The sequence below is a fragment of the Ovis canadensis genome, chromosome 1 (assembly GCF_042477335.2).
Source record: "Ovis canadensis isolate MfBH-ARS-UI-01 breed Bighorn chromosome 1, ARS-UI_OviCan_v2, whole genome shotgun sequence".
In the NCBI taxonomy this organism is placed as follows: Eukaryota; Metazoa; Chordata; class Mammalia; order Artiodactyla; family Bovidae; genus Ovis; species Ovis canadensis.
The window spans coordinates 87,802,766-87,874,413 of record NC_091245.1 but is presented as its reverse complement, the minus strand read 5'-3'; the positions used below and the strand labels follow the sequence as shown (position 1 = coordinate 87,874,413).

At 47.9% G+C, this 71,648-nt stretch overlaps 1 long non-coding RNA gene across 2 annotated transcripts; it reads right to left on the bottom strand.

Annotated features, from left to right (window-relative positions):
• Window positions 1-26,438: 26,438 nt before the first annotated feature.
• LOC138429442 (uncharacterized) lies at window positions 26,439-63,795 on the bottom strand. 2 transcript variants are annotated; one of them, XR_011252799.1, is made up of 4 exons: window positions 63,669-63,783; window positions 63,205-63,390; window positions 54,416-54,600; window positions 26,439-26,781 (listed from the first exon to the last, which is right to left on the bottom strand). It is a non-coding gene; the product is annotated as an uncharacterized lncRNA (long non-coding RNA). The 2 variants fall into 2 exon arrangements; XR_011252803.1 differs by lacking the exon at window positions 26,439-26,781 and adding an exon at window positions 47,732-48,186 and having other exon boundaries at window positions 63,669-63,795.
• Window positions 63,796-71,648: the final 7,853 nt, after the last annotated feature.

Here is a 71,648-nt window from a genome sequence, read left to right as displayed (position 1 = left end):
GTGGAGTCATGTCCGGAGCGGGGTCTCGGGGGAGGCATGGAGGAATTTGGAACGATCCAAGATTTGGGGTTTTAATGGTTTCCTAATGTAGCATCATCAAGAAGGCAGCGCTCAGCTGACCCTGGAGGAGGGCACAGGGAGTACCAGAGGGATTCTGCTTGCCAGAGGAATGAAGCAAGGGTGGGAGGAGAGAGATCGAAAAGAGAGACATGGAGACGGATGGCAGGAAGTGGGAGGAAAGCCTCATTTGCTCATTGTCGAAATGTCATTTCCTTGAAATTATTTGACAAGCAATTTCCCCTTGAGATCTCTTCTACGGAGTTGACTTCTATTACAAAAGACTCCTTTCTTTCTCTTTCATTTTCTTTCTTTCTTCCTCTCTGTGTCTTTTCCTCTCCTCCTCTTTCTTTCTTTCCTCCTTCATTCCTTTCTTTTCCCCTCCCTTTCTCTTCCACTCCTTCCTCTTCCTTCTCTCTCCTCTCTCTCTCTTGTTCTTCCACTGAAATGGCCCAGGGCTCTTTGGGAAATGGACTGGGGGTGGATAGAGTAGCCTTGGAAGCTTGGGGCTGCAGAGGAAATGCCACTTTCCTGTCCTCATGCTCCTGGCAAAGAGCGGCAGAGATGGCCAGCGTGCGCTAAGACCCCCAGCTAACCCATCTCCTGTGCTACCCACCAAGGTCTTTTACTCTGCAGACTGCCCTCCTAGTCATGCCTTCTCCCTTTATATAGAGCAGCGGTGGTGAGGCAGGGGACAGCAGGGAAAATGGTAGTGCAGCTACAACCGCAATGGAGGGACCCTTGAACTGGGTTTCTCATCAATTAAACAGGAATGGTAACTCCCAGCCAGGGCTACTGTGAAGACCTGGTATTTGGTAAACTTCCAGGTGGCAACATTTGCTACTTTGGAAAATGACTGATAGAGTTGTTGAGACCAGCTGTCCCCCTTGTCCTGCAGGTACAAAAACACTTGTGCTGGCTTCAGGGCCATGCCACCAGGAGTCTTGCCCCTGGAGGGCTGGCTTTCTGGGAAGCTGTCTGTACCAGGGGCCCAGCTCTTTCGTCTGCCCTGAGCTTCCTGCCAAAATGAGACTGTGCTCAATCTTCTAGAGTTGGACAGGTTCTCTCAGCTGCTCATGAACTCCTCAGAGCTGATCAGTCTATCCTAGAATTGAAGAAGCAATTTATTTGCAGTGAATTTTGGCTTCCCAAGTACACTGCCTTCCCCTAGAGTTATAACCCCTTAGCTGAGGGTCCTTCTAGAATGAAAGCTTATCTGAACTTTCATCGGAAAAAAAGAATCACGAAGAGGATCATGTGTCTACTGGTTTCCAAGCAACAGACAAGCTTACTTCCTATCTTTGGCCCTGTGTGACTTCAGAGCAAATAAGTCAGACAATTACCTGGAAACAGGAAGTGAAAGTCTATGCCATCTGTAATCATTTGTTAATACTGTAGGCATTTTTGAAATGTCTGCTGTGTGCTGGGCTCTGTGCTCATCCTGATCAGGTGAATCACATGTCCTCCCTGCTCACAGACTGCCAGGGTCCCGACAGACACCGTAGGGACAAGCCCGCTTGAGGCAGTGAGTGTGATGATGGGGAAGTGTATGAAGTGCCCCCGAACCACAGTGACTGGGCTTCTGGATGTCACTGAAGGGAGCCAGAAACCTGGAGCAGAGAAGAGTCTGAGGGTTGGAAGAGTTCTAGTCCCAGAGGACCTGGGGGGCAGACCCCTTTCTCCCATCTCTTGTGGCTTAAGATTACTCCTCGCCTTTATTCTCTGGTTTGCCCAGTGTTAACTGGGAAGTCCAAAAGGAGGCTTCCTTATGCGAGAGTCCAGCTAGGTAGGATGGGAAGGCCCAGAGCAGGGACGTGAGTGGGAAGGCTTCCACTCAGATTGCCCTGTGTGAGGAGAGGAGAGGCGAGACTGACTCGCACTTCAGTCTGCAGCTGTCTCGTCTCTGTGGCTGCCCTCAGCCCTGGGCCAGGGTTCTAGCCCAGCCCCAGGTCCTTCTGCCGGATGGCAAATCTCCTTTCCACTGTCTGATGCTGTGGACTTTTCCCCCAAGGAGTAGGAAGAGTCTGAGCAGCCCTCAGGAGTGGAGTGGTGAAGTGTGATGAGTAAGAGCATCAGCTCTGTAGCCATACTGCTTGTGTTGAAATCCTGGCTCTGCCTCCTGCTAGCTCTGAGTCCCTGGGTAGTTTGCTTAACCTTTCTGTGCCTCAATTCCCTCATCAGTAAAATGGGGATAATAATGGCATCTTCCTCATAGGGCTTCTGTAAAGTTGCTGCTGCTGCTGCCAAGTCTCTTCAGTCGTGTCCGACTCTGTAAAGTTGAGTAATTATGTATAAAATGCTTAGGACATTGGCTGGAACGTAGTGGGTCCCATATAAGGGGGAGAGCTCTATCATTGTTAAGAAATAGTGAGGCCAAGAGGGCACTGTGCCTGTGTCCAGTCTGGGCTACTCCAGGTTCCATTAAAAGAGGACTCCAGCCAGGCGACAATGGGGGCGGGAAGGGGGCAGCACATGGCCAAGGCTGCTTCCACCCCAGGAAAGCCCCTCTTCTACTGTGGACATTCCTCTGGATCCTGTTGTGAAGAGAGCCCTGTTCTGGGGGCCAGGAGGGTGCTGGGTTGGTGGGGCTAGGCCTCATCCTGGAGCCAAGCGGGTGGACAGGGCCTATGCTCCCAGCTCCCACTTGGAGTTCCTGACGGGAAGAGGAATGCAGTTTCTTGGGAGCCTCTTTCCTTCCCCTAACCACAATTGGCCCACAGAACCGCAAGTACCAATCGGTCCATTCATTAGAAAGCCTCCTGATTATCCAGCTGAGCCCAGCTCCCGCCCTCTCGCCCACATTCCATCTCCCAGGCGTGGGGCTGCCACAGCCTGCTCATCAGGTCTGGAGTGCCCTTCCACTCTCCCCTCCCAAGAACAGGAGTCTGGGATAGAATCCAGGCAGGGCCATGATGGTGCCTGGGGGCTCCTTGGGGCTGTTAGATAAGAGTTGTGTTCCTGGGAATTCCCTGGCAGTCAAGTGAATTATGACTCTGCGCTTCCATTGCAGGGGGCCATGGGTTTGATCCCTGGTTGGGGAACTAAGATAACAGCTACAGGCACAGCCAAAGAGAAAAAAGAAAAGAATTCTGTTCCCAGAATTAATTCCTTCTAAGAAACTGCAGTGCCCAGCTCTGCTAGAAGGCAAGAGGGACCGAAACTAGACGATCCAGTCCTCAACGTGAGGTTGCAGATTTGGCTTCGCCTCAGACAGTAACCTTGGCCAACTTGCTGGAAACTTCCGCACGTCAGTTTGTTCATCTGTAAAATGAGGATTATAACAATTGTTAACTCCTGTGAATAGTGATAATATCAAATTAGAAATTTCCTAGAAAATACTCTGAACTCTTGGAAGACTCCTGCAGATGTTGGCCATCACTAGTAGAGAACTCTGGGTTTAAAATCAGATTTCAAATCCAGAGCTGCTTCCTAGCTGCAAAACCTAGGGCAATGTAGGAATCTCTTTTGGAACCTCAGGTTCCTCATCTGTTAAGTGGAAATTAAATGGATATAATGCTACCTGTTTTAGTTTGTAAAAAGTCAATACCAGAAATAACCAGACTCTTGCTGCAGAGCAAACGTTCAATGAATGTTAATTACAATCATTCAGAGAAGTAGCAGTGGTAATATGGCCAGAAGGAACCGGCCACGGGAAGTGAAGCAGATTCACACACCTCTTCTCTTTCACCCAACCGTAGCTCCCCATCCTATAGTCACTCAATAAATATTTGCTGATTTATCAAGGATGATTGATCCTAGACTCTGGTGTCAATATTCCTGCACCAGGCCTGGGGCCTCTTTCAAGGGACATGGAACCATCTTGCCTGGAGCCCCTCTCCCCTCCTTTTGTCCCCCTCCTTAGGCCAGATATGTGCTTCCCTTAAAGCTCATAAAACACTATTTCACTTACGCAAGAAGGCTGTCATGCCAAAGCTATTTTATTATGAAGAAAGCAGAAAACCATAAAAAAATATTTTTAGAACACAACAGTAGAACTCATGTTCTGTTCCTTCCTTGAATTTGAAAAATAAGATCATGGACTATATGCCTAATTTTTAAGCCAACTTCAATGGGGTCTTCCTAAAGCTGAATTTTGAGGGGTGGTGGTCCTAGACTAGGGACCCATGTCATCTTGGACACTCTGGGCCACTAGGGAGTTTCACCCCTTTTGGCAGGTAGGAAACAGTCCTCTAGAGGAAAACTAGACACATACCTCTGAAACCACTGACTCTTTTTCAGACATTAATTAACTTATTCACTTAATGAATACTGGCACCCACTGATCACCAAGCCCTAGTCACTAAGACTAAAATCACTGAAGAAGATCCATCCTTACCCACAAGGTGCTCTCAGGCTGTGAACACACTGCTCCCGCACAGAGCAGCAGTGTTAGATGGCGCTCGGAGCAGATAAGTGGGCAGGGAGTCTGGAGGGCTTCTAGGAGGAGGAGACCTTGGAGCTGCATTGAGAGTGATACAGAATACCTGTACCTATATGGCCATATAGCAATACAGGTACAGAAATGGAAAAGGGAGAAAACTGAAAGGTAACACCTGCCAGGAAAAAGAAAAAGAAAGAAAGAAAAGGGGAAGGAATTCCAGAGAGAGGAAATAGCATGCACCAAGGCTAGGAGAGGTAAGTGGCAGTGTGACAGTGCGGTGGCTCTGGGCAGTACAAGTATTTTGGAATGAGTTGGGGAGAAAAGGTAGAAGTGGGAGAGAGCCCCGGAGGTCATACACACAACATTTGACTTCTTCAAGAGGAGCTGCTGAGGAAGCTGGTCAGCGGGGAGGCCGGGTGACAAGATCAGATCTTCCATCCATTCATGTTGGTGCATGTTTTCTGAGCCTAGGGTCCTGTCCTTAGGTTCGGAGGGGCCCATAAAGAGATGCATATGGTACTGAATGGACTCTTGTCCTCAGGAAATGCAGCGTCTAATCAGGAAGTGTGGAGGTTTGGGGCTGACAGAGACTTAACTACATTTATCAGCTGAAGGGATGTTGCCTAGAGAGAAAGAGGCTAAATAGATGGAGAGATGGAGGCCACTGGAGGAGCAGGGGTCCTAGGGCCAGGCAAGGGCAAGATCAAGGATGCAAGGAAAGATTTGTGGAGTCAAGAGAAGAGATGTTTTGCCTTTGATGTCAGTGGCGTGGGTTTGGCAGAAGAAAAAGGGTTCAGGAGACTGAATGCTGTAGAGAGAGAAGTTTAGGTGATCAGTGATGGGTCTAGATGGGGAGGGAAGGTGGAGGGGCCAGGAGAAGTTCATTGCCTCACTCAGGAAACAGGACACCTGATTACTGAGCCCTGCAGGGATCAGGGACAGAACAAAACTGCTAAAGTTCCTACCCCCAGAAGCTCACGGCCTTCTGCCTGGCCTGCTGTTCCTTCCTACTCCTCCTGGGCCCTTCTGTTGAAATGATGTCTTTCAAGGTGCTGCTGCAATGGGCCTGCTCAGGAAGCCTTCCCGTTGCTCTCAGCAGGAATGCTTTTTCCCTCTTTGGATTCCACAGTGCTCTTCTCTCTGCCTCTCCTGTGTTTGTGTCTCCCTTTGCGTGTCTAGTTCTTACACTTCTGCCAACTAAATTGAACTTCTACAGATAGCTTTCAGTCTCCCACAGGACCCAAATATACTAGGTGCTCAATGAAAGTTTTGTTGAATGGATGAATTCATCAATGAATGAGTGAATGAATGGATTTCAAGAGCCCAGGTCATCCCCCCTGCTGGAAACGACCTCCCCTCCCCACACCTAAGCTGAGCTCCTCTTTCCCCATCCCACTGTGGCCTGTCCCCGGGCTGGCTGCTGAGTCACATGCTAGTCACAGGCCCTCTGCACTTGGTTGAGATCATGGGCTCAGGCGGGATGCCGGAGCTGCAGGGTTGGAGCTCACTATGTCGGTGAGATGAGGTGTGGGCAGAGCCTGGGGACCCTTGCAGACTGCAGAGAGCTGCATGCTTACCAGGATGCTAGAGCAAGCCTCGGGCCTTTCTCCCTCCTGGCTGCTCATTTCTCTGCTCTGGCCTCGTGTCTCTGCAGGGCAATTCTGTCAGTGGTCCACTTAGTGCCCCAGCGGCTCCACACATGCCTCTTCCTGGTGGCAGGGCCTTCCTCTGGTTGGTCCAAGCCTGTGCTTCAGCCTCATCTCCTATCATCCACCTGTAGGCCCCACAAAGACTGGATACACATATGCTCAATAAATCTTTACTGAGTGCTTACTACAGCCTGGCTCAAGGTTAGTTGCTGGAATTTTCACAGTAAAAGACAGTCTGCTCTCCAGGAGCTCACGGGAGTAGGGCTAGAGGACGTTTGACAAGTAAGTAGCCGACTCTAATGCCCCAGCCTGCAGTTAGTGCCATAGACAGGAAGCCTGGGTTGGGACCCACAAGAGAGGGTGGGGGAGTCTGGAATAGTTTGCAGGGGAGGGAAGGGGAGAGCCAAGGGAAGAAGAGAAGGGAGGGGCATTTCAAGGAGAGAGAGCAGCAAAGGCCGAGGGCAGAGAGGGGTGTGGTTTGGGGTGGCCGTGTGTGAGTGACAGGGGTTTGATGGAGTGAGGACTGGTGAGGCCAGAGGCCTGTCACTAAGCCCCCATCCCCACCCATGGAAGTAAACCTCCCAGCTTCCACCTTCTCTAGGAATTCTTGTTTCTCCAACTTCTGTGGTTTCGTCCTTGTCAGAAGCCCACGGCATTTTGCCTCCATCTGGGGATCCCTTTCCACGTTCCAGCTTATTTTAGGCCTATATGTGTAGCTGTTCTGCTCTCTCCACCAGACTGGGGACTCCCCCAGAGTTGGGACCTGTCGTTTCTATACTCTCCACAAATACTGACCCAGGTTTTGGGTACTGAGAATGCAGCAGAGACTTAAATGGACACATTGAATTCAAACACCAAAGTGTCCACCAGACTGCCTCTGTCCCTTCATCAGGCCTTCCGATGAATCATCAGGAGGTCATTTCATGAGTAAAGAATTCATCCAAATGCATGAGAGTCGTCTGGTGCCACTTGCTCTGTGACATTTGGCAAATCTCATAACCTCTCTGTCAGGGATGAAAGAAACACCTCTCTCAGGATGTGGTCATGAGAAAATGCAGGTAGAAACGTGGAGGTGCCAGGTAAACTCTGCAGCAGGCTCCAGAGGCCAGAGGTTTGGGGGTGGGTGCTTTCCCACTGCTCCCAGCAGAGTGCACCTTACAAGAGTTGCTCACTCTGGATCTGGATTCCCTGCCCAGCAAGGCCCACAGGGTCAGCTCGGCTCACCTCAAGTAGGTTTCCTCTCCACCTTGCCTTGATTCTTTTTTTTTTTTTTCCACTCAATAAGGAAAAGCTCCTCGCCCTACTAGGAGACCTCACATGTGAGGGTATAATTTCCAAATGTAATTTCCAAGACTGCAGTTTATCCTCTGATTCTGTTTCTTGGTGCCTTTAACTTCTGTGTTGTATTTCATCCAAATTTCAACATCAGAAGAATGGCAGGTTCTCAAGCATGTTCATATGCCAGAGCCCCTAGAAGCTGGCAAATTTGTGGAACTGAAAAAAATATTAGTATGTACAACTTCCAGTCACCCTTGAAAGTGAAAAAGTGAAAGTGTCAGATGTTCAGTTGTGTCCAACTCTTTGTTGGACTGTAGCACACCAGGCTTCTCTGTCCATGGAATTCTCCAGGCAAGAATACCGGAGTGGATAGCCATTCCCTTCTCCAGGGGATCTTCCTGACCCAGAGGATCAAACCCAGGTCTCCTTCATTACAGGCAGATTCTTTACTGTCTGAGCCACCAGGGAAGCTGAGCTAAATCAGAGATCCCTGAGTCCTTGATTCTCGTGGAGATAAGCAGTAGCTGAGGCCAAGGTTTAAGATTTAAGAAGAATGTTGGGATCTCATGTCCTAAATGGTGATTGAAGGAAGGGGGTCATCATTTATGTTTAGGGATGGGACTCTTGCTCTAGGGAACAGAATCTGAGAGCTCTGGATCTCAGAACTAAGCCTCAAGAGCAAGGGCCCAGTGTCATAACGTCTGCTGGCCTCCCAGCTGCCCTAACATTCCCTATTTTCCCATTTTCCTTTCCTTTTTAGGAGGCTGCACCCAAATGCTTGTGACTTCTTGACTTTCCCTTTCTCTTCCTGTCCCTTTCTAGAAAGGTCATGGAACATGGCAGCTAGCTAGGAACATGGGCTTCAGAGCAATACTGTTTGGATTGAGTACATTTGTACTTACTTTTCTGTGACCTGGGACAAGCCTTCTGTGCCTCAGCTGCCTTACTTGTAAAATGATAAGGATGATAATAAACTGGCCTCACAGGCATTGGTGAGGGGTCAATGCGTTAACACAGGGGTCAGCAAACTGTTCTGTGAGGAGGTAAACATTTTTGGTTTACTGTCCATACTGTCTCTGTCATCACTGTTCAACTCTGCCAGCGTGTTTATCTCAAAGGCAGCCATAGACAGTACTTACATCAGTGGTGTGCACGACGAGAAAGCTTTGTTTAGAAAAGTCGGCAGGGAGCTGGATTTACCCCGCTGCTCACAGTTTACCAAGTTAATACACGAAGAAAGTGCTTGGCTTGTCGCAAGCGCTCAAAAAATGTTAGCAATTATTATTCACTTATGAATAAACTAAATTTGAGCAGTTATTCTGTGCAGGCGCTGTCCTCACAGTTGAGAGCAACACAGACAAGGTCCCTGAGCTGGCGGAACCTGTGTTCTGGTTGGGGGGTGGGAGTAGATGAGGAGGCAAATGACTGGAGATAGCAGACGGTGTAAGAGCAGTTGTGAGAAGAGCCAGGGGCTGAGATGGTGACAGTCAGGGAAGGCCTCTTAGAAGCCCTGATGTTTCAGTCAAAACTGGGACAAGGGCCCAGCACGGTGCCACTCTGAGAAAAGAGGTCCAGGCCGAGGGCCCCACTAGCTCTGGCTCCCGCTTACGAACCAGCTGCAGGGTCTGCAGGGTTGGGAGGACTGGGAGAAAGGAAAAGAAAGGACAGAAAGGAAAACAGGGCTCCCTTCTGACTTGCCACTCAGGGTGCTGCAGTGGCGTGGGGAAGGACCTACAACTCCTCTCCTGGGATAGGTCCCTTTCCTCAATACTCGATTCCTCAACCCAGCTCCCCTCTCACCTTTTCTCCTCTCACTGCCTGCCTCAAAGCCCTCAGCCCAGGCCTGGCACCCACATCTGCTCTTCACACCTACCTCTGGCTCCCAGGCTTGCTAACTCCAGCTGCTCACGACTGCAGCTGGAGGGGATCCCTTCGCGTGGTCCAGCAGGTGAGCAGCAGGGTCTGGCTTCTGCTTCCCCCTGCGCAGGGGAGATGGGAACTCCAGACAGGAGATGAAGTGGGTTTCACTGGAGCTGCTCCTCGACACAGAGCCTGGAACCCAAGGGGAACTCAGAATTCCTGCCTTCTGGTTCACGGTTCCCACAACATTTGGTTGAGAAGACACCTGTGTGTGTATGGATTCGAGACTCCAAGTTCCCTCTTTTCCCCATCTCCACACCCAAACTTGTGTCTTGCTCTCTCTCTCTTTCTTTATATTTTTTAATTAATAATTCTAATGGGAGGATAATTACTTTACAATATTGAGTTTTTTTCCCATACGTCTACATGAATCACCCATGGGTATACATGTGTTCCCCGATCCTGAACCCCCTCTCCCCACTCCCTCCCCACCCCATCCCTCTAGGTTGTCCCTGGGTGTCCTGATTCATGTATCAACTTGCACCGGTCATCTATTTTACATATGGTAATATACATGTTCGGGCTATTCTCTCAAATCATCCCACCCTCGCCTTCTCCAACAGAGTCCAAAAGTCTGTACCTTACATCTGTATCTCTTTTGCTGCCCTGCTCTCTCTCTCTTTCAACATCTATATTGAAGTGTAACTGATATACACAAAAGTGTACAAATTTAATGTACACAATCTGATGAGCATGGAAAGATGCACATACCCGTGAAACCATCACCACAACCAACATATCCATCACCTCCAACAGTTCCTTGTGTCCCTTTGTGTTTTGTTTTGCTTTGCTTTGCTTCTGTGGTCAGAACGTTTACCAGGAGGTCTACCCTCTTAACCAAATTGTAAGTGTATGAAATGGCATCGTTAGCTATAGGCACCTCAGCCTTCTCTTGCTAAACATACTGGCTCCCACTAGAATCTTGTGGGATGACCTAGCCGAGGAACTAGGCCACCACATGTGATGTCCGTCTCCTATAGAGAACAAATTCTAAACTCCAGCAACTTCGGGGGTTGGAGCCAGTCTGCCTAGCGGACCGTCACAGTGAGTTCACTCTTGCCAGCTTCTATGTCAGAGGGATGGGTTACTTGACCTGGTCCCAGTTCCAGGATACACCCTTCTGGGAGCCAGTGGCCCTCTGCCTTCCCCCTTCAGCTCTCGCTTCCTTAAAAAGGCTTGCCAGATTTTGTCCCCACGCTGATGCCCTCACTGGCTCCAGAGTCCACCCCGCCTTCACCCCAACCAGTCTGCCAGGGTTGGAATGGCGTCTCTTTGCTCCTTCATGGATCTTGCACCTCTCATCTGGCGGTGACAGGGTCTCCAGGGCCGCGTGACTCACCAGCAACTGGTGTTGTCAGCCTGGCCGTCATGTGGCACTGTGGGTCCCCAGTGGGTGGGCGGGCAGCGTGGGTCAGGCGGGCTTGCTCCCAGCCCGCTCAAGGGCCTCCCTCCCCACTCTTTGCTGTCCTGTGTTGTTGTCTTGGTGCCCAGGAAGCCTGTGGGGGAAAGAAAGTCTGGCACCTTTTCCTGTCAGTGATGACTTTCTGCTTGGAGCTGACCCTCTGGGGTGAGTCACCGGGAAGGGGAGGCAAGCCCTGCGGTGGAGGAGGAAGCCCCAGAGTGCAAGATTTCCTTCCATGGCCCAAGGCTGCTGGAGGTCTGAGGCTGGATGGGGGTCTCCCAGTTGAAAAAGGGGCTTGGAACAGGCTCCCCAGGACCCTCTACTGGGAGTGGTCTCCAGACTCCTCTCTCCCCAAAACCCCTGCAAGCCACACCAGATTAAATGACTTTGACCATCTCACAGCTTTTGCTGTAGTCTGTGGAGGCTCCTTATTGCCTCTGGGATAAAGTCTGAGTGCCTTAACTTGGCCCCACCTGCCTTTTGAGCTCATCTTCCTTTACCCCACTCCTGCCCTCCATCCCTGTCAGCCAGCCTCCTCCGCTCCTAGTTGCAGCGGGCCCACAGCCATCCCACACCTTTGTCTTTCCCATGCCCCTTCGGCACCACGCCCTGGGGTGCCTTTTCTTTTCTAGATGCACCCATACTCTAAACCCTATTTCCATTCTCACACCATCCATCCATCTATTCAAAAAATATCTGTGGAGCACCTTCTACTAGAGTGCCAAGCCCTATGCCAAGAGCTGAGGTTTCAACCACCTGCAGGCTAAACAGGTAAGTGCTGAAAGACCTTCCAGGCTTGTAGATGAGACAGACGTAAAAAGGCAATGGCAACGTAGCCAGGTGAGCTCAGGGTGCTAGGGGAACACCCGGGAGGGGCACCTCATCCAGCCTTGAGGAGACGATGGTGGTCTTTCTTTGTATGCGTGGACCTTTTTGAAGTCTTGATTGAATTTGTTACAATATTGCTTCTGTTTTATGTTTTAGGCTTTTTGCCTCATGGGATCTTAGCTCCCTGACCAGGAATTCAACCCACACCCCCTGCGCTGAAAGGCAAAATCTCCACCACTGGCCCACCAGGGAAGTCCCAAGCATAGCGGTCTGGCTGGAAGAGGAGATGCTGCTGATTTCTCGAGTGTGAGTAGGAGTTAGGTAGACAAGAGAATCAGGGAGGGAATGGGGCATCAAGGATGTTGGGGCCAGAGAAAGCAAAAAGTAGGAAGGCCCGAGGCAAGAGAGTGCATTCTAGGAACTGAAAGTTGACCATAATGTTTGGAGTAGAGAGTGTGAGAGGGAGTGTGGCAAGAGGAGAGGCTGAAAGTTACCCAGGGGCCCTGGAGAGTTTAAAATTTATTCTAAGGAGCCACAAGAAGCCAGTAAGAAGTTTACAGTGGAGGCTCACAATGAGCAGATTTACACCTTAGCTGGTCCAGAGTGACCAAAGTGTAGATTATGGATTGGAGGAGGGCAAGGGACAAGCTCTGTGACCTCTTAGGAGATCAGAGTCCTAGCTCTCCCTCCACACAGGACACGCTGATTTGTGTTACTGAGCTTTTCCCTAAGTGTGGATCACTTTTCTGTTCAGAGAATTATCAGAGGTTAGCGTTTAAAATATCCTCATGATAGGGGTGAGACCCCGACCCAGAAAAAGAGGAAATGGATGCAAGAAATGTTTTAAAACGGGGTTTAAAGGACTGGTAATTGCCCGGGTGTGTGGAGTGAGGGGACAGGAGGAGTCCCAGCTGTGTGTATGTGTCAGTTGCTCAGTCACGTCTGACTCTTTGAGACCCCATGGACTGCAGCACACCAGGCTCCTCTGTCCATGAAATTCTTCAGGCAAGAATACTGGAGTGTGGGTTGCCATTCCTTTCTCCAGGGGATCTTCCTGACCCAGGGATCAAACTGGGATCTCCTGCATTACAGGCAGATTCTTTACCATCTGAGCCACCAGAGAAGCCCAGAGTCACAGCTACTCCAGCTTACCAACACAGGGGACTATTTAAACCAGAGAGCAGGAAGAGGAACAGGTGTCTGGAGGAAGAAAATGGATTAAGTTTTGGATCCACTGAGTTTGTGGTGATGCCTATAGAACCTCTAGCTGGAAAAGCCAGAAAGACACAGGAACTGGAGTGTGAGGTGTGGGTCTGGAGTTACATGTGAGGTGGCCTCATCCACCACTTCTCTCCATTCTCCAGCTACATTAACTTTCTTTACAAGCTCATTTCTCACCTCAGGGCCTTTGCACATGCTCTTTCCTTTTTCTGAAACACTCTCTTCTCAGACATGTGGTTTATGCACTTAATTCAGGTTGCAATCTGGAGTAGCCCTTTACCCCATCACTCTCCATCTGCTTACCCAGCACTAATTTTCATCATAGCATTCATCACCCATGAATATTCCATTGTGAAGTTGTTTAGGTGTTCTGTCTCTACCACTGGAACATAACTTCCCTCTGGACAGGGGTTCAGAAGCCAGAGGGACCTCAGGACAACCTCCTGACACCTTGGCCTGGGGAAAGGGTCCCAGGTAGCACATGCAGGGCCAAAATGACCAGAGAATGGAAAGTCCTGGCAGGAGGAGGGGCTGAGATTATGGAATGCCTCAGAGAGGTCTCCTCTGAGAAAGCCCCTGGGAGGCTGTCTGATGGTAGCTTCTGGGTTATGAGGGACAGACTCCAGATACAGTGAAGAGTAAATCAGGAGAGGGGCAGAGGCGAGGAGCTGGGCACAGTGTGCCAGGCTCTGGAATGATAACTGAGGAGGGACATAGAGGCAGGGGAGGGGAGTCACTTGTGATGAATGATGATCACAGCCTCCTAACTGCCCTTCTGGCCCCACTTGGGCAGTGAACACCCCGTTCAGAGTCATCTTGAAAGCATACATCAGATCAGTTCACTCCCCTGCTTATTGCTTAGAATAAAACCAAACTCCCTAACATGATAAACAAGGCCCTCCGGTCCTGCCCTGCCTTCTCCTCTGACCTCATCCCTCTGCACGGGCCCCGTTCACTCCACTCCAGCCACTCGGGCTCCAGGCTGGTCCTTGAGCCAAGCATCTTCCGGCCGCAGAGCATCGGCACTGCTGTTTCCTCTCCCTGGAACAGTTTCCCAGAGTGTGGCTCAGCCCTCTTATCATACTCAGGTTTCTGGCCAAATGTTCCAGGAGACATTTCTGGAGCATCCTGAAGTGGAAATTTCCCACCTTCCGTCACGTTTTCCTTGCACAAGAGAAAATTATATCTACTGTATAGTAAGTGTTTATTTATTTGCTGGTTAGCTTCTTGTTCATCTTCCTCACTGAAGTGTAAGCTCCAGGAGGACGTGGATTTTGTCTGTTTTGTTCCTTGGTGCATCCTTAGCAACGGAAGGCTGCCTGGCACGTAGCGTCGATAAGTACTGTGTCGAATAGAGGTCTGAATCAATGAACAGCTGAATGTCTAAAGCAAATTTACAAATAGTGCTTATCCACAATGGCTCTTCAAGCAGCTTTGCAAAGTGACATCCTCATTGTAGACAGGAGCAAGCTTAGGCTCAGAGCAGCTGAGTGACTTGCCCAGACAGAGCCCCAGTGCATGCCTGCTGCAGGCAGGAAAGCACAGACCAGACCCCAAGCTCTTCTTACAGTTCCTATGGATCCTCCACAGAGCTAGGCCTGTCTTGGCTTTTTCCTGGTCTAGGGGTGGGGGGAGATGAGAGGAAGACTGAGGGGAAGGAAGAAATACCAGGAAGAGCATTAGGAGGGGAGGGAAAGGAACCCTGAGGAGCTAGGAGGGGTGGGGAGGGAGAGGAAGGCTTGGGCAGCTGCCTTCCATGAGATCTGAGCACCTTGCATCCCGGCCCTGAAGGGGCACCTTGGATCTCCCAACAGCCCACTTCTACCTCCCAGGGATAAGCAGGCAGTTCCCTCAGGAGGGGATGCCCTTGCTAATGCGGCCCTGAACCCCCAGTTTGGTACCCCTCTTCCCCCTCCCCACATGCTGTGGGGAATTCCCCACTTCCTGGTAGGAACTGGGGAGATTTTCTTCAGCCCAGGAATTCAGGACATTGTCCAACTTTTATCATAACTTCTTCACCCTCTGCATACCACGCCACCCCCCACAGACACAAAGTGGAGGGGAGGGTTACAGGAGGAGTGGAGAGTCTCCCAGAAATCTCTGCACTTGCCCCCAAGCAGGCACTTCCACCTCACGTCTCCCCAGAGCCCTGTATCGGGTCATTCTGAAGTCACACTGAGAAAATGGACCCCCTCTGCCCTCTTCATAAGGTGGATGACTCGATGGCTGGGCCATAGCTGCTGAACACAGAGCTCTCCCCACCACTTTAAGATGGGGCCCATCCACAGTGGTAGGGGAGGGGGGAGGTTCTGCTTGGTGCCGCTCAGGCTGCCTCTCTGCTATCTCAGTATGTCACTCCAGCCGATCCCTGTAGCTCCTGATCCTGCCCTGCTGGCTAGATTGGCCTGCCCTGCTCCTGGCCACGTGCGTGCGTGTGGAGAGAGTGGCTAGGGGATGGGCGGGTGCTGGGAAGTCTGATCAGTCAGCCAGACGCGGGGAGCCCCACCGGGATGAGCAGTGATCCCCTGGTGCCTGGGTCTAGGCAGCAGTCCCATGGATGGTGAGCACTTGTCTGGCCTGAGACGAGACAGGCCAATAGTTTACTCACAGCTCCCCAGAGCACCTGCTGCTTCTGAGCATCTTGTCCTCTTCACTCATTTCAGCAGACACTGGCTCTGCAATGCCTAGTACAAGGCACTGGAAGAGTGGAGAATAAAAGCATGAAGGAGACAGCTCCTGTCTTCCAGGAGCCTGAAGTTCATCCTAACAAAACATACACGGATCTCTGATGATCTGCCAGCCTCTGGGCAGAGGCATGGGAACTTACAAGAACGAAGTATTTTCCTGAGCTCAAGGAACTTATGTTCCAGCTAGAGAGACCGACGTAAGCCAGTAATTCCTCTCCATGGTGAAAGTATCAGTCCATCAGCTATCTCAGCACACACCACGAACCTCTGCCATGGCCCGTCCACTCACCCAGCACCCCAGCACCCCTGCCAGCACATGAGCACCTTGAAGGCAGGACCAGTCTTCTCTCTCTGAATTCTCAGTGTCTCATACAGCTAAGCATACTTGCAGTGTAAGTGCTACATGAACGGCTTCTAAACTGCTTACAAAACTGAAAATACGTGCTAAATAGAGATGCAGGCACAGACTCCTGGCTTTGCTGCAGAGGAAGAGCTGGTTATTTCTGAACGATGAGGCTCAGATAAGGCACCAGGAAGAAGGTGTGATTTCAGCTAAGCCCTACAGGATGCAGATGGAGAATGGCAAGAGGGACTTCTCAGTCTGAAGGGATAGCAGAGCCAAATCTCTACAGTCAAGAAAGAATATTGTTTATTTCGACCAGCATAAAACACCCCGGATGGGCTGGCACACAGTGCGTGGAGGGAGGATCTGGGCAGCAAGGAACATGGGGCCAGGTCAAGAGGAGTCTTGAATACTACGCTAAGGAGTTTGATCTTTGTTCTGCAGGCGCAGAGATCCCTGAGAAATTTTGAGGATGGGAATCATGTAAACTAAGCAGCATTTTAGGAAGATTATATGATGGCTGAGTAAAAGGAGAATGCCTTGCTAGGAGTGTCCTCTCATTGGCCTTGGCCTCTTGGGAAGGGCGAGTAGCTGGGGAAAACTGGGGGGCGGTGCGGTAGGAGGGAAGCAGAGAAATCGTTCAAGAAGCGATTCAATGGCAGGAGACAGATGACAATAGCATGAATCAGAGCAGGGGCAGTGGGAATAGAAAGAGGCAAAGTCAACGGCCAGTTGGCTAGGGCTGGGAGGCTGAATTTTCTAGCGAGAGTAGCAGAAAGGAAACAAGAGAAGGGGCAGGCTCTGGGAATTTGGGGGGAAAAACTGCTCTGGGTTATGGCCAGTATACTAGTTCCTTGGGCTTCCAGAATAACACTGAGAAGAGGAAGAATCTTAGATTTTCTCAGTCCTGACGCATACTGATGGCAGGCGGTGGGTGCCTTCAAGCTGGAAAGACTCAAAGGAATCCATTTAGTTCCAAGCTTCTTTAGAATCTGTTTCTCCTGTGGAAACATTTCACAGTCCCCTCCCAGTGTGAGCCACTACCAGCTCCCCTCTGCCCGCCTACCACCATAGCAACCCATGTGACCTGACAAACAGGGAAGCGTTGCCAGGAGTGGTAAGACTTGTGGAGGAAACGGGAGGCCTTGCCATCACCACGGGCGACTTCGGCGTCCATGAGAGTGACCCCGCCCGCACCCTAGCCTCTTGGTTACTCGCTTTCTCCGTCTCTGATAACCTCCTGTCCCACCGTCTTGGCCACCCACTCTTCAGACGTAGTCATCTCAGCTCACTCCACAGAACTCACTCATCTCTGAAATGACTAATTCTGACATCTTTCTAGCTGCTCAGCTTATTCACCCAATCGCCCAGCCTACACCTGTCCTCTGACCCTCTCAGGAGCACCGGACCCCTCCGCTCTCTTCCAATTCACCAGTGAATTCTGTTTTCTCTTGCCTTTCACATAAACTCCCCTTGCTCACACTACCCAGCAAAACCCAAGCTGTGGATGAATCAAATTACCTTGCCCTCTGAACGGTCCCTGTGTGGTGGGTGGTTTCTGCTGGAGAAGAGCTGCCACACAAGCAAGCTGACTGGGTCTACCATCCCTGGTGCTCACCAAGCCTGACTGGGTCCCCAGTGCTGCCCGCTACGACTCTCCTCTGCTGTGCTTTGCCATGCTTAGTCACTCAGTCGTGTCCGACTCTCTGTGACCCCATGGACTGTAGCCCAGCAGGCTCCTGTGTCCATGGGATTCTCCAGGCAAGAATGCTGGAGTGGGCCGGCATTTCTTACTTCAGGGAATCTTCCTGACCTAGGGATTAAACTCGCACTGGCAGGGGAGTTCTTTACCATTGTGCCACCTGAGAAGCCCCAAGGGAAGTATGTGCCCAGATCAGAACTTCATTCCCTTTCTACCTACATTGTTGCTGTTATTTAGTCACTAAGTCATTGTCAGATTTAGCAAATAAAAATACAGGAAGTTCAGTTCAATGCAAATTTCAAATAAACAAGGAAAACAATTTTAGTATGTCCCATGTAAAGTTTTGGACACATTTATACTAAAAATTATTTTTTGTTTATCTGAAATCCAAATTAAATCAGGCATGTTTATCGTATCTGGCAAAACCTGCATGACTTGACGTCTTTCTCCGGGGCTCCAGAGGATCGCCACTTCATGGGTCCACAACCAAACTTCCCATGGGACAAACTCGACCATGCCCAGGGCTGTACAAATGAAAGCAGCAAATTTGGGGAACACCTGGCTTGAGAGAGTCAGGAAGCAGAGTAACCTACATGAGAAGCAGAGAAAGAGGAACTAGAGCTGTAGAGGGAGAACCAGGGAGATGCAAGGGCCGGAAGCCCAGGGGGCAAGGTCTAGAGAAGCAAAGGTTGCGCAAGAGTCAGCACCCCGAGAGCAGGAGCTCTGAGAAGTGGAAACTGGGGTTGGAAAATAGGACGTCAGTGGCGACCTATGAAGAGGAAATTAGCTTATCTCTCTGGTTCTGTCCTCACTCTGTTGGGCCCTCAATGGCAGGGAGAATGCTATCCTCTCTGCCCATTTCGAAACGTGGGAGAATTGTTTAAGATTTGGGAAATGGTTGGGGAAAAGGAGAAAGTCAACCCTGGTCGAGCAAGGTCATGGCTATGTGTCCAGTGTCTCGAGCCTGGGACTGTGGGCTGAGGAAGGTGGAAGTGTGATCCCCAGCCTCTGGAGGCTGACGATCTAGTGAGGGTGTTCAGGTGCTGCAGCTCAGCTCCACACCTTCTCAGGCTCAGGGGCCTCCGCTGGCCCCCTTTATCTCTGTTCCCTTTCTTGCCACCACTCACACTTTTGCCTGGAGTTTGCCTCCCATGTCCCCCTTCTTGGACCCCCAGAAGCTATTTACTGAAAGAGTCACAGTCTTTCCAGTTCTCCACTTCATTCGACCCCCTAAGACAAGCCTCAACATACTTCTTTACTTATATCCATTTCGAGGAAACGAACAGCAAAACAAGTAACCCTTCCACCTCAGCTTGGGAGTTATGAGGTCTGACAGCGCTCCAATCTCTTCCAGCTGCAGGTGGGTCCTAACCCCTCCTGGGAGCTTCATGGGCGTTGACCTCAAGGATTTGATCCTAAGGGTACAGCCTCTTTCTCCTTTCCACCCCACTCCCCTCTCAGTGCCCCCCACTTCCATCTTCAGAGGGTACTCTGTCCTGTGGAGCCCTTGGTTCTGTCCACAGAGCTTCCAACTCATGCAGGAGTGTCCCAATGTACGGCATTCTCTCCCAGAAAACACAGGACAGATTAATTCCATGATAGCATGTTATAAATAACATTTTCATTATAACACTCACATGCTCAAAAACTTTCAGTGGCTCCCTTGAGGCCTTGGAGCTGAGGGGGAAACCCTTCTCTGGTGTGCAGAGAGCCCAAGGCTGGCTCCAGTGGGGGAAGTGCCTTCTTTTTCGGGGAGAGAGGTGGGAGGAAATCCACCTGTTTCTCTGCTCCTGAGGCCTCACTGAACCTGGGCATGCACCCCTCCTCTGCGCAGCCCCACTGTGGGCCGTCTGAGGAATGGGAGTTTGGACAGGAGGAGAGAAGGTGGGTTGGGATAAGAATGAGCTCAGAAGACCTTGACCTTGGGCTCCAGCAAGGCCAGCTCCAGATAGTACAGGATTACTGTTACCAAGTACAAGTTCAGCAGCTGGGCAGCCAAGGCCCTTCTGAGCATCTGACCTCAACCTATGGCCCAGAGGTCAGGAGGCTTGAGTGCTAGCACCTTCACCAGTTACTCCCAGACCTTGGGCAAGTAGTCTTTTCTCTAGCCTTAGAGTCTGTAAGTGAGAATGTGGAAATCGGCTCCTCCGGTCTGTTCTAGCTCTGCCATTCTATAGCTCCTCAACTCTGCCCCTTCCTCTCCAGTCCACACTCAGCATCCTGGTTCAGCCTCAGGCCTCTGGACACTCCAGGCCAGAAAGGCCCGTACACTTATTTCCTCGTTAACCAGTTGGTGAGAGCAGCATTGAGAAGGAGTCTGCATTCGGAGTTGATGGGAGGCAGGGCTACAGTCAACAAAGTCATCCACAGACAAGCCATAGCAGGGTGGTCTTCACAGGCGCCATCTGTTTGCCAGATTTGATCTACGCTCTTCCACGCTTTGACTCCAGCAAATCCCCCTTCCTGGGTTCCCTCCCTTCTTTGCCACCTCTCCAAATTCTTTCAAGACCCAGATTCTTCAAGAAACTGAGGGATCTTACAGGCCTCAGAAACCTCTTCCTCCTCTGGGCCTTTTAAAGTGATTTGGGGGGAACATTTGGTTTATTTTTAAAGGTGGTCCATAGCGCTGCTATAAACAAAATTAATATATAAATAAACCAAAGCCAAAAAAGGGTGATGACTCTTCTGCCCATTTGGTGCTGAAGCCAGGCCACTTTGCAAGGTTAAATCCGTTCTGGTGGGTTTATGTGTTCCCACCATAATGCGACGGTGGGTTTCTGGGCAGCAAGGCCTAGCTCATCCTGCTTTGTCTCTGCTGGCGCAGCCCAGAGCCCAGCCTGGAACAGCTGCTCAGGAGAGCTTAATGAGTAGGAAACCTGCTTGTGCATAGGAAGACCTGGCAGTCGGGCCCTGGTGCCTCCAGACTGACTGTCAGGTGCCTGAGCTGAACACAGAGAAGGGGCAGAGACAACGGGCTGAGTCAGACGAGGGACCTGGGGACTGTTTCCCTAGAAATCAGTTTCAAAATAGGGGAGGGCCTTGTTGGGAGAGAGGAGGTGGGGAAGTTCCAGCTGTGAGAAAAGTGTGAAGGTTCAAAAGTGGGAACCAAATAATCCACTCTGGGAAATCTCACTGAAGAGAGGTTTTCATCCTTTCCCTTCCATGTGCATGAAATTGTCTGTGCTTTGCCAAAGCTGCTGTCTGTGTTTTTCTGCCTGTGTGCCATCTCTCCCCTAGCTGTGTGTGCTGGCTGCTCCTACGCTGATAATCAGTCCATCAGTCAATAAATTTAAGATGTTGGTGGTGCCCTGGGGTTGGTGGCCAGCAGTGTGAGCGCCCTGAGAGCTATAAATTCAGAACTGGAGCTGGGATGTCGCCAAGGCCTCATAGAGTCATGATTTATGGGAAGTTATTCTCTAGTCTTCACTGCTGACCTTGCTATATAGGGATGCTGCCTGTGTGTGTGTATGTTTAGAGGGGATGGTAGAGTGTTGTGTGTGTGTGTGTGTGTGTGTGTGTGTAGGGGAGATGTTAGACTGTGTGTGTGTCTAGTATGGTGTGGTGTTTGTGTGTTGCACGTATGTATAGGAGGATGGTAGAGTGTGTGGGTGTGTGTGGGGGGATGGTAGAATATGTATGTGTTTTGTGTGTGTTTGTAGGGGGGCTGGTAGAGTGTGTGTGTGTGTGTGTAGGAGGATGGCAGAGTGTGTGTGCATGTGTGCATGTGTGTGTAGGAGGATGGCAGAGTGTGTGTGCGTGTGTGTGTGTGTGTGTAGGAGGATGGCAGAGTGTATGTGTGTGTGTGTAGGAGGATGGCAGAGTGTGCGTGTGTGTGTGTGTGTGTGTGTGTGTGTGTGTGTAGGGAGGCTGGTAGAGGGAAAGAAAGGAAATGAAAGACCAGATGCCTGATGTTTAGGCGCAGTGGAGAGGCGCCTCCGCCCTCTGCCTCCTATTGTATTTGCTCACCCATGGTCTGCTGTTTAACTATTCTAATCATGATCTGATTTGTATGTGCTTGTTTGCTCTCCCCGACTATTTCACAGGCCCCTTGAAGGCAGACACTGGCTCTTCTTTCTGGCTTCTGCCTCCCCACCCCTCCCAGACTCCTAGCACCACGCGGGGCTCACGGGAGAGCTGATTTACTGGCTGAGTGGAGAACAGCGAGGGTTAGTTAATCCTGGAAGGAAGACCTCCAGGAAGAGTCCTACCGCCTGCTCCCCAAGGGCCCGCAAACCTCTCCCTGCACCTTCTGCAGCTCCATGATTGCTGTGCCTCGTCTCGCCGCCTGCCGCTGCCGGTTCTGCCTGTCCTGTCCCCTTTGGCCTCTCAGGGGAGATGTCGCTGGCTTTGAGTTCCGAATATTTCAGCTGGTTCTCTGATCAGGGCCTGCTACGAGGCCAATCTGAATGAATTCAGCCACCTCCCTGTTTTACAAGTCCCTGTTCCTCCAGTCATCTCCTCTGCCCTCCTGCACAAATTGTTGCTCTTTTCCTTCCGAGTGGGGAGTAAGCCTGACGTCCTGAGCCCATTTCTTCTCCAGGCCCCCATACATCCCCTCCCTCATTAAGCAAGGACTTGCTGGGCCCTGACTCTGGGCCTGGGTCGGGGAGTGACCTAGGTAGCGGTCTGGAAGCAGGGAAGACTCCTGCCCTCCAGCAGCTCCATGTCCAATGGGGTGGCCAGAACACAAGGCTCATTGCGAAACCCTGCAAGGCAATGCTTGCTTGATAAGCACCACATGTGTGCAAAAGAGTGATCATCACAGCCCAGCCTGGGCTCCCCTGGGTGGGCCGGGGTCTGGGAGGCACCCATACAAAAAAATGGGAAGAGGATTCTTCCAAGAGCCAACCAGTTCGGCGGTTCACCAGTTATATGACTTTGGCCAAGTCACTTAACTTTTCTGGGCGAGTCACTTAACCTCTCTGGATTTGGGTTCTTTATCCGCATGCCAACCCTACTGGATACTCTGGGGTTCTGAGAGTGTCTGGCACAGAGCTTCAGCCCAGGTGCTAGACAAAGAGAAGGGCCTGGAGAGCTTGCAGAGGTGGAGGCAGAGGCCAAGGCCAGTAGGGATGGAAGTGGGGCCTGTGACCCTAAACACGACTTCCCACTACCACTAGGTAACAGGGGTCACACTTCAGAACCACATCCTCTTCTGGGGACCAGGTGCCTCAGGCTGGGGCTCCAAGGCTGCAGTGGGCAAGGAAAGGAGAACCGAGGGGTGAGGGCTGCAGGACCCACATCAGCACCAACCAGGACAAAGACAAGCTGTTCCCCCCAGCCTGAGGTTGTTTGTTTGCAAACAACAGTGTTTGCGCTGGCCACTGTTCTCCGCCTCCCAGGCCAACAGAGGCTGTCTGTGTGCCTGCCCCGCCCCCCTCCCAGGCTCCATCTCTGGCCTCCACCAGGGCCCACAGTTTGTGCAAATCTCCCAGCTCTTCACAGCAGCTCTCCACAGATGCAGTGTCAGCAGACTGCTCCAGACCAATGGAACAGTCAGTGGCAGTTTAGGAGGAAGCATAGAAGCGGGGATACCCAGCTTTTGGGAGGGCCCGCCACTTGTTAAGCAGGAGAGGTGTTTGTCTGGCCACATCCCAGAGGCCTGACTCTGATCACACCCATCCCAAATCACAAGGCCAAAGCTCAGAGATGGCTCTGGTTATCACCCACCAGTGCTGAGAATCTAGGGACTGAAGTACCTCTGAATTGACCTTCTGAGGTCCTGAAGCCCTTAGTCCAGGAGATCAGATCTGCCCAGAGTTTTGGCAAAGTTAAGGGTCAGGATCTGTTCAGAGGATCCCTGTGTGAGGTCAGACAGCCTCATCCTAGCCCTTCCGTCCCTTGGGATAAACACCTTCTATCTCACACCTACCTCATCAAGCAGGCAGCTACCTTTGGGAAGGGTGGCCCAAAAACCAAACAAAAATGTGCTTTCTTCTCTGAAGAGAGAAACTGCCCTGAGATGCTGGGTAGGTCTAAGGGCCTGGCCAGAGGGGAGATGCTCAGGGCCAGTGGGAAGGAGTCTCAGCACTGGGGCCAGTAGAAACATCCAGTTTCTCCGTTGCTGAAAGAGAGCCCTGGGAGACAGGTGCCTTGCTTTGCAGCAGAGGGTTGGAAGTGAGATGGGATACTGGAGGGGACAGAGTTGCCCCACTGGGCCCCAAGACCACCACCTAAGGAGAAAGACGTTTCTTCCTTGCCCACATGCTCAGTCCTTATCTGCTCTCTGCCCCCAAGGACAGGGAAGTCATAAAACTCCAAAGATGGGTAGGCACAACCCCCTCCTTCCCCGTTTCTAAGGCTTAGGCCATCCCTGCAGGCTTACCTCCGTCATTCCCAGACCAGCTGGGAGGCTCCAGAGAGGACGAGGCCTCTGGTAAGAAAGCCAGGTTGACCCAGGACTTCTCCTCAGCAGACTTGGGGGCCCAGAAAGGAAGGGGGTTTGAGGGAAGGGCCTAGGAATGGGTGCTGGAGATGTCAAAACCTTGAGCCTCAGGAGCTTTGAAGTCAGACAGCTGAGGGTACCATCAGGGACCCCAGCCGTGTGGCCTCTGAAACTCTCTCGACCTCTCGGAGCTTCAGTTTCATTCAAGTGGGAATGATCCCCATTCCATAGCCAGGAGAATTAAAGCAGGTGCAGGCGCGTGTGTGTATGTGTGCACATGCGCGTGTGTGGAAGTGCCTGGCAGAGAACAAGTGCTTATACATTTTTAAAGCTTCCCTCATATCTCAGGCAGGTGGCAGAGTTTTATAACCAACTTTCTAGCACAACTTTAGCTAGGAACACTGAGGGCATCCAGGAACCCCTAGCCTGGGGTGCTGGCAAAGCTGGCTCGTAGCTGCCTCGCGCTGAAGCTTTGACCCAGAACCAGGCCCTGGAGGAGCAGAGCTTGGCTCTGATATGTAGGAGGAGCCGCTCTGTGTCTTTCTTGAAGTCACCCTTGAAAGGAAGTTCAGGATGTGCCTGGGATAGGATGGTGGTGTTCAGACTCCTGATGTCACCCCGTGCGGGCAGACGGCCACCCCTCCAGTCAGTCCCCCTTCTCTGGACACACACAGAGATGCACGCATGCGCACACGCTCCCTGTGTCTGCGGGCAATCAGGGTCAACTCTCTGAGTCCACATGTTCTTCCTGTAAACTGTGAGCCCAGTGATCTAGAAGCATGGGGTAGCAGCCCCTCCAGTGTGGGCGCTGTGATGGTGGAGAGGGCTGTTTCAGAGATGACTGTATTTACAAGAATCCCACATTTTTGTTGAGACAATCACGAGTCCCTTGTACTCTCTCCCACCTGTTGCCTCCCTGACTCACGGCCCACCTGTCAGCTCTGAGGAAGCTCCCAAACATCCTAGTTTAGCCACCTCCCCAATTTAATTTCAGATATCCAAATAAAGTATGTCCAAGAGAAGTCCCCAGCAAGTATCAGGCCTTGGGAGCTCTGTCGCTTTGAGGCAGCTTGATGTCAGGGCAAGAGTGGGTAAAGCCAAGGCCAGCTAGGGTCAGGCGAGCCAAGGGGACCAGCGTCCCAGGGACGGGATGTGCAGACCCGCGCCATGGGGTCAGACCGGCCTGGGGCACCCAGGGTCTGCCATCTACTGAGCGAAATGGTCACTTAGGTACCCTCCCTGGGCTGACGGAGACTACTCATGGGGTTTGAAGGACTGATTTGGAGCAGAGTACAAAGTGGATGACCCCGGACTTGGCCCAGAGACGGTGGTCAGTAGCTATGACAACACGCATGATCTCGGTCAATAGCAACTCCGCCTCTCCAGGAGCTCAGGCCCCAAACTGTGGCATCATCCTTGATGCCTCTTTCTCTCACATCTTCCACCAAAGCTCTTAGCAAATCTTGTCGTCTCCTGCTTCATCTGGCACCCCACTTCTCATCACTTCCTCCCGCTGCACCCAGGTCCAAGCTGCCATGGCCTCTCCCTTGGCTTGTTGCATTGGCTTCCCATCATGCCTCTCATTGAACGCTCCAGTCTTTTCTCGACACAGTAGTTAGTGGAGCAAGCTATCCTTGGCTTCCTGTTTCACTCACCCAAGTCTGTGCCATGGCCAGCAAGGCAACTCATGATCTACTCACTTCCTCACCTCTCTGGCCTCTGTTCCCACCATAGTGTCCCTCACTCTCCCTGCTCCAGCCTCCCTGAATCACCCCTGTTGCTCAGCACTCAGGCATGGTTTCCCCTTGCCCGGGGTTCATGTGCCCTGACACCCCTGCAACTCAATCTCCCCTTCCCTGTGAGGCCTGCCTTAACCACTGCAGTTGGCATCACCACCCACTCCACCCAGCACCCACTCACCTCTTACCCCGCTCCTACATTACTCAGCACCTTCTACTCTTACCATGTAATTTACTGATTTATTCTTTAATGTCTGTATTCTCCTGTAATGTGTCTCCTCACATTACAGTGAAACTGTAGAAGGGCAAAAATCTTTGTTTTGTCCCCCAGTGAATCCCAGGCACCTAGAACTCAATGAATATTTGTAACATGAATGATGGAATCTCATCATTATGAGATGGTTAAGGCAACCAACTTCTAACCATAAGAAAAATTCAGGTTTTCTACAGCTAAGTTCTGATCTTCTGAAGATGCTTGGGGTGAGGGTAGGGAGGACTGAAAAACTGGCTCCCTTATGCCCTTGGCCTCCTCCCTCTTTTAATTCTACTGCCCTGGGGTGCTTCCCCCTTCAACATGCTAGCAGAGATACAAACTCATTCCTTTGGCTTCCTTCTGCACAACGGAAGCTTCCCTGGTGGCTCAGACAGTAAAGACTCTGCCTGCAATGCAGGAGACCCAGGTTTGATCCCTGGGTTGGGAAGATCCCCTGGAGAAGGGGACAGCAACCCACTTCAGTATTCTTGCCTGGAGAATCCCATGGACAGAAGAGCTTGGCGGGCTACAGTCCATGGGGTCACACAGAGTCGGACACGACTAAGTGACTAACACTCTCTGCACAGTGGAGGTCAATTGGAGCTTTGGTATTTACTATTTCCTACCATGGGAGAAAATTAATACAGAAAACACAAGAATTATAAAAATGGTCTGGTTTAGGAGGTGGGTGTAGGTGTGCTCTTGTTTCCAGTTCCTTCTGAGACGTCCGCATTCTTGCCTCAGGTGCCTGGCCTGGGTTGCCTGCTTCCCGGGTCCTGATTGCCCACACTCCGCTCACCCCTCTCCTTCTCCCTCCTGACCCTGGAGCTAGAAACCCAATCCACTGTTTCCCGGTCACGGTCTTGAGAAGGTCTCTTCTCTGGGGCAGTTTCCTCTTCTGTAAAACTGGACGGCTCATGCTCTGCCTCTCGAGTCCTGTTGGCAGGCACAGATGAAATAGCAATATGAGGGACTTGGAGAACTTTCGAACTTTACAAAAACCCAAGGTAACTAGGAGGTGTCAGCGCTTTCCCAGAGGCAAGAGGACTAATGAATCTGAAATAAGAGGCGGTGGGGGCTGTTGACGCAGCTGGCGTCTGCAAAAGCCACCCTTACAGGTCAGGTCACTCTTGCCAGGAGACCTGCATTCTGATCACAGACAAAGGAGCTTTAATTTCAATAAAACAATGATCCTTTGGTCTCCTGACTCGCTGGCTGTAGATGAGGCTGACAGTCTTGGGTGGGCCAGGGGAAAGAGGCAGGACCCAGGGAAACTGAGGCTCCAAATGGGGCCAAGTTGAGGTTCCGTCAAATCTGAAGGGAATCCCAGGGTAGCTCATGTCCTGGGAGGGGCAACTTTGGGGGCAGAATTCTTATACTTCCTTGGGAAACTTTGCTTGGCGTAATGAAATACATAAAGTACCTACTATTTATCAAGCACCGTGCTAGATACTGGAGATACAGCAGTGATATGCAATAGACAGGGCTCTTGCCCTCCAAAGGACTTGCTGTCTATCAGTGAGAGACACGCGGAGCAAATACACAAATAATTATTATTAACCACAGAGGAAAGAGCTCAGAAGGAGAAGAATAGGGTGCCATGAAGGTGTATGATGGGAAACCTGATTTTGTGCACTTGATGGTGGGGAGGGGGTGGTATCAGGAGGGTTTCCCTGAAAGTTCTACTTGAGCTAAGAACTTGTTGCAAGATATCAGTGGGACACTTTAGGCAAGTCAAAACGGCTCTCCATGTGTCTCTGCAGGCCCCTGGAAGCTGGACAGAGCGTCACCCTGAGCCCCTTGGCAGAAGTCAGGCCTCGGGGCAGGGCACATGGCCTGACAGTGAAGGGGCAGGGAGCTCCCAGGGGGTGAAGCCTGGGCTCTTTGCCCCTCAGTCCTTCCAGACCCCACCCATGCCCTGGCACGTCCAGCTAGCACCGTCTGCAAGATCCCAGTTGCTCGGCCACCGACGGATGGAGGCGGCGGGGCAGGGCCCCATGACCTCACTGTAATGGTGTCCTGTAGCCCCGCCCGCAGGAGGAGAAAACAACACTGAAAAGTCCCCCAGCGCTCCCAGATGCCTGCTCAGGAAGACTCAGGGCTCCAGGCTACGGGCTGCGTGCCCAGCTCAGGAGGCCAGAACGGAATTCGAAAGTGCTTGTTTCTCACTGAAAAATTCCAAAGATTGCTCAACATTCCTTTGACCCCAGGAGGTGCTGAGAGACGAGGATCTGAGGATCCAGAGCCTGCAGGCAGGCGTGGCTCAGGACTGTCAGGGAAGAGCTCCTCCGTCCTGCTCTCTTGGGGGCAGAGGGAGAGGGGCTGGGGAGGGCTGTGAGACACCTCCTGTCGTCTGGACCCAGGGGCACTGATGGTGGAGTGGATTTTGTAGGTCTGAAAAGAGGATGGGGAAACCAGCAGCCTTCAGTACAGAGAGCGGACATTCCTGGTCTTCCCAGGAGAGCTGCCACGTTCCTGAAAGGCCCTAACATTGGGGTACCAGATTCTCAGACTCTGGGACAAAGGCTCCTGGAATAGCTCACTGAGATCAACTCCCTGTGACCACTAGGAAGGTCAGCTCCCTCTTCCCAGCTTTGTGTCTGAGGATGTTGGCTCAAACGCCCCCTCCTCCAGGCAGCTTGCTCCCTGCCTAGATTTAAATCCCCTCTGAAAAGGTGCTAACCACACTGTGTCTCACTTTGTAGTTATTTCTCTGAGTGTCTCCTCTCCTCTGCAAAGGGGGAAATGCCCTGGAAGACAGGGGCTGTTTGGGCACAGGCTAGTATAATTCCCGCAGGGCTCAGGTGGCATAGAAATGTAGGTACCAAGGCCGTCGCTGCAGCACCGTTTACAACAGTGGAGAACAGCGAGTTCTCTAAGTGTTCAACAGTGGGGTTTGATTAAATAAGCTGGAGTGTATCCACACTGGAATGCTAAGCAGCCATTGACGATTACATTTAAAAAAAAATATTTAAAGATACAGGAGTATGTTAAAATCAATAAACTCCTATCCTGCAGAGCTAAGCACTATTAAGATTTTGGTGTGTTTCCTTTACTTATTTTTTCCACGTAGATATAAAAATGTATTAAAATCCTACCAAAATGGGATTGTATGTGGGGATAAAAGTTAAATTGTGTTAAGTGGGGATTGCATACTTGTGAAAATTTGCTTTCTGATGAAAGTACTGGGAAACAGCAATTGGAGGGGCGTCTATATTGTCACAGAATGTAGAGTATGAAGATGTTGAAAATTATCCTGTACTCAGCATTCTGTACACTGAATTAGAAAAGCCACAAATGGCCTTGAGGCTGTCACTTCCTAACCGCACCCAGCTCATTCTCAGAATAGACCATGGTGGGGAGTGGTTTGAGAATGGAAAGAACGAAAGTCTATTGATCATATCAAATTTTGCATAATCACTGAATTTCAAATATATGTTATGCATTAGAATCATACTGTGTACAAATGTTTCATATCATCTCTTATTTAATGTTGTATCTTAAATAGCACTGCATCTTATTAAATATTATTTTAAAACATATTGTTATGTATATGTTCTTGCTTTTTAAAAATGTTCTTGGGACTCCCTTGGTGGCCCGGCGGCTAAGACGCCACACTCCCAATGCGGGGGAGCTCGATCCAATCCCTGGTTGGGGAACTAGATCCCACATGCTGCAACTAAGACCCAGCACAGCCAAATAATAAATAAAATTAAATATTAAAAAAATATTTTTGCCCCTTATACATCAGGTGAAAATTCTGGATCAAAAGTAGAAATATTTGAAAGATTATTGAAATATATTTCCAAATTCCCTCCAGAAATGTTGTTCCAAATTACACTTAGCAGTGAATGAGAGTGTTGCCTGGAGCCCTGTCAATGGGTGGGTTAATCATTGTTAAAGTAGGAGATGGAATTGAAAGCTATTTCCACAGGTAGAATTGATGGGATCTGACAGCTACTTGGGTACTGGGGTGAGGAAATCAAGAGCAAAAGCAGTTGATACTGAAGTCCTTGGCTTGACTGTGTATAGAGATGGGGAAGCCTTTGATGGAGAAAGGGAGGAAAGGAAGAGGATTGGGATCAAAATAGAAATTTGGGTTGGGAATACAGGGGATTCCCCGGTAGCTCAGCTGGTAAAGAATCCGCCAACAATGCAGGAGACCTCAGTTCAGTTCTTGGGTGGGGAGGATCCCCTGGAAAAGGGATAGGCTACCCATTCCAGTATTCCTGGGCTTCTCTGGTGGCTCAGCTGGTAAGAATCCACCTGCAATGCAGGAGACCTGGGTTCAACCCCTGGGTTGGAAGATCCCCTGGAGAAGGGAACTGCTACCCACTCCAGTATTCTGGCTTGGAGAATTCCATGGGCTGTATAGTCCATGGGGTTGCAAAGAGTTGGACAAGACCAAGTAACTTTCACTTTACTGTATATTTAAAAGAAACAAACAAAAAATCACATGAGACCCAGAAGATAAAGACCTTTCCCCAAAAGAAAACATGCAAATAGTTAAAGAATAACAAAGTACCCATCTTATCATTCTGTTAACTAAGATCCAATTGGTTCAAAAACAGTAGACATTTCAGTTTTGTAAGTTTAGTTAAAGGGGAGAATCTAGGGAATATTCATTTTAAAAACCCAGAAGAACAGAGATACAACTAGGACCCAGTCTTTCTCACACATTGACAGGATTCTCTCTCATCTTTGTTTTTCTCTACAGATCAACCTTATTCTCTCTTAGACTGGCATTACCCACACAGCAAGAAGCAGGATTTTGAGAGTGCCTAGGACTTACCTCTCCTATCTTTGCTACTGGGGTCTTGTCTCAAGGTCAAAAATCTCAAGGAAAGGCTCTTATTCACCCAGCATGGTCCTCAACTGAGGTTTGGGGTGAGCTATTATGAGTGGTTGTCTTAGCTCAAGTATCCATCCTTGGGCTAACAGTGTCTGGGAGCAGGATTTAGAAGAGAATGGAGTATACCCATGTGAACCAAAGGGTTAGACAGGACAGACTGCTATTCAGAAGGATGCTCTTCCAGGTGTGTGAAACAATGAGTATTCTTCCTAGCATACCTACATAATTCTCTTTCCATACAAATAATGTCCCTGAGTGTCCCCTCTCTTGCCTTAATACAACCATCCTCTTCTCAGTGGGACATAACTCAAAGTCATTCAAAGTCAAAGTCGCTGCTTCTCCCTTCAAGGATAGAATCTACAATGGAAGATCTCTTTCCTCCAGTAATTTTTATTTTCTTGTTCACTCTTATTGTTTTACAGCTTTAGATCAGCATGTGTAAGTATGGATTTAGTATTTATTCTGCACGCTCAGTTGCTCAGTCATGTCTGACTCTGCGATTCCATGGACCGTAGCCCACCAGGCTCCTCTGTCTATGGAATTCTCCAGGCAAGATAATGGAGTGGGTAGCCATTTCCTCCTCCAGGGGATCTTCCTGACCCAGGGATTGAACTCATGTCTCCCTCATCTCCGGCATTGGCAGGCAGATTCTTTACCACTCAGCTGCCTGAGCATTATTTATCCTATTCATTCAGTGGATACCTTCTATCTGAGGATTCTGGAGAATTTTGCACTGTTACCTACTCAGTCTTCTCTACCATTTTCTCTAATCCTTTCTTTTGAATCTTCCCTTTGATGGATCCTCTCAAACTCTTTTCCCTATCTCATAATTATCCTTGCAGCATTTTCAGTTTTTAAAAACTCCTCTGTGCTGAGTTCTGGGTGAATTCCTCGGTTCCATCTTCCAAAGCACTAATTATTTATTGAACTATATTTGGTCTAGAACTCCCCCTTAGCTATTCAGTTTTTAAGAATTAGATGTTTTCCTTTTCCAGGGTTTCTAACTGTTCCTCTTCCATATCCACTTACTCATATTCATTTTTCCCCTCATCTTTTGAGGATTCTCAACTTGCTTATTTTACAATAATTTTCCTCTTGTTCTACTGTTTTCTTCTCATCTGAAGGGAGTTTATCTCCTGCTGATTGTTTTTGTTGGCAGCCTTTCTTCACATTTAGTCTTTTTATTTATTTTCTGTTTCCTATCCATGGACATGTTTATCTTCTTTTGAAATGTGACTGTGTCCTTTTATTTCTTTTCTCTCATATATCTCTTTCACTGGAGAGGTGGCATAGAGTGATGTTAAGAGCTCAGGATCTAGAGACTGCCTGTGTTCAGATCCTCGCCCATGACTTAATAGGAGTACAATTTGGGGCAGGTTTCTTCACCTTATCTGTAAACTAAAGGATAAAAATCATAGCACCCACCTAACAGGGTTTTGGGGAGGCTTGAAGGCTATGATGCACATAAGGCAATTTGGCAGTCCCTAGAACACAGTGAGTATTTAACACATGTTTGAGCAAGCTCTGGGAGTTGGTAATGGACAGGGAGGCCTTTGCATCCATGGGGTCACCAAGAGTCAGACACGACTGAGCGACTGGAATGAACTGAACTGAACTGAGGTATTTTTCTACACACTTAGAGAAAAGCAGTGTGTCCAGATGTGGATAGGATTGGTGCTCGAAGTATCAACTTGGAGGGTCACTTGTTAGCAAGTTCAAGACCAGGATTCCTGAGTATGTCTATTCCTCTTGGTCAAGACTTCTCATTGCTCCCCATTATCTTGCCCTCACTGGCTTTGTGATTACTACCAACCACCTCCCACACATCTCATGTACAATGCTGGAGGGAAACAGGGCAATTGTTACAAATGCTACTGTTGAAAATGGGTGCTAACAAGGCAATACACCATGGTCTCTGGCCCGGCATTTGAACCACAGCCAGCTGGACAGCAATGCTGAGGGCAGGGCTGTGGCTAGTGAGGATCACTGCATCTTGGCCACGACTGGGTTTTCCAGTCACCAGCCTGACTCCAGGTTTTGCCTGTTGGGAGCATTGCCCTTTGCCCACATCCACCATACCCTTCATGAGCAGGATGGTAGAGAGGTTTCCTCCACTCTGGGCTGTACTGCCTTACGAAACACTTCCTATTAGTCTCACTACCTGGGAATTACTTCATGATAGAGTTTCCCAAACCCTTTGGATGATAGAAATCTCCTGGAGAATTTGATGAGAATTGGCAGTCACACCCCCGATCCACTGACTCTCCAGAGAGAGAGAGGATTGGGAATCTGTCCTTTTAATAATAACAATCATCTCAGGTGATGCTTATCATCAGGAAAGTTAGAAAAATTACTGCCTTAGTGGTTGAGCAATCACACACCTCAGTTTGGCAGACGTGGACTATTTTTTAGCATTTCAACATCGAAAACCATAATCATTTGACCATGACTTTCATTCAGGGAGATCTCTGATGGCCAATTTCCAATTTCAGAGAATTATAAGGCAGGCATGAAGGGTGCTTTGGGCTCTGCTCACATGATTTCAGTCTTTTACTACAGAGGAGGCTCTGCCCCTCTCCCGGGCTCAGTGGGAAATGTGGGGAGGAAGTGCATGCCTACCCTGCCCTCAGTGTGGTCCATGCTCTGTGACATCACACTGGGGTGGGGTAGGGAGAGGGCGCAATTCCTCATGAGGCAGGGAGTGCACAGCATGAGGTGCTTGGCTGGTTGCAGTCCTTCCCAGGATTCTATGGCTTCTTAATCCCTGAAGAAACTTTGGTGTAGGGCAGAGCATTCAGCTTTTGCAGTTGAGCAAAACTGTGACCTTAGCTACTTGGGACTGCTGACTACCAATGGAAAGGCCTCTCTTAAAGTTGTATCTGAGCTCAAGAGGGAGGGGATATATGTATACATATAGCTGATTCATTTTTTTATGCAGCAGAAACTCATACAACATTGTAAAGCAATTATACTCCAATAAAAAAAAAAAAAAGAAAAACAGTATCAGTCTGTCCAGTGGCTCCCTGACCACTTCTGGGTCTTCTCTTTCTCTCCAGCACCCTATCTAAGGGTGCAAGAAATTATGACACATTCTGTTATCCTGATATCTCATACCAAGTCTCCCAAAGTATAAGTCTGAATGGCCCATCATCTGAGTCCCAGGAGCCCCCGGAAAAGAGTCTAACCAACTTCCTTGATAGCATAAAAATAGGGAAGGCTGTTTTCCCAGCCTAGGATCCTTGAATGCCATACCACACCCCCTCCAACCCCCAGCCAATCTTGATTCAGCCATTTGGGGATTCCTCAATTTCCACATCACTGTTCATGTTCCAGTTTCTGTATCAAGATTCTTTTTGTGGTAAGTAACAGAAACTCAGGCTTCCCAGGTAGCGCTAGTGGTAAAGAACCCCCTGCCAGTTCAGGAGACATAAGAGACACAGTTTTGAGCCCTGGGTTGGGAAGATCCCCTGGAGGAGAGCATGGCAACCCATTCCAGTATTCTTTCCTTTTTTTTTTTCATTTTGCATATTCTTTTATTCTCCAATATTCTTGCCTGGAGAATCCCCATGGACAGAGAAGCCTGGAGGGCCACAGTCCATACAGTTGCACAGAGTCGGACATGACTGAAGCGACTTGGCATGCTGGCACACAGCAGAAACTCAATTCAAACTGATTTCTGCAAAAGAGACATCTATTGAAATGGTCACATGGTGGAAAAAAGCAGGAATGTAGCAGGGGTCCCCAACCTCCAGAATCTAATACCTGATGATCTGAGGTGGAGCTGATGTAATAATGATAGAAATAAGTACATAATAAATGTAATGCACTTGAATCATCCTGAAACCATCTCCCCCTCTCCACCAGCTATGGAAAATCATCTTCAATGAAACTGGTTCCAGGTGCCATAAAGGTTGACTTCAGCGACCAAAACCACTGAGACGTTCTCCCTACCCTGCTTTCTTACTGTCCTCTGCATGGCAGCATTGTTCTCTTGGACAGGTTTTGTGTGTATGGCAGAGACATGCCCTTGGGAGCAGCTGTGACTCACCTCTGCTCAGCACCCGTGCAGAAGGATGACTTTACTTTCTCTAATCATGGAATTTCTTTAATTACAAAGAAAGGCTCTGAATGACTTAGCTTGGCTCAGGAATCCAACCCAACATTGGACCATGTTTAGAAGGAATGAAACAAAGTGAAGATAATCAATGCAGTTTTCTATTGCTGTGGCAACAAATGACCTCAAATTTAGTGGCCTAAAACAACCCAAATGTATTCTATTACAGTTCTGTAGTCAGAAGTCTCATGCTAGGCTAAGATCAAGTTGTTGGCAGCATTCTTCTGGAGGTTCCAGGGGAGAATCTGTTTCCTTGCCTTTTCCAGCTTCTAGACATCTCCCACATTCCTTGGCTCATGGCCCCTTCCTCCTTTTTCAAATCCAGCAACGTGGGGCTGGGTCATTCTCACGCAGCTCTTTCTGGTTATCTTTTCTGTCTTCCTCTTCCACTTTTAAAGACCCTTGTGATTACATTTGGACCCATCCAGATAACCCAAGATCAGCCAATTAGCAGCCTTAATACCACTTTGCCATGTAAGGTAACCTCTACATAGGTTCCTCATCTCTTGTGGGGCTGGAGGCTGTTAGTCTGTCCACCATGGCTTGAAAGAGGGCAGTAAGTAAATAGATGCTCTCAAATTCTTCTGGTCAAGGTGTGAATTTGCATAAAATTTCTGGAAAATAATTTGGTAAACTGGCCTTCAGATATTCATATTTGTTCATTCAGTAACTCTAATAATCTGTCCTTAAAAAATAATGCCAGGGACTTCCCTGGTGGTCCAGTGACTAAAACTCTGAGCTCACAACACAGGGGTCCTGGATTCAATTCTTGTTGGGGGGATTAGATCCTGTGTGCTGCAACTAAAGATTCCACATGCTGCAACTAAGACCCAGTGCAGCCGAATAAATAAATAAATTTTTTTTAAAAAATAATGCTAAATATGTATATGTGGCAGTGTGAAGTTTATGCACTAAGATGCTCATCACTACTTTATTTATACCACCAAAACATGGGAAATAACCCTAATGACTGGTGATGGTAAGGCTAAGTAGGACACATTATATCTGTATAAGGAAATATTATGTTGACAGTAAAAACTTTTGTTCCTAAGAAGCTTTTAATGAAATGAAAACATGTATATCCCCTAACATTAAGGAAAAAAGAGAAAGATGTCTGTACGTTCTACTCAATTTTATTGTGAACTTAAAACTGCTCTAAAAACATTGTCTATGCACTCATCTCACATGCTAGTCAAGTAATGCTCAAAATACTCCAAGCTATGCTTGCAATACGTGAACTGTGAACTTCCTGATGTTCAAGCTGGTTTTAGAAAAGGCAGAGGAACCAGAGATCAAATTGCCAACATCCGCTGGATCATGGAAAAAGCAAGAGAGTTCCAGAAAAACATCTATTTCTGCTTTATTGACTATGCCAAAGCCTTTGACTGTGTGGATCACAATAAACTGTGGAAAATTCTGGAAAAGATGGGCATACCAGACCACCTGACCTGCCTCTTGAGAAATCTATCTGCAGGTCAGGAAGCAACAGTTAGAACTGGACATGGAACCACAGACTGGTTCCAAATAGGAAAAGGAGTATGTCAAGGCTGTATATTGTCACCCTGCTTATTTAACTTCTATGCAGAATACATCATGAGACACGCTGGACTGGAAGAAACACAAGCTGGAATCAAGATTGCCAGGAGAAATATCAATAACCTCAGATATGCAGATGACACCACCCTTATGGGAGAAAGTGAAGAGGAACTAAAAAGCCTCTTGATGAAAGTGAAAAAGGAGAGTGAAAAAGTTGGCTTAAAGCTGAACATTCAGAAAACGAAGATCATGGCATCTGGTCCCATCGCTTTGTGGCGAATAGATGGGGAAACAGTGGAAACAGTGGCTGACTATTTTTCTGGGCTCCAAAATCACTGCAGATGGTGACTGCAGCCATGAAACTAAAAGACACTTACTCTTTGGAAGGAAAGTTATGACCAACCTAGATAGCATAGTAAAAAGCAGAGACATTACTTTGCCAACAAAGGTCTGTCTAGTCAAGGCTATAGTTTTTCCAGTGGTCATGTATGGATGTGAGAGTTGAACTGTGAATAAAGCTGAGCATCAAAGAATTGATGCTTTTGAACTATGGTGTTGGAGAAGACTCTTGAGAGTCCCTTGGACTGCAAGGAGATCCAACCAGTCCATCCTAAAGGAGACCAGTCCTGGATGGTCATTGGAAGGACTGATGCTGAGGCTGAAACTCCAATACTTTGGCCACCTCATGCGCAGAGTTGCCTCATTGCAAAAGACCCTGATGCTGGGAGGGATTGGGGGCAGGAGGAGAAGGGGATGACAGAGGATGAGACGGCTGGATGGCACCACTGACTCGATGGACATGAGTTTGGGTGAACTCTGGGAGTTGGTGATGGACAGGGAGGCCTGGCATGCTGCGATTCATGGGGTCGCAAAGAGTTGGACACAACTGAATGACTGAACTGAACTGAACTGATTAAGTTTTATAAAAGAGGAGGATACAATAAATTATTATTATAATATAATGCAATAAAATAGATGTCTGAAAAGGCTTGGGAAGGAAAATGTTAACAATGGTTATGCTATGGGTGGTGGGATTATTTGCAGGTGACTTTTTCCCCTCTAAATAAACATATTATTTTTAGCAAGGTCACTTTTATTTGTTTATTTGGTTGGTTTCCTAGCTATTTCCATAATGGATTAAGTACCCACAAACTTAACACTCAAAACAAAAGCCTCTCTAGCCATAACCTCCCCCACACACCCTCCTTGTGACTCTCCTTGCTCAAGATAACCATGATGCTCAATCTCATGTTTATCTTTTCATTGCTTTCATTTTTATGTAGTTTTATTGTATCTATTGTGGGATCACCACTCCCTTGCAATGTCTTCCTCTCATTATTTCCTGAGAATCTTGCAAAGGGACAATGTGTTTTTATTCCTAGACAAAAGAAATTCTTCTATACTAAGGCAGGGAGTGTTGATACAAGAGTAACCGATGAAATGCCATTTTAACTATTTTTTTCTTCAAACCTCTGTGGTCATTCCAATAATACCCATACGTAGTTCAGAAGTTGCAGTTCAACACCTAAATGTATGGTGTTCAAATCCCACACTCCTCTTGAAGGGAGGTGTTGAGGTGCCTTTGAGCTTCACTGGGACCCAGGATTCCTTTGAAGGAAGATCCATTTCCTTAGTCTCATTCTCTGGTCTGTCTCAGGATGTTTCTAGGCGATTTCTGCCTTATGGGACACGATTGACCCACCTGGAGTCCAGATGAATAAATTGAAGTCCTCTGGCCCAAGCTTCCTCAGGGCCCCCAGTTAACTTCTGATTTCAGGGATTTCATTTTTAATCAAGCACCTGCTGAATATCTCATGAAGAGATCTCTTTTGAGCAACAGCTGTCCATCTTCAGACCCATAGGTCTTAACCAAGGACCCTTTTATCAGCATCACCTGAGAAGCTTTTTAAAAATGAAGATGCCTGGAATCAACCCCACCCCAAAAGACTCCGTAAATCTGCTATCAGCAATTTTAAGGCACTCCTCCAAAAACCACATATGCACTCTTGGTTAAGAACCGTATCGTCAGACAATACCTAGCCAAGGCCCATACCTGCCTTGGTCTTCATAAATTCTTCAAGGTAATGCCAGCTAAAACATAGCCTTATGTTTCAGGAGACAGCTGTTCATTTTTGGTTTTCCCCGTGCCTCCCAGCAAATTGACATCTACTTTCTGACTATCAGGAAAAAGGCCAACTGGCTTTGAGAGATGCTGGCATCAACTATTTTTCATGTTTTGGCTATTGTGGTTTCCTGCAGACGTTGTAGATCTGTTTCACTCTCTGGTTTTTTCTCCTTATCGCCCCTTTTCTCTCTCTCTCCTTCTGTCCCTTTCTGTCTCTCATCTCAGTTTACCCTGAAGTTCAACTCTGTTCTTTTCACCATGAAATAAACTCCTGCAGACTTCCATCCTTCACTTCTGGCCCAAGAGGTAAAAGGATTTCTCTCTCTAGGACTAGTTTGAAATATCCTGCAGAAAGACCATGTTTGAGAGGCAATCCCAGCAATGGCTAAGAGCATGGACTCCAGAGCCAGAGCTCAAATTCTGGTTGTGTGAACAGAGACAAATTACTTAACCACCCGTGACTCAGTTTCCCCATCTGTAAAATGAGGAGGATTACTGCACCTATTCCATTGGATTGTTGAGAGGATTCAGTGTGCTAAGATGCAATCAGAATAGTGCCTGGTATGCGGTAAGTACTATAGAGTCAGGGGGCTCCGTGTGTCTTGCAGGCAACCCAAGAATGTTTCATTTGCTTCATGAACTTGGTTCTTTAAATGCAGGAGAAATAAGATGAGCTCTTTTGTCAGACTTGATTCTAAAACATGTGTCAGTATTGGTATGACATGGAAGTGAATGAACCTTGGGAGAAAGAAATCACTTTATCAAGGATCTCTTTATGATACGTAAGGGACCTGTCTTCATAAGACATGTTTAGTCATGTTTGCTTCATTTAAGGAAAGTATTTCAACAAGTTGGGAAATTTGCATGAGTCAGAAACTTTAAAAGGAGACTATGGCTAAAGGAGGATAGAAATCTCCAAGGACTGCACTCCTCATTATAAAACCAGGATTAACCAAGGAAGCCTGCTGGCCTCTCCCTCCTCCCCTCTGTTTCATCTCCTTTCAAGGACCATCCATTTTACACTCCTGACTTGTCTTGCTTTTCTTCCATTTCCACATCACCCACTCTCATTGAGGTTACCTTTATTTTTCAGCAAGGCTACAACATCAGCTTTCCCTATCGGCCTCCTCACATCGACTCTGGCCCCTTCCAGAATTCCAGTGCCTCCTCTACTCTCCACACTGGAGCCGGAGTGATTGTCTTGAAATACAACGCTATACTCCTGTTGTTGCTATCCCACCTTCACACCTCTAAAACCACTCCCTGGCTTCCTGGTGCTTTCATAATAACGAAAAGCAGTTTTAACAGCTGAACAGCGGGCCCTGTAGAGTCTGGCCCTCACTTGTCCCTCCAGCTCCGCCAGTTCCATCTCACTTGCTCTACCCACGGTGGCCTTCCTTCCGTTCTGCATATTGACCAAGCCTCCCTGCGCCTCTGGGCCTTTGCATGTACTAGTTTCTTCCTGGAAGGCTCCTTCTCCCCACTTCCGCTCCCTTTAATTTCTCTTTTTTTCATAGCAGCCATCAGTTTTTCTTGTTAAAAAAATGTATTTATTTATTTGGCTACATCAGGTCTTCGTTGCAGCATGAGCACTCATATGCGGCCTGTGTGATCTCTTTCAGGACCAGGGATCGAACTGGGCCCGTGGGAGCACAGAGTCTTAGCCACTGGATCACCAGGGAAACACACCTGCCCTATTTTAAAGAAAAACACTTAAACTTTATTTTTTGAGCACTTTTAGGTTCACAGAAAAATTGAGCAGAAAACATAAAGAGTTCCCAAATACCCATCTTCCCACACTCCCCACACCTCAACACAGAGCCTTCCTACCCATGAACACCTCACACCAGTGTGTGCATTTGGTATAATTCATGAACCAACATCAACACATTATCAACCAAAGTTTATAATTCATGACTCAACACTTTGTGCTGTATATTCTGAATCGGGACAAAGGTACAATGACATATACCTAATGTTATAGTATCTACTATTTTTTAATACTATCAAAGTATTTTCACTGCCCTAAAAATCCCTTGTCTTCCACTTATTCACCCTGCTTGCCCACTAATCCCACAGCAAGTGCTGATTTTTATCACCTTGATAATTTTGCCTTTTCCAGAATTGCTATAGTTGGAATTGTATGATATATAACTTTTTCAAATTGGCTTCTTTCACTTAGTAACATGCTTCTGTAAGGTTTTTCCATGTCTTTTCATGGCTTGATAGCTCGTTTCTTTTTTAGTGCTGAATAATATTCCATTGTTTGGCTGTACCACAATTTGTGTATCCACTCATCCACTCCAGGACATATTGATTACTTCCAAGCTTTAGCAATTATGAATAAAGCTGCTATAAACATTTGTGTGTGTGTGTGTGGATACAGTCTTCAATTCATTTGGGTAAATACCAAGAAGTATGATTGTTGGATATATGGTAAGAGTATGTTTGGTTTTGTAAGAAATCGCCGAACTGTCTTCTTCTGCCGCTTCAGCGGCTGCACCATTTTGCATTCCCACCAGCAGCATGTGAATGCTCCTCCTGGTCCATGTCCTTGTCAGCATTTGGCATTGTTGGTATTTTGGATTTTGGCTAGCTGTGTATACATCTATATTAGTGTATAGTGGTATTTCATTGTTGTTTTAATTTGCAATTTCCTAAGGGCTATGACGTTGAGCATCTTTTCAGATACTGTTTACCATCTATATAGCATCTTTGATGATACGTCTGCTCAGATATTTTGCCCATTTGAAATAAATACTGTTTATTTTCGGCTATTCTGTCTCTGTTTCCACATGGGCTTTGGCGAGCAGGGGCTACTCTCTAGCTGTGCAATGCGGGCTTCTCATCGCAGTGGTTTCTCCTTGGGGTCGCTTCTCTTGTTGCAAAGCATGGACTCTAGGGTGCATGGACTTCGGAAGTTTCAGCTCGTGGTCTCTGGTTTGGGGGCTCAGCAGTTGTGGCACATGGGCTTAGTTGATCTGAGGCTTGTGGGATCTCCCTGGATCAGGGATCGAACCCATTTGTCCGTTTTTAAATTGGATTGTTTCCTTCTCCCTTTCTGACCTCAATATATCCTTCTTTCTCAAATTTAGATCTTAATCCAGCAATCCCTTCTTTGCATCTTTATCTAGATTTAAAAAAAAAAACCCTCAAATTCCTGGAGAACTATTCTTCTCTTCTTCATAGTTATCAGCGTTATAATTTAGTATTATTGGAATAAAGTCTGTAACAGTAGGTACTATGTCTGGGTTCATTCCCTGGTGTATTGATGAGCCCAGCACTGTGCTTAATGTAAATAACTATGAAATGAGGAATAAACTAATAACCTCAGTGAGAAAGAAGGTGGAGAGGGAATGAGGGGTCATGTAAAGAAACCAGTGCAAAACTAGAGTGAGGCCAGAATTTCAACGAGCAGAGGGGGCAGAGGGCCAAAGAGGGCAGAGGGCCAAAAACAAATGCCAAAAGTGCAAACCTGTAAGACTGGTGTTAGGAATACTAAAGTGTAAAATGAGCTGAGGCTTAAACAAATGACTGAAACCACAGAAAAACTATTTTAGAAAATTATTTGGAGCAAGAAAAATAACAAGGAAGAGCCAGATCCCACACTTAGTGTGGCAGAATGAGGCATAACTTTTCATGCATAACGTTTCTCTCCCTCAAGAAGAGTAATTCTCAAGCCAGAAAGTGTAAAGGCAAACTCCAGAATAAGAATGGCAAGCTCAAGATCAGTGTAGAGTTTTGGGAGCAATTAGGCACATTGCGTGAGCTCCGGTTTTGGATGAATCTCCACAGGACTTGGAAATATGATTGCAGAGTCACTGTCCATGATTTCTGAGAAATTTGGGAAAGGAGCCAATAGCCAGGGAAACGTGAAACATTTCTCCATTTTTAAACAGGGAAAGAATGTGCATTTGGGTAAATTTATTGACTTCTGACTTCCAAATATGACACTGATTCACCGCACAAGTATGTGCTAGAGTTGTAACTGGATGCCTAGAAAGTAGGATTTTATATTTGTCTACCTCAGTAGGCCACCATTTCAAAGTCACCAGGCAGCTAGGTGGAAGCAGAGAATTACCTTGGAGGAAGTGTTCGTTCCTAGAAAAATCACACAATTGATACCGTCAGTGGTGTAAATGTAGGCAGCTAGGCACCCAGTAACCTCAGAATAGAGCATAATTGGACATTTACCCTAGTGTAAAGCTTGACAAAGGCTGTTCTCCAAATTTCTTGGTATGAATAGCTGGGTTGCTAGAAGCAATTGGGCAAATTTATACAGCTACAGGGAGCCTTCTGGAAGAAAAAGGATCAGACTCATTCCCTTCTTATTTGAGGCTAAATACTATTAGATCCTCTCTGATGTGCTGAAATGGCCACACCTGAAAAGATGACCAAGCACCTCCCCCACAGGGGGGACACTAACCATAGGGTGGGGGGACTGTGAAACTGTGACTTGATCATCCTCCAGCGCTGTGTGCGGCTGAGGCCAAAGCACCGACCCACCCCAGCTGCCCTAGCAGAGAGGCTTTGCAGTAGTGAAACAGGAGGGAAGGGGGCAGGGTGCAACCTTTAAAAGAATAATGTATCTATAGGACATGACTGGAAAATCCCATGGGTGGAGGAGCCTGGTGGGCTGCAGTCCATGGGGTCGCGAAGAGTCAGACACGACTGAGCGACTTCAGTTTCACTTTCACTTTCATGCATTGGAGAAGGAAATGGCAACCCACTCCAGTGTTCTTGCCTGGAGAATCCCAGGGACCGGGGAGCCTGGTGGGCTGCCGTCTATGGGGTTGCACAGAGTCGGACACGACTGAAGCGACTTAGCAGCAGCAGCAGCAGCAGCAGCAGCAGGACATGATGAAAATTGATTAGAGCCAACTAGGTCCAAGATGGTGGAAGACTCAACTTCCAGTGGACCTTGAACCTCATTATATGCTCATCGGACCGTATTAGCATAAGCTAAGTGACACAGCCACCAGCGCCATGACAGTTCTAAGGCACCATAAAAGGTCAAAAGTGGACGGAGGCCCAGTCCCTGGAAATCTCCGCCCCTTGCCGGAAATAGTTGAAATAACCTTCCCACTCATTACCCACCCCATAAAAACTAACCACCCCATATTTCAGGGCCTCTTGCCTTCTGAGATGGCCCACGTTCTTTCTTTGGAGTGTGTTTGTCTCTAAATAAATCCACTTTTTAACTATCACTTTGTCTCCCACTGAATTCCTTCTGGGATGAGACATCAAGAACCTGAGCTTCATTAAGTTCTGAGACCAGATGTGTGATTTCAATGAAAAGACAGTGGGTCCAAGCCCCAACCTGGGTTTTGGGTTTAAGTCCCAACTGAGTTGCCCAGTTTCAATATAAGCCCATGTCTGGCACATTCTCTTGTAATCTTGATGCTAGGGAAGACTGGCCGTGGCCTGTGAAGAGATCTGGGTGGGCTGTTGGCATTAGTGCACACCAGCTGGGTGGGGCCATCTGCCTTTAGTAGTGATAGATATGGGCAGCGGCAGCAGAGAGAGCTTGGGTCCCCCTTGGTCAAACACAACCATACACAGGGAGCCCAGAGATTTTACTGATATGGTGTACTGGGCTGGAAAGTATTCCCCTCCACCCCTCCAATTCATGTCCACTTGTAACCTCAGAATGAGGTCTCATTTGGAATAGGGTCATGGTAGATGTAATTATCTAAGATGAGGTCACACTGGCCCTAAAATTAATAGGACTGGTATTTTTATAAGAAGAGAGGGTTACATATAAAGACCTCAAGGGAAGAAGGCCATGTGATCATGGAAGCAGAGACTGTGGCTGCAGCTGAGAAATGCCACACATTGTCAGGAGACCCAGGAATCTAGGAGAGAGGCATGGAACAGATTCTTCTTGATTTCAGACTTTTGACCTCCTGAACTATGAGAGAATAAATTTTGTTGTTGTTGTTGTAAGCCAGCAATTTAGTGGTACTTGATTATAGCAGTCCTAGAAACAAATTGATTCAAGAGATTAATCTGAAAAATAAGAAATGATGTGAATCTTATTTGAATCCCAATCTGGTAAAAGCAAGTTATTCTAAACAGAGCTTATTAACAGCCGGCTTATCTCTTGTGATAAACAAATTGCAGAGATTACACCTTATAGTATTTTTATGGATAAATTAGAGAAATGTATGTTAGATGACAATACAAGTATGAGGGTTGTCAGCCAGCTTAATGCTCATTGGGACGAATTGATTGATCATTGAACATTGCATGCCTCTGTGCTTTTATAATGACTTAGATAAGATTTTGAATGTGTCCTTATCAAATGTATAAATAATATGAAGTTGGAATGATATAATAGATATAATAGATGTGAGAGGTACCATGCTCAAATTAATCAGAGTGGCTAAAATGATGAGCCAAAGACCTCAAGATGACATTTTATGGGGGAAAATCTAAAATCAAACCTTTAGTTTCTCAAAGTCAATTGCAAGAATGAACTGGAGGTGACTTAACATGAGAACAATACATGAGAGATTTATAGTTGACCCAAGTTTAAAAGGAGGCAGCAAAATGACATGGTTACTCAAAAAGGTAATAAAAGTTTAGATCACATTGATACAGATGTACTAATAACAAGCAATTCATTAGTCAAATTCCTTACAGATAGATTAAAATGATTTGAATATAGGTCATCCAAGTATCTCCTGTGAGAACCAGATGATTAACAACTAGCTTTGATACACAGAAGTAATGAACTGAGTGTATTGACAAGGGGAGGAAGGCAGTTTCCAGAAAAATGCTCAGTTCAGTTCAGCTCAGTCGCTCAGTCGTGTCCGACTCTTTGCGACCCCACGAATCGCAGGACGCCAGGCCTCCCTGTCCATCACCAACACCCAGAGTTCACTCAGACTCATGTCCATCGAGTCAGTGATGTCATCCAGCCGTCTCATCCTCTGTCGTCCCCTTCTCCTCCTGCCCCCAATCCCTCCCAGCATCAGAGTCTTTTCCAATGAGTCAACTCTTCGCATGAGGTGGCCAAAGTACTGGAGTTTCAGCTTTAGCATCATTCCTTCCAAAGAACACCCAGAACTGATCTCCTTTAGGATGGACTGGTTGGATCTCCTTGAAGTCCAAGGGACTCTCAAGAGTCTTCTCCAACACCACAGTTCAAAAGCATCAATTCTTCGACGCTCTGCCTTCTTCACAGTCCAAATCTCACATCCATACATGACCACAGGAAAAACCATAGCCTTGACTAGATGGACCTTAGTCCGCAAAGTAATGTCTCTGCTTTTGAATATACTATCTAGGTTGGTCATAACTTTTCTTCCAAGGAGTAAGCGTCTTTGAATTTCATGGCTGCAGTCACCATCTGCAGTGATTTTGGAGACCCCCAAAATAAAGTCTGTTTCCGCTGTTTCCCCATCTATTTCCCATGAAGTGATGGGACCAGATGCCATGATCTTCGTTTTTTGAATGTTGAGCTTTAGGCCAACTTTTTCACTCTCCTCTTTCACTTTCATCAAGAGGCTTTTTAGTTCCTCTTCACTTTCTGCCATAAGGGTGGTGTCATCTGCATATCTGAGGTTATTGATATTTCTCCCAACAATCTTGACTCCAGCTTGTGTTTCTTCCAGTCCAGCGTTTCTCATGATGTACTCTGCATAGAAGTTAAATAAGCAGGGTGACAATATACAGCCTTGACGTACTCCTTTTGCTATTTGGAACCAGTCTGTTGTTCCATGTCCAGTTCTAACTGTTGCTTCCTGACCTGCATACAGATTTCTCAGGAAGCAGGTCAAGTGGTCTGGTATTCCCATCTCTTTCAGAATTTTCCACAGTTTATTGTGACCCACACAGTCAAAGGCTTTGGCATAGTCAATAAAGCAGAAATAGATGTTTTTCTGGAACTCTCTTGCTTTTTCCATGATCCAGCGGATGTTGGCAATTTGATCTCTGGTTCCTCTGCCTTTTCTAAAACCAGCTTGAACATCAGGAAGTTCACGGTTCATGTATTGCTGAAGCCTGGCTTGGAGAATTTTGAGCATTACTTTACTAGCGTGTGAGATGAGTGCAATTGCTCAGCATATATTAAATATGAAAAAAGCAGCCTCAAGATTCCAAACTGTTCTTTCCCAATGCTGTTCTTCCACGCCAAGGGGTCAGAGGAGCTGAAGCAGATCAGGCAGTAGCTGTGGATGTGGCCACCGCCCCTTGCCATCAAGGGAAAGCAGCAGATAAGCAGTACCCACAGAACCTGTGAGCACTCCTCACCCTGCCTTCTCCTGCAAAGGCTGTTGTGGCTCACACTGACTGCGACATAAGCAGAGAAGGAAAGTCTGGGGACTGCAGCTCCAGTTCGAAAACGTGCAAATCCCACACAACATCAGAAAGACTATCTTTGAACTTTTCATTTAGAAACAATTTTAGACTTGTTAAAAGCTGCCAAGGGACTGCCCTGGTGGTCCAGTGGTTAGGAGTCTTTTTTCTAACGCAGGGGACTCGAGTTCAGTCCCTGGTCGGGGAACTAAGCTTCCAAATGCGGGATGGCAGCTGAGACCATGCACCACAACTACTAGCCCACGCACTGGAAAGCCCACGCGAGAGCCTGCCCACCTCAATCAAAGTTCCTGCAAGTCAAAGCGAGGATCCTGAGTGCCACAACTAAGACCCGACGCATCAAATAAATAAATACATATTTTTTAAACATTCCACAAATATTATTATTTTAAAAATTGCCAAAAGAATTCCTGTATGTGCTTTACCCAGCTCTCCCAAATGTTAACATCTGATGCAGGTGGAGTACAATGATCAATACCAGAAAATTAACATTGATCCTGTTAACTTGTTTGCAGGTCCTACTGAAGTTAGCTCAACGGTCCCACTCATAACCCTTTTCTGTACCAGGCCCTACAAGCAGGCTGTCCATCCAGTCTGTATGGTCTATCTACTCTCACAAGCTCTCTGATCTCTTAAGAAAGGGAGCGTTCCTGCAGGGATAGAAATCGTGTTCTTTGTTCCTGGAGTTCCAAGTCGGGAATGAAAGTACAGAGCCACCTCTTGGAAGGTATTGAGGTGCACTGGGGGCTAAAAAGATGCCAAATCCCTGGCATGGACTCCAGACTGGGCAGTTCCTATGGCTGGAGGTTTGACCAGGATCCTTCTAAAGAATGTCAATCATATCTATTTGGAATGCATATCATCACTGAAAAACAAATATAACTAAATGGAAGGAAAAGCAATGAGTGAATGCTTAAGTAAAGGGCTTACATTTCTGTTTTTTTTTTTTTTTAAACTGATCAGTTATTGAAGTTTTCTTCCAGATTAGCTCAGCAAACATTCAGTTCACCGTGAGAATGTGCGAACAGCCCCATCGCAGTGCAACTCTGTCATACTGTGGCTGCACCCGCTTATCCACCCACAGGTCTTGGGTCTGTCTTGCCATTCATTCGTCTGACTCTTCACTAATCCACTTATACCTTCCTCCATCAAGTCAGCATTTGTCTAACTTCCACTACATGCCAGGTTCTGTGTTAGACACTGGGGGTGTAATAATGAAAAATACCATTTTTCCTGTCCCCATGGTGTTGATGGCTTAGCAGAAGCTGGGAGGATGGAGGTGACAAAGCAATGAAGCTGTCATTGGGTGAAATGCAGACTTCAACTAAGGAAGTTCAGGTCTCCATTTAAAACTCACCCAATTGAGCAGTTTCTAAGATGATTCAAAATCACCTGTAAGGAGCAAAGAAAAGTTATTGGAATTTCCACAGACAGGTTCAGATTTTATGTGAGTCACAAGAAATTCTTGGGATTGGAATCAGATTCAGTGAAATCAGGTGTATTAAGTATTGTGTGCCAAGGCGGATGAAAGAAATCAATACCCTAATCCCTCTCCTTTTCAGACTCAAGATTATGAGAACCTCTCTGGTGAGCTGACCTGGTCCCACCAGAGGACTGCTAGTGGGGAAGACCACCAATACCCCCAAGAGAAGGGAAAGGGCCTGTAAAGAGGTGACTTAACTATCACCTCCCAATCCAATTGCTCTAGCAGAGCGAGCCTGTGTGCAGAAACCCAAGTGGGATGCTTTCGTGGCTGGGCCTGACACTGAGAGCACAGGCATGTACTCCCTTGAAAAACCACCATGGCCTGTGCAGGGATCTGAACCGGGTGCCACTGCAGCCGTGACCTGGGTGGGACTGTCCGTGATCAACAGCCACTGCTTGTGGTCATAAAAGGACCTGAACTACAGGCACTCCTCCGTCACTCACTGGCCATCCGAGTTGGCTCACGTCCCCACCCATAAATTGGGGACATTATAATTTTCTTCTCAACAAAGTTGTTTCAAGGCTTAAAGACTAAATGGAGAGACTATGTGGGAAGGCGCTCTGTTACTAGAACAAGAGTGTGTTTAAGGAACCAGCTCCAGTCAGAATTTTCACATCCTTAGATGACTAGTCAAGCATCACCTCCTACTAATTTTCACTTTGACTTTGGGTGAGACACTGTTGACAGGACATTAAATCATCGATTGTTTTGCCCTATTTTAGATAGTAGCATTCCTTGCTCTTTTTCTTTAACCGCAACAAGTCTAAGCCTAACTGTGATGTGAAATAGGATAACACAATGTTCCTTAATGGGGTAATTGTAAAAATTAAATTAGGTATCAAGTGTCTACCACAAGGCAGAGCCAGGCACAGGCTTTGCCTATGAAATCAATACTTGCTTCCCACCCATATTGCTCAATCTTTAGCATAAGTGAATACAGCAGAGAGTAGTTCTCAAAAACAGTTAATAACAGCTAACATTAATTGAGCACTTACTATAAGCAGGCACTGTGTGATGTGCCTTTTTGGTGTTATTTCATCTGATTCTCACGGTAGCCTAATAGAATGTACGTGATCACTATCCCTGTTTTACAGACATGAACTAGGGGAACAGAGAAGTTACGTAACTTGGCTAAGGTAGCACAGCTGGTAAATAACAGAGCCAGGGTACAAGCCCATACATTCCAGTCTCAGAGCCCTTGCTCCTGAGTGCTGTACTCTGCTGCCTTGTTACTGGGGTAGAGACACAAATTCAGTTCAAATTCAGCTTGAAAGTGGCTGATAGTAATAAATTGTAGGTTACTTCTAGTTTGTGCTGAATCTTGACCAAAGGTAGCTTAGTTCTACCTGCTTTTCTCTGCCCATATAAACCATCTCAACAATATGTTTCAGCCGGCTTATCTCCCTTAATTTGTTTATATCAGTCGCCTAAAACAGAAGTAATTTGACCTTTTACACTTTAGTAGTGCTCAATGATTCACATGTCTGAAAGACAGAGAGAGAGAGAAACAAGGTTAATAAAGTATCATGTATCATAAATAGTAGCCAGCATGGAAAAAATCATGGCAAATGGAGGGGGAAAAGGGAGGATTCTCTTTGAGTAATAAATTTAGAAGCTAACATTTTGTCCTGAGTCACAGTGCAACATAAAATTTCCCATATTAAAGAATTCTGGGAATGATACAAACTGTGGCCCCAGATATGATCAGTATGAAACAGAAAGAGAAGTCTGATGCAGTTGGTACCAAAGTGGAAGATGGAAGTAAGGAAAGACATATAAACAGCCAGGAAACCAGAGTCACCATGGAAACCCATGGCGCTGGGAAACGCAGCTCAGAAATACAAGCGAAGACAGAGTCCAGGCAAAGGATGTGGGCAGGCTTGCCGAAGGGGGCTCGGCCTAGCTCTTCTGGCTGGTGTCGGGGCCAGGAAGTATCCTGGTTTTCATAAAAACTGGGGTGAACGGTCCTACACTTAGGCTTTGGACACTGATTACGCATCTGCCCTTTAGTGAGGGCCAGGATGCAAAGATGCACCAAAGGTCACAATTGGCCTCAGAAAGTTTACCAGCTACTGAGACAAACAGACCAGCAGGCGTGTGATGGGCGTGCTGTGTAATGGATGCTTCTGTGGACCCGGGGAAAGAGTAGCAAAGAGGGCGCAGGTCCAGTACAGGGAGGGTGATATCGGGGATGCAGTTTGGGGAACGACGTGGTATTTTCGAGGGTGGTGCTGAGTGTTATCATTCCTGGCAGGGGAACCTTCACCTGCAGAGACCTTGGAATCTGAGCTCGTTTGGTGGGTTTGGGGAAGCATGTTGCAGGGAATGACTGGAGACAGGGCCTCTGGAAACACAGTGAGTGATGGGCTGGAGGGCGGGCAGAAGTCAGATCACATATTACGCATTTAGTTTATCCTGAAGATGCCTCTTTTCTCTGATGGTTTGTTGAGAAACCTGAACAGAGCAGACTTTGCCTGCCTGGGTGCTTCTGGGCTCAAGACAATACTTTTTAGTATTTTTCAAACTATCACTTGGTGGATAATGAATTAAAAAAAAAGAAAGAAATAGACTAAACCAGTGACTTTTGCATGGATGGCCTGCTTTTTTAAAAATTCCAATCTGTCATGGACTGATACTTCATAAAATACAAGGCAATAAAAATTAATTACTAGAAAAAGGATCATGCTCCTGGATGTCACAGTGATATCAAATTACTATAAAAGTTTCTAAAAATTCCTACTTTATTGAGATATAATACCAATACCATACAATGCACCCATTTATAGTATACAAGTCAGTGTTTTCTGTATATTCACAGAGTTGTACAACCATCACTACAACCAATTTTAGAACACTTTACCACTCTTGGAGGAAGCCTTCTACCTCTTAGAAGTTAATCCACTTTTTCCAGTAGACCCACTCTTCCCAGCCTTAGATAGTCACCAATCTACTTTCTATCTTAAAAGGTTTGCTTACTCTGGTCATTACATACAAATGAAAGCATATAATAATGTGCTCTTTTGTGACTGGTCTCTCTCTTTAGCATAACGTTTTCAAGATACATGCGTGTTGTAGCATGGATCAGTACTTCATTTCTTTTTATTGCAAATAGTATTCCATCCTTTTAGTATATCATGTTATTTATCCATTCATCAAGCTTCCCAGGTGGCGCTAGTGGTAAAGAACCCACCTGTCAATGCAGGAGGCATAAGAGACGTGGGTTCAATCCCTGGGTTGGTAAGATCCCCTGGAGGAGGGCATGGCAACTCACTTCAGTCTTCTTGCCTGGAGAATCCCCATGGACAGAGGAGCCTGGTGGGCTACAGTCCATGGGGTCGCAAAGAGTCGGACATGACTGAAGGGACAGCACCCACGGCGTACATCCATTCATCGGCTGACAGAGAGTTGGGTTGTTTCCATCTCTGGGCTGTTTCAAATAATGCTGCTATGAAGATTTTTGCGTGAAGGCATGTTTGATTTCTCTTGGTGTATACACACCCGGGGTAGAATTTCTGGGTCATATAACACTATGCTTATGTTTTTAAGGAATTGCTATACTGTTTTTCATAGCAGCTGCACCGTTTTACCTTCTAAATAGCAGTGTACGGGGGTCCCACTTTCTCCACATTCTCATCAGCACTTATTACTCGAGCCATCCTGGCGAGTGTAAAATGGAATCTCACTGTAGCTTGTGTTCGCATTTCCCTGATAGCTAATGATGGCAGGCATCTTTTCATGTGCTGTACACTGAATTTCTGCACTTATCTCCTTCCTGGCTGCTGATAAGCAGCTCACAGACCACACTTCAAGTAGGACTGGACTGGAAAATGTGAGTGCATTACATGGAGTCAGAAAACTTTTGTTTCGGTTAGGCACATGTGTTTACGTGTTCGGGACTGAGATAATAAAATGTACTTGTACTTCTTATTGTTTGAATCCCTTCCTGACATCCCTCTTTATCTAGAGTGACACAGGCCATCCTAGAAGAGGGACATTGTCCTTCCAAATATGCCTCATGGCTAAGTGCCACTGCCAGAGCCCTGAGAAAACCTGACTGGCAGCGTCAACATATGAAATTAATAAAAAAGGGTTTAAGTCCCAAACCAGTTTAATTACTAAAATAGATTCACTGTTTTGAACTCAGTAAAATATTTTTTAAAAAATTTTTAAAAGACTCTCCGTTGTATTTTAATGCTCTATTAATTTGATGAGGGTTTTAAAAAACCTGACTTTATTCCATGAAAATGTGATTGCTTAAAGGAGTTGGTTGGCTCTGAGGTACAACCAAAGGCAAGGTATGCCTGGGTCGCCCTCGGTGGAGACATGTACACACCCCTCAAATGTGAGTGTGCTCATGCCTCCCCGTACGTGAGTGCCCACGCAACTCTCTTTGCTTCAATAGATGCTGCTGTTCACTCTTGTTCATTGCAGTAATATTCATAATAGCCAAGTGGTAGAAGTCACTCAAGTGTCTGCTGACAGAAGAATTAAAAAATGCGGTGGGTGAGCGTGCTCAGTTGTGTCTCTTTGCGACCCTATAGACTGCAGCCCCCCAGACTCCTCGGTCCATGGGATTTGCCCAGCAAGAACACTGCAATAGGTTGCCATCTCCCCCTCCAGGGTACCTTCCCCACCCAGGGATGGAGCCAGTATCTCCCACGTCTCCTATATTGCATCTCCTTCATTGTTTAAGTGGATTCTTTGCCGCTGAGCCACCAGGGAAGCCCAAAAAGCATGATATACACATACAATGGAATGTAATCCAGCCTTTAAAAAAAACAAGGAAATCCTGGCACATACTGCAACATGGATGAAATTTCAAGACATGCTGCTAAGTGAAATAAACCAGTCACAAAACAACAAATACCGTATGGCTCCACTTAAATGATATCTCTAAAGTAGTCAGACTTGTAGATGCAGAGAGTAGAATGATGATGGCTAGGGCTGAGGGGAGGGGAAAATTAGGAGTTGTTCTTCCGTGGGCAGAGTCTCAGTTTTGTAAAACGAAAGAGTTCTGAAGATCTGTTGCACAGCAATGTGAAAATGTTTAATACTACTGAACTATATACTTAAAGATTAAGAGGGTAAATTTTATGTTGTGTAAAATTGAAAAAAATTAAAGATAATGCCACTTAGAAGACATAGCACTTAGCAGACAGAACTGGGTGTTGGATTGACAAATCCGGATTTACAGCTCCAATTTGCCTCTCCAGAGCTGTGCGACTTGGGTGAGCGATGTCCACCCTTAATGCCTGAGTGCTTTCTACAAGAAAATAGCTAGTTCTTAGTGCCAGCAGGAAGGTTAGCTGTGAGTGAAGTGCCTGGCAGAAATTGAGGAGAGTCCAAAGAGCGGTGTCTTCCGTGAGCGGAATGAAACTTACAGCCCCTCCCACCGCACTCCTGTCTGTCCATCCTCTAGTCTACAGGAGCCAGCGTGCAGAGCTGTGGCGGTAGTGCCTGGATCTCCCCGGGTGATCAGTGAGCTCAGCTCTACGGACCTAAGCCTAAGTTTGTTGTTGTGTTGCTGTTGTCTAGGCACTAAGTCATGTCCCACTCTTTTGTGGCCCCATGGAATATACACCTCCAGGCTCCTTTGTTCATGGGGTTTCCCAGGCAAGAATACTGGAGTAGGTTGCCATTTCCTTCTCCAGGGGATTTTCCTGACCCACAGATCAAACCCATGGATCAAACCCACGTCTCCTGCATTAGCAGGCATTTTCTTTACTACTGAGCCACCAAGGGAACCCAAACCTAAGATATACTCGCTGACAACAGGACTTTCTGCTCCTCTGAAGCTCTGAGGGATCCAGTTTTGGGGTTCCTTGAGAGAGCCTTTTACCAGCTCAGCCTAGCTTCTGGTCTCACAGAACGCAGCCAGACACAAGTTGTGGGATTTTAGGTGTGTTCCAAGAAAAGCAGTGGGGACTTTCTGTACCCAGGAAAACTCCCTAACCAGTCAAGGCCTCATCCCTTGACTCAAGGCTTTGCACTCATAAAACACACACATTTCTGAGATCATACTAATACCATTACAATTAAATAATTTTACAGTTCCCTAAGAGATTTCACATACAGAATATTCATCCAAACTTATTATCTCTGCTTTTACAGATGAAAATTTTAATGAGCACCTACTTTATGCCAGGCCACTTTCCAGGTTCCTTCTCCCAAGTTATCTCTCTCTGTTTCGTAAATGGCCCAGGAAAGACATGAATGGTGCTTTTCCCAGAGCACCTCAGCTCCCTTCTGAGTCATCAGTGAACCATCAGGCCCTTGCAGAGAGCAGGTTTTCCTGGGGCAAAGAGCACAGCAGGCGGTACCTAAAAGAGACAGATCTGCTCAACAGAGAAGGGTGCAGACAACCGGGGCAAGATGAGGGGCCATCAGAACGTGGAACCCAGGACTATGATGGTCTCGACTCTCGGCCAGCCTGCCAGGCTTCGGTTTCCTGGGCTCTCTTGTTCTCTCTCCTCACAGCCCCACCCCACTCCCATAGTGGGCAAGCTCACTGGCTTGGGAGGCACACAGATCTGGCTCCAGCCTCTGTGAAGCCTCGGCCTTCATCAGTACGACAGGGACAGTACGTGGAGCTGGCTCTTAGAAGACTGTGAGTGTTCTGAGAACTGCTGCACGCGAAGTGCCATGGCTGTCCAGGCCCGTGGTAAGAACTCAGGATAATCTGCCCTGGCGCTTCGGCCCTGCCTTTCGGGGGCTCCTGCCTCCAGGACCACTGCGAGCCCCTCTTTTCTCACCCAGTCCCACTCCAGCCATACCCCCGCCCTTGAAAAAGCCGCAGGGAACTGCACAAGAAGCAGAGCGCCAGCTGGGGGTGGAGGGGAGCTGGCAGCAACAGAGAGTCCCTACCATCTCCCCTTCCTCCTGGAGGACAGGCTGACCCTCAGGCCTGGCCTCAGAGACTAAATCCAAACTCCCTCCTTCCTGTTTACTCTATCAGCATCCTGGCATTTAATTAGGCCCCAGGGAGAGAAGCTGTGGGTTCAGTCTTAGAAGCGGCAGAGACCCTGGGCTGGGAAAGCCGCTGGTCTGAGTCTCCCAGTGGGGCCATCCCATCCTATGGACAGGCTCAGAGCAGAGGAGGTGAGAGCTTGCAGACAGAGGGCAGGCCTGCTGGACTCCCACCACCCAGGCAGCATTCTGCACAAGCTGTATCTGATGAGGCTTCCGGCAGCCTCCTGCTAGTGCCGCTGGTGACATCCCAAAGGAAGTCACCAGTCCTTAGAAGTCCCACTCCTCCCCCTCCCAGAGTCCCACTGCCTTGAAATTTTCTCACCCTATGGGAGAGTGTCCCACCGTGACTGCCTTTCTGAGATTTTTGAGGAGATACTTAACTCACACCCCCTCTAACTTTACATCTCTTCAGCAAGACCACAAAGAATGGGTATTATGATGAAGCTTTCATAACACAATGGAAAGATTGGGCTTAGTAGCCAACAGGCTGGCATTCAATCCCCAGTCACACTATTTACTCAAAGTTCTTCAACCCCTTTGAACCTCAGTTTCCTTACATCTATAATGATCCTGATGACGCTTAGTCCAGAAGGTTACTATGGAGATTAAATCAGGTGACATGTGACAGCACCTAACATGCTGGGCACATATAAAAGGTGCTTGATAAATATTGTTTCCTCCCACTTTTTCCAGAGGGAGCATCATGGACCATAGCTTAGTCAATCAGCCTTTTAGCATCCTGTACTTCTCAGTAGCATTCAACATCTGTTGGATCATAGACAAAGCAAGAGAATTCCAGAAAAACAACTACTTCCGCTTCATTGACTAGGCTAAAGCCTTTGACTGTGTGCATCACAACAAACAGTGGAAAATTCTTAAAGAGATGGGAATACCAGACCACCTTACCTCTCTCCGGAGAAACCTGCATGTAAGTCAAGAAGCAACAGTTAGAACTGGACACGGAATAATGGACTAGTTCCAAATTGGGAAAGGAATACCTCAAGGCTCTATATTGTCACCCTGCTTATGTAACTTATACAGAGTAAATCATGCAAAATGCCAGATTGGATGAAGCACAAGCTGGAATCAAGATTGCTGGGAGAAATATCAATGACCTCAGATATGCCGATGACACCACCCTCATGGCAGAAAATGAAGAGGAATTAGAGAGCCTCTTGAGGAAAGCGAAAGTGGAAAAGTTGGCTTAAAATTCAGCATTCAAAAAATGAAGATCATGGCATCCAGTCCCATCTCTTCATGGCAAATAGATGGGGAAACCATGGAAACAGTGACAGACTTTATTTTCTTGGGCTCCAAAATCACTCCAGATGGTGACTGCAGCCATGAAATTAAAAGACACTTGCTCCTTGGAAGAAAAGCTATGACCAACCTAAACAGCATATTCAAAAGCAAAGACATACTTTGCCGACAAAGGTCCATCTAGTCAAAGCTATGGTTTTTCCGGTAGTTATGTATCGATGTGAGAATTGGACCATAAAGAAGACTGAGTGTCGAAGAACTGATGTTTTTGAATTGTGGTGCTGGAAAAGACTCTTGAGAGTCCCTTGGACTGCAAGATCAAACCAGTAAATCCTAAAGGAAATCAACCCTGAATATTCATTGGAAGGACTGATGCTGAAGCTGAAGCTCCAATACTTTGGCCACCAGATGCAAGGAGCTAATTCAGTGGAAAAGACCCTCATGTTGGGAAAGATTGAAGGCAGGAGCAGAAGGGGACGACAGAGAACAAGATGGTGGGAGGGCATCACCAACTCAATGGATGTGAGTTTGAGCAAGCTCTGAAAGATGGTGATGGACAGGGAAGCCTGGCATGCTGCAGTCCATGGGATCGCAAAGAGTCGTACATGACTGAGCAACTGAACAACAATTTAGAAATGATTCAAGTGGGGAGGAGATATTGTCTCAGCCCTGGAGCAATTCCCAAGTGGGTGAGGGAAACCATAATACATGCGCTTTAGTAGCAAACCAAGATGGTGTGACCAATGTCTCCCCTGGGTCTTGAGATACTGAGAGGTCACTGCTGCTCTCAGGGGCCCTGCCAGAATAGCTTCAAGGCGTTGCTGTCTAATAAGAAGTGGAAGAAAGTGGGAGGGATGTTCACGTGGTGGGGGACATGGTAAGCCTATGGCTGATTCATGCTGATGTTTGGTAGAAACCAACACAGTACTGTAAAGCAATTATCATTCAATTAAAAGTAAATACGTTTTTTAAAAAAGGGAAGGCTGTAATATTAATTTAGAGCACTCCATTGTTTTGTTCAAGAACTCCCCAGATGGTCACATTATGTTCCAAGGGCCCTCTCCTGAAATGGAGCTATGATTTCGAGAAGACTCTGACTTGTCTACTGAAGGCAGAGTTGCAACTTTGCAAACCAAGCTGCTGTGGACAATTGTATTCTCACTAATAAAGGGACAGGACTGATGAATGGCTATGGAAGTTTTCCTCCTCTTTTGCTCCCTGGGCTGAGAGTGGGGCCCTGGTGTTAGTGGAATAAGGGCCAGAAGCTGGTGACTATATTGTGAGAGGCTGTATGAGACTCTGGGCACAAGCTCAGCTGCTATGGGACTCAGATGACAAAGTGAGGTGCCAAAGTTGGAAATGCCAGTTCCTCTGATGGCTACTATGTATCTTACCCTCCTAATATATCTTGAATGAAGTAATCGCTGGTACATAGGAAAGCTGTTAATGGCAGAGTAGCCAAGAAAGCAGACCCAGGGACCAAACCACCTGGGTTTGGGGCAAACCACTGAACGTCCCTGGACTTAGATTCCTTGTCAACAAAATGAGGACACCAGTTCCCTTCCAAGGCAGCACAAGTAGGGCACTTAGAAGGGGGCCTGGTATGGGGTATGCTCTACGTAAGTGTCAACTGTTATTTTATTTATTTTTGGCTGCTCTGGGTCTTTGTTGCTGCTCGTGGACTTTCTCTGGTTGTGGTGTGTGGGCCTCTCATTGCGGTGGCTTCTCTTGTTGGGGCGCACAGGCTCTAAGGCATGCACTGGCTCAGTAGTTGTCACTGTGGGCGCTAGAGGGTGGGCTCAGTAATTGTGACCCACCAGGCTGAGCTGCTCTGCCGCAAGTGGAAACTTCCGGGACCAGGGATCAAACCATGTCCCCTGCATTGGCAGATGGATTCTTGACCACTGGACCACAAGGGAAGTACTCAACTGTTATTTTTGAGCCACATAAAATATTTACCTTTCAGTGAATGCTGTCACGTTTTCTAGGTTTGCAATTATATCCTCAGTGAATAATGAAAAACTGGCCAATTCTCTTTTCATTATCCTACTTTCTATTTCCTGCCTTATTCTATGCCTGCCTTATCTCTTTAGCTATAATGTAGGCCCTTGGGGGGAATGGTGAAAACCATGTTGAATATTCAGGCAGCTATGGGAAGGATGGATATGGATGTGAGACAAGAGCGGCCAGAAGCAGAATGCTGGCCAGGAAGCTGCTGTTCTAAGTTAGCTACAATGTGAACATGACTTGGCTATGGATAACACCTAGAAAATGGTAAGGGGTGCTCCAGCTAAGAGACATGCATGCGTGTACGCTCAGTCTCCCCAGTCATACTGACTCTTTGCAACCCTATGGACTGTAGCCTGCTAGGCTCCTCTGTCCTTGGGATTCTCCAGACAAGAATACTGGAGCCTTTCCCTTCTCCAGGGGATCTTCTTGGCCCAGGGAGCGAACCCACATCTCCTTACGGCTCCTGCATCACAGGCAGATTCCTTATGTCTGTGCCATTGGGGAAACCCCCAGGTAAGACAGCCTTTAGAGGAAAAGTCAATTGGATTTAATTGTGATACGAATCACAAAAATAAGTGACTAAAATTGACCATCAAAGCAATTCTATTATAATATTCATCTGGAAAGGAGAGAAAGAAGGGGGGAAAATCATATGGTTAGTTTTGAGTCAATGCATTTGGGAGAAGTATAATGCCTCGTATCTGGTGCTCAGTGACATCTACCAGAGGATTTTGTGAAGGCAAAATAAGGCCAAATGTATGTTTGCTTTGTAAACTTGAGTTTTACAAGCATTAATGAACTAGAGAGTATTTTTGAAGTAGCTAACTATAGAGTAGAAAGAAAAAGTGTTTGCAACTGCTACTGCTGCTGCTAAGTCGCTTTAGTCGTGTCCGACTCTGTGCGACCCCATAGATGGCAGCCCACCAGGCTTCCCCGTCCCTGGGATTCTCCAGGCAAGAACACTGGAGTGGGTTGCCATTTCCTTCTCCAAATGCATGAAAGTAAAAAGTGAAAAGTGAAAGTGAATTCGCTCAGTCGTCTCCGAATCTTCGCAACCCCGTGGACTGCAGCCCACCAGGCTCCTCCATCCATGGGATTTTCCAGGCAAGAGTAGGGAGAAGGAAATGGTAACCCACTCCAGTGTTCTTGCCTGGAAAATCCCAGGGACGGGGAAGCCTGGTGGGCTGCAGTCCACGGGGTCGAGAAGAGTCGGACACGACTAAAGCGACTTAGCAGCAGCAGTAGCAGTTGCAAACACTTTTTCTTTCTACTCTATAGTTAGCTACTTCAAAAATACTCTCTAGTTCATTAATGCTTGTAAAACTCAAGTTTACAAAGCAAACATACGTTTGGCCTTATTTTGCCTTCACAAAACCCTCTGGTAGATGTTACTGAGCACCAGATATGAGGCATTATAGTAGATAAAAACATGGCTCTGGTGTTTGAAGCCTGGCTTACTAGCTGTGTGACCTCTGATAAATCACTTAACCTGTCTGTGCTTCAGTTCTGTGTCTATGAAATGGAAGTAATAATATCCTCCCTGTCACAGTGCTGCTTAGTAATATCACTAAGTACATGTCACTATGAATACAGGAACTTCAGGTCTTGCAAAGTTCTCCTCCTTTCTTACCTGACCTTCTTTGACGCTCATACACTTGTCACACACTCCCTTTCAATTCACACTGCAGTTACACCATGGCCTGTCCTGTCACTGTGTGCCGCACGAGCCCACCTCCATCTGGAAACCCTAGTTCAGTCAGAAGAGTGATGCTTCCTGGGTGGCGAGGCTGAAGGCGCAGCCTGGTCTTTCAGAGGGAAGAGGAGTGAACCTGCTGGACCCTGGAAACATGACGGGGGCTCAGTTCCCATGCGCTGAGCCCCATGGCAGCCCCTCTGCTTAGGGTGGCTGAAGGACCTATAGTGCTGTTAAATAGTTAGTCCAGGGAGACAGCCCTGAGCCACACCTGCCCTGGGCAACCAAGGTGTGTGGTCACCTGGCCTATGAGGGAAACTTTTTCTCCCCAGACCAAATCTCTGTCTCCCCAGACCAAAGACTTTGTCCTATATCTCAGCCTGACACTGGCCCTCTGCGTTTCTATCACATATGGGCACTTCCTTGCAAAACTCCATGATAGACTCTGCCCCAGCCTGGCTGCACCACCGGGGCACGCATGGAAGAGGGGCAATGATGTAGGAGCAGAAAGCAGAGACCTCTAAGTACCTGCAGGCCCTGCTGTCAGAGCTCCTGGACAGACACGAGGCCAAGGGGAGGCTGGGGCTGGAGGGGAAGGAGAGGACCTCTGGGAGATGGAGGTTTGGGGGAGCAATCTGAAGGGGTGTCTGAGGAGGGACAGAGCATGGCAGGAAAGCAAAGGAACAGCGTGTGTGCAGGCAGACACAGAAGTGGGTTAGGCCCACAACAGAGCTGGGAACAGCTATGTGGCTGCAGTGGAAAATCCCAACCAGAGGCAAGAATTCCATTCAACAAATATTTATGGCACCTACTCAGTGCAAACAGGGCCAGACTGAGTCACCGGGCGCGGCCCTGTCCCGGCACTACTGCATGGCTGACTGAGGGACCTCAAGGGCCACCGGCGCAGACGAGGGGCTTAGAGGGGGAGCTGGAGCCAGTCCTGGTGCTGAGGACCACCTGGCTCTAGGCAATGTTTCAGCCCTAGGGGGACCTGAGCCCTGTAGCCAGCTGGAGCCCCACCAGCTGGCAAAGAACTACTGAGTCACAGATCACTGGGGCTACTACCCAGGCTGATGGAGAGGGACCCATCGGATTTATGGGGAACTGAATCGCTACCACAGTACAGCATGGGGCAGGCGGCACAAGAAGCATGAACAGGCCCTTTCCTTCCTCCCCATCAGAGGCAGCCCCAGAGCTGAGGATGCTGAGACTAGGGTGGGAGCGGGTGGGGGAGGGGCAAGGGAGGGGCAGAGCTCTGTCCGCCCCTCCCATCTGTCTCTCACTTTACCCTTTCCTCCATAGCCCCACAGTTCCCCTATGTCTCTAACCCATTCCTAGCTTCACTCACTTGCTGCCCCATTGCCACAGGGTCCCTGTTCTGCTGTCCTGCCCTGCCCTACCCTACACTGGCCCTGCCTTCTCATGCCTCACTGTCCCAGCCCTCATGACCCAAAGACCAGAAGTAGACCTAGAATGTCCTCCAAGTCTACATTCAGACTTCTGGTCTCCTGGCCCTCAAGCTCTTCACAGCAGGCCCCTGAGATTCTGGGCAGGCAACAGCTGATCCCAAACAAACTGACCCCATGGACAGTATGGTAAAAGTCAAAAACATCATCCTCTACCTGAACACTAGCCAGCCTGGGTGAGAGCAGCCATCTATGACCACTCCCGAGGAAATGGCACCCAAAAAGGTCAATGCAGAAATGGGCTGCTGCTGAGGTGCTACCCCAAGAAGGCCTCAAGTTTGCAGAGCTATTGACAGCTTGCAAAGCACAGTCACAGCTGATTTTTACAGAAACCCCACAGTCACAGTGATCCCATTGTACAGATGAGGAAACTGAGGCTCAGGCATATTAAGTGCCCAGCCCAAACTTAGCAGCTAAGCAATAAAACTTGGATCATAACTCAGGCCTGTCATATTCTGGTCCTCACACTCTACATTAAACCAAGATTCTTGCTCACTCTTCACCTGACATCAAGTCCAGATGACAGGTTGTGATAGGTGGTGCCTCCCTCCTCACCTAAAGCAATCACTCCTGTTATTCACATCCTGGCATTCATCACCCTGCAAACATTCCCTCCTTGTGCCTCCTTTAGTTACCCTCACCTAAGTGGGCCCCTGCCCTTTGCCCAGAAGGTTCTTTCCCATTTGCTCCTTGAAACCAGGTACCACCCTTTTTTCAGGAAATGTCACCTCCTCTGTGAAGCCCTCCCACCATGACTGAGCAGAACCACCCCCTCTCTGCAGGACCCCCCATCTCTCTGTCCCTGGACCTCTGCAGGCTCTGATGTTAGCCCACCGTGAGAGAGTCACCCATCTGTGTATCTGTGCCCTCCACTCCCCCCACCAGCACAGAAGCCCTGCTCTTTGTTCTTCCCAGTGGCTGCTGGTGGAAGGAAGAAAGTAGGGAGAGAAGGAGGGGAGGAAGGAAGGTTGGCTGTCCAGGGAGTCTGATCATGTGTCTGTAAGAGGGGCTTGCATCAGGAGGGCACCCAGTCGTTTGAGAGAATGGAGAAGCAGAGGCCAGGAGAAAGAGTGAGTTCACTGGCCCTTGAGCCACCCAAGGGTCACACGTCCTCCTCATTTCTGGCCCTCCCCCGGGAGGACATTACTCAGCAACTCCTCAGCTCCACCCACTCCTCCTTGCTTTACTCAGGAAACAGACATCTCATGCAGTCATCTTTCCTACCTCGGTGTTTTTTTTCCACTGACCATGGAATCTCCCTAAAGCCACCTTCTCTCTCACCCCTATCCATGGCCCCCACCTCCAGAAAGGCAAAGGGGACTCCCCAGGAAAGGTCTATCAGGCCTCCCTCCCACTTTCAGATGGGGCCAAGGGAGCAACAGAGCCTGAATCAGGGACCCTGACCTTTGGAGGCCCACGTTTAATAAAGACAACCCCAACCCCAACCTGACAGCCCCAACCTGCAACAATTGCAGGATTCTACCATTAGAATCCATTCCTCGGATGGAGCCCAGGCCTTCAGCTACCTTTCTGGGAAAGCCAGCTGATCGTGGTTGCTTATTTAACCTCTTTGCAGAGCCACTTGGCAGAGACGGAGTCTATCGGAGAGGGCAGGTGTAGAGGAAGGTGCTGGCTCCCGGCCACGGAGTCAAGATGAAGAGTAGCTCCAGGATTCTCAGGCTGGGAGAACCAGAAGCCAATGTTCTGTTGACCTGAGAGAGAAAGGAAATGAAGGCTTGACCTCCCAGTCCTGCTTTGAGGCACCCCTGGAGGTTTGGGCCAGGGGCAGGGGGGCAGGGCGTAACAAAGTTGGCACTGGAGGGGTTAACCTGGGTTGCCCAGCCTCTGTGCACAGACGGGCTTCTGAAGCTGTGCCTTCTTATTGTAAGTAGAGGCAGAGCCCAGGCTGGCCTGGAGCATCTCAAGCCACAGCCTCCCTGAACCGGCTCCTGCCGCACTTCCCCACCTCCCAGCCCCCTCACACACCCACCCTTCCTTGAATCCTCGTCCCAATCCCAGGAAGCCACTGGTGCTGGCACGGGACCCAGGCAACTGACTCATCCACAGGACCAGGGGCCTCCGCAGCTGCGCTCACTGCTCTCTGCGCCTGCTCAACTGTCCCACCAAACTAGCACTCCCACTGAGGCGAAGGTGATTGGCCCAGCCCAGGCCCTGACGACGGCAGGCTGCGCTTTGGTCCCAGCTGCTTGGAATTCTTCCATGAAGTGTGTGGACATCACTCTGACTGACACCTCCTAACTGTTCTCCACACGCCACTCACAACCCCACTCGGCCTCTGTGCCGAGGCCATCAGGCCCAAGAAGCACACGCCAACCCTAGCTCCTGACCAGCCACAGAGATGAAAGACGGCCACATGGCCGCCCCCAGCTCATCCCCTTAAAGGCTCTCCCCACTGCCCTGGTACCCAGGCTCCTAGCCCTTGACCTTCCCCCACTCTCTATCCTGTCTTCCCTCTGCTTGGTGTCCCAGAAGCTGGCCTCTTTTCCCTACTGGGCACATTTACAAGCCTCACTTCCTGCTGGCAAGTGGGATGGTTTGGAGCTGCCGTGATCATGATGACTTGATCTCTCATGGTTTTACAAGCAAAGGCCAAAGTGTTCCATGACCATGTGGGTTCCTCAAAGCCATTGTCTAGTGCCGGGGGAGAGGATTCTTCTCCTGCACCCTCCTCACCCTTAAGGCCCATGGTCCTCCCGGCAGGGGAGTCAGGGTGCAACACCCATCAGAGTTACACCTGAGGCTCGGCTCTCCTCTGACTAGCTAGGTGGCTCTGTGTAAATATCCTGCCAGTATGGATGTGGCCATGATTTATTAATACAAACAGCAAAGGCTTTACCAAATGGATGGGAGGCATGTCCATCCCCCTGAGGGCCAGCTATTAGGTGGTCTGAAGGAGAGAAGGGGAGTCTGTCCTCTCTGTGCACAGAACCAGCTGAAATGGATCTGCCCACCTAGCCTAAAGGGACACATCAGAGCCAGGCAGCAGGTCTATGCCTAGACGAAGGTCACAGGACAGGGACAACACTGGGAGCCCTTGTTCCTGGAGACAGATCCAAGAAGATACAATCTTTTAATTACATACTCAGGCTTCCTGGGCTGCCGGCCAGGGTACACTCAGCCCTCAGCCTCCTCTATGGGCCCAGCAGGAATACTGCCTCCCTCTGCCCTGATCCTCTCTGGGGAGAGAGGAGTCCAGGGACCCCCAAGACAGAGGACAGGAGGCAGCAGGCCTGCCAGGGCTGGACTTGGAGCTCTGGCAAGTTCCCCTCAAGACATACCCACTTAGGCTCTGCCAACACCTGGATGGGGGACAGAGAGAGTGCTGCCCCCCAGGGACAGCCAAAGCCTCTGGTCCAGATTCTTCAAAGGGCCACTCATCAGCCTACTGGGCCCAGGCAGTTCCCAGTGTGTGAAGCAGCCCTGACTAAGACAGTAGGGAGGACTGGCTCCATGTGTCGTGCAGGCAGCCTCAGTTGCTCAGGCGTGTCCGACTCTTTGCGACCCCATGAACTGTAGCCTGCCAGGCTCCTCTGTCCATGGGATTTTCAAGGCAAGAATACTGAAGTAGGCTGCCATTTCCTCCTCCAGGGGGATCTTCCTGACCCAGGGATTGAACCCACATCTGCATTGGCAGGCAGATTCTTTACCACTGAGCCACCTGGGAAGCCCTGTAGGCACTGTAAGGTGAGAGCTAAAGAGGGGGACCCATCTTCTCCCACCCGAGGTACTCAGAAGTCTTCTTATGTGCTATTTTTGCTGGGCGGAAAAAAAAAAAAAAAAGCCAGACCTGATCAGTTTGTGATTGACCTCTTCAGCTGATTTCCTTTCATCTCCCAAGGATCCCAGCCTCTCTGAATCCAACTGAACAGGAGTCCCTCTCTGGTGGGTCCCAGGGAGCGGGGCTCCATCCTTCCCAGCACCTGGTGCCCTGTCTCTTTAAGACAGGCAACAACTCTGAGAAGGGTAATCTTTAACCTCTATTAAGCTAGTAAGGGAACAGAGTCTAAGTGAGGAGTGATAACACACAAGTTCCAGAACATGAGGGTTGGATTTTGCCGTTTAGGGTTTGCTCTCTCTCTCAGGAAACTCAGGAAACCAACTTGGATTTGTAGAGCAGTTATGCCTTTATGAGGGGCTTTCCCATATCAAAGCACATCTAATCCCTTGGCTTAGAGAGGGGAAGTCTGGGATGCAGAGAGAATAATGCCTCATCTCAAACCTGGGAGAACCAGGACTGGGGACCAGGTCTCCTCACTCAAGATCTAGGTTCTGTTCATCTCAACAAGCCAGGCTCGCCCTGCACTGATGCAACTGGTGTGGGCACTGGTCCTCTTCACCCACTCTGCTCAAAGCCACCACCTTTGCAAAACCCCCAGCAGGAAGAGAAGATGGATGGCACCAAGGGGAAGAGTGTGCTGGGCCTTGACCTCTATGCACCATCGTGGCCCCAACCATGAGAAAGCTGGACGGCTCCTCTGCTGGTGAGGCCCAAGTCTCAGGCCAGGTCCTGCTCGAGACAGCTCACTTTACACAGAGATAAGGACTTGGTCACTGGTCAGATTAGCCGCCCCACCGCTGCTCCAGCCAGCAACATACAGTAGGAGGGGAGAATACATAGCCTAGAGCCTTTCATCCTGGGCGCAAACCTCAGCTCAGCTACCTGAGAGCTGTGTGGCCTTGGGCAACTTCTTAACCTCTGTATGCCTTAGGTTTCCCATCTATAAAATGAGAACATTTTTTTAAAAATTGAGACCAATAATGCAGTACTTACCACATAGGATCCTCACAAGAAGTAGATAAGTTAATATGCATAAGGTGCTTAAGATGATGCCTGGCACATTGTAAGGCACATTGTAAAGCAGTTGATTTATTATTACTATTAACTTATTATTTTATGTCCCAAGAGAGACTATGGATATTAAAGCAAGCAAAACCATAATACCCTTGAAGAGTTTCCATGGGAGGAAGGGAAAATGCCTGTTATGCAATGGATGCAAGGGACTGTCACCCTCCATGGGCGAGTGGGTCATCAAGGGGTTGCATCAGGTGGAAATTGCCATTAATAGCAGTTCCTTCCTGGGCCAGTCACAAACCCACAGAGCACGAGGGGGTGAGAAATTTTACTATTGTAGGAGTGAGAAATGTTACTACTGGGCACAATTCCATTTTTAGAATGTGGGAAGTTATTTTGAGCAGAGGGTTGATGTTTGTTATTTCTTTAATAGCCTCTGCACTCTAATACAGACACGGAGGGGCTCCACTAGAAACCGGGGCACAGTGGGGAGCCTTGCTGCGCTTCTAGGGTTGCTAGGCAACCCCTCTGGCCTCCCACCTCAGCTGAGGCCTAGTGGAGAGCCAAGGGTGGGCTCCACAAACCCCCCACAACCCCTCGTCAGGAGTGCCAGAGCGCTTCAGATGCTTCTGGAACTCTCTCAAAGGTGTCTAGAGAAAGTAATCGCCTACTCTTTTCAGCCTGAGCAGTGTCTAGTGAGCCAGGCAGGTCCGCAGGGAAGAGCGCTTGGTACAATTACAGTTACGCCTCTCTTTCAAAAGTTATGTTAGTTTCCTGCGGCTGCTGTAACAAACTGTCATGAACTTGGTGGCTTAAAACAACAGAAATCTATTATCTTATAGCCCTGGAGGTCAGAAGTTCCAAAATCAGTATCCCTGGGCCCAAATCAAGGTTTCCCCTGGGTCATGCTCCCTCCAGAGGCTCTAAGGAAGAGCCTGTGCCTGGCCTCCTACAGCTTCTCGCGCTGCTGACTTTCCTTGGCTTACGGCTGCCTCACTCCAGCCTCTGCCTCCACGGTCGCATTGCCTTCTCCTTTTCTATCTGCGTCAAATTTCCCTCTGCCTCTCTTGTTATTGCACTCAGAACCTACCTGAATAATCCAGAAAAGCGTCCCTCCATCTCAGAACCCTTAACTGAATCTTACATCCGCTAAGAACTTTTTTCCATATAAGGTAATGTTTATAGATTTCAAGGAATGAAGATCTGATATCTTGGAGGGTCATCATCCAGCCACTGGGCTTCCCTGGTGACTCAGTTGGTAAAGAATCTGCCTACAAGGCAGGAGACGCGGGATCGATCCTTGGGTTGGGAAGATCCCCTGGAAAAGGAGTACTCTTGCCTGGAGAGTCCCCTGGACAGAGGAGCCTGGTAGGCTGCAGTCCATGGGCTTGTAAGAGTCAGACATGACTTAGTGACTAAACCACACACATTCAGCCTAGTATCCAAGCCAGTGTCTTCCACCAACCAAATCAGATAGCAGGTCGCCACTCAGCCCTGGCGTGCCGCCCTATCACTGTCTCCCTGGCACCAAACACCAGGGTAAGAACAACTGAAAACTCAGCACTCACTGATCTGAAGCCCTGTCCATCCTGGGGGTGCTTTGTATAGATCTGCCGACAGGCCAGGCTTGGAGTTTCTGGGAGGAATGGGGGAGTTGGACTGCACACCCAGGCAATGACAGCTCCCTTGAGGCCTCTAGTTACCACAAAAGGAAACAGGGAACTATAGACCAGATGCCAGGATCGTAAGAATTCAATAACGACATGAAAAAAATAGAAAACGCTAATCCTTCAGAATGCCAGCTTCTGGAGATTTAAAAAAAAAAAATTGCTGTGTAAAGTGATCTTCTTTCTAGAACTTTTTCTATTCAGATAGAAGCGTATACGTATAATTTTAGAAAGCAAAAGTGGGATTATACTACTCATCCTATTCTTCATTCTGGTTTTTTTTTCAATAAATGAAATATTTGGGGTGTCTTTCATGGCAGTCCATGTAGCATTTCCTCTCTATTTCTAAAGGCTGCTGACAAAGGACCATGAGTAGTTACCCTATTTGTGGGCATTTGGATTGTTTTTAATTTTCCAGTTGAAATAAATGTGGCGAGATTGTTCAGTGAGATATTAATAGCTGACTTGCCAACATTGCTGCAGGAGGCTCGCAATGATGGGGAGGCATTTTTCTCTTTCCTTCACACACCACCCCAACACACCTCAAAGTAATCAAGCCTTCGGTGAAAAAATCTGGGGCTTCCCTAGCTCCTAGGAAGAATTAATCAACCCTTGTTTTCCAGGACTGAGTATCACAGAGACAAAGAACCAGATTGTCAGAGAGGAAAGGGGCTCTGTGTTTGTGGGAGCTTCCACTGTGAGCACACAAACATCTCCTCTCCATCTGGCTTAGACAATAGTGAGAAAGTATTGCTTCCTGTGTCAGAAACACCGAGGGGCTAAGTGGGATTCAGGGGTGGTTTGATTCAGAGGCTCTCAATAGCCTCAGGCTCTGGTTCTGTTTTCCTGTGATTCTCTGGACTCAGTCCTGCTCTGTAGGTTAGCTTTGTCCACAGAATCACTTTTTCCCCTTATAGTGAAAAAACTTCATTCAGAGCCCACATTCACTCATGACACTACTCACAGGAAAAGAAATGTCTCTGTCCTAGCCTCTGTACAGTAAAACTCCAGAGATGCACCTTGACTGGACCAGGTTAGGTCGTGTGCTTACCACTGTACCGGTCCCAGTGATGGGAAGATGGAGTGTCCTGACAGATCTAGTCTGGGTCATGTGTTTCCAGAGAGTTTAACCCTCTGAGGTTATAGAAGCAGGTGGTTTTCCCGAAGTCAGAGGGATTTTTCTAATAAAAATTAGGATGTTGGGAAAGGGGAAACAGGAGAGTACCAACTGAGGAGGCAACCAACAGGGGTTCATGAGTATCTCTAAGGATGAATGGGTTCAAAGTGGTCCTACTCAGGGAGAAGCAAGTGGGTTTTCTGGACTGTATAAACCCCACAACCTGGTGTGAATCCCAAGGGGGTAGAGCGCAAGCACAAGTGTATGAGGAGCAAAGTCATACCACTTCCCCTAAAATGCACCATAAGCATCCTCATATGTGAGCATATGCCTGAATGTGAGGATAAAGTCCTAGAAATAGAACTGTTGGGACCAAGGGCTTGCATATTCAAACTTTAATAGACATTGCTAAATCACCCTCCACAAAGGTTTTACCCATTTCTCCTTCCAACAATACTGTCTATGAAAAGGTCCGTCAACCCTCTTCTTGATAGTGTTCAGTTCAGTTCAGCTCAGTTCAGTTGCTCAGTCGTGTCCAACTCTTTGTGACCCCATGAATCACAGCACACCAGGCCTCCCTGTCCATCACCAACTCCCGGAGTTCAACCAAACTCATGTCCATTGAGTCGGTGATGCCATCCAGCCATCTCATACATACTAAATGTTACCCATCTTTCTAATGTTGGCTATACCAGTGGGTCTTCCCTGGTGGCTCAGTGGAAAAGAATCTGACTGAGATGCAGGAGATCTGGGTTCGATCCCTTGGTAAGGAAGATCCCTTGGAGAAAGAAATGGCTACCCCCAGTATTCTTGCCTGGAGAATTCCATGGACAGAGGAACCTCGCAGGCTATAGTCCATGGGGTCGCAAAGAGTCAGACACGACTGAGCGACTAACACACAAAGAGTTAATGATTTTTCAAAACTATAAGGTAGAGTGAACATCTTTGCACGCATTTATTAACTAATTATAATTCTTCTTCTATGGGTTACCTGCTCGTGGCCTTTGTTCATTTTTTTATTGAGTTGTCTTTCTGCTGTTGATTTGTGAAAGCCCTTTGTAAATTAGGGATATAAGCCCTTTGTTTAATCTGTTGCAGATATTTTCCCCAGCTTGTCCTTTGTGTTTTGACTTTTTATAGAGAGCTTTTGTTGTCAGAACTTTACAAATTTTGTGTGGTTCAGTATATCAGGCTTTTCTGGTTTTCTGCCTAAAAGGTCTCACTCCCCCTAAAATAACACACAATAAAACGTCAAACGTGGTTTTCTTAATGACGTCTGTGGTTTCTTTTTTATATTTAAGTACTTTATCTATCTGGAGTTTTAAAAATTGCATTATACATACAAGGCAGGAGTGAATTTTCTCTTTTTCAAGTGGAGAGTCGATTGGGATGTAAGAACTCTGTGAGATTCCAGAACTTTCATAACTTCTCTGCTGTTCTCATTTCCATGGAGTGATTAGAAGGGGTTAAAAGGAACTTGGTTGATGCTTGTCTTTAAGCTCAGGGACACCCAGGAATGGGGGATAAGATGAGGCTGGGATGCAGTCTTCAGACAAGGCTGGGAGGATGCAGTGTGGTACCCAGAGGAGGGGAAGCAGCTGAGCTCTGCAGTGAAAAAGAAAGGAGGGCATGAAAAGTCAGGCTTCTCTTGAGAAGAGTCCAGGGAGCAAGAGAAGACCCCTGCAGTGTTCACCACCCCCTAAGCCCCACACCCATACCTAGAAGTCTTCGGAAATTTTGCTGCTTCTTTCCAATCTTTCCACCCAGAGGTCTGAGCTCATTAGTATGTGTTTGTTTCTTCCATGAGTATTTTTGACCACCTCCTCTGAATCCAAGAAAGGATCACTATATCTGGTCTGGTATGAACGGAAGTTTGTGATATAACCCTGAGACAGCAAGGAGAATGCTTGTGGGGACTCTTCTGAGTTGCAGGAGGCAGGAAGTCGTTTTACAAAACTTTCCTTTGGATGTGGTATTTAAAATGTTGTCCTTCAGATCTGAAAAAGTATTTCCCTGACTCCTGGGAAAATGAAAAGGGCTATATTATTAACACTTGTGAACACTCATGCCTTTCCTGAAAGAGCCATCCTGGTGTGCTACCTGCCTTGTTTGGGAGAGGTCAGAGGTCAAGAACACCCTAAGGGAAGGACACCACCATCAGCAACTATCCTGGTCTCCGTTGCAGGGGCTGGAGGTCAAGGGCTCCAAGCAGCCAGCCCCAGCAGCTTTCACAAAAGCCTGTGTACATCTCTGTCCCCATGACCTGGAATCATCTTTTAGGTCACCCTCCTCATTGGAAGGCACAGATCATGCATCTCGGCATGGTTGGTGCTCCATGAATGGTTGAATAAAAGAATGAGTCCAAGACAGTGG